This window comes from Canis lupus, chromosome 22 (assembly GCF_048164855.1).
Source record: "Canis lupus baileyi chromosome 22, mCanLup2.hap1, whole genome shotgun sequence".
Taxonomy (NCBI): Eukaryota; Metazoa; Chordata; class Mammalia; order Carnivora; family Canidae; genus Canis; species Canis lupus.
Window position 1 is genome coordinate 8,665,237 of NC_132859.1, and position 54,733 is coordinate 8,719,969.

Below are 54,733 nucleotides of genomic sequence, written 5' to 3' on the forward strand. Positions count from 1 at the left end.
CTCGAGTTCTCACAATTCGCTGCCGTGTCCCCTCAGATTTCGCTACCGACGCTCAAAACGAGTGGCTCGAGGGCAAGCGCCCGAGGTTCACCGCGGGAAACCGAGGGAAGTAACCCGGGAGCTCCGGGGCTCGGGAACCCGGGCGGCACGGGCCGCGTCAGATGAGAAAGTAAGAGGTCGGCCGAGGTGAGGCCTCAAGCCCGGGGCCGAGGCTTGGGCCCGGGGCAAAGCGCGGGCAGCGGGGCCGCCTCCCAGGGCTTGAGGCTGGGTATCGGGCAGGAGGCGCGGGCGCCCCGGGCACGCCTCTCCGACTCCCGGGAACGCGTGGCTTTTCCGCGCGCCCGCCTCGGGGGCGGGGAAGAACCCGGATGGAACCGCCCCTGCGGCCGGGACCCCCTACTGCCTTTGAATCCCTGCGTGGGGCGGAGTTGCCCTCCCTCCCGCGCTCTGATTGGTTCGTCTCCTTAGGCCCCTCCTCGCGATTGGGCGATCCCAGTGTCAGTCAGCGGGCGTCGCTGGTCTCTCAGCTTGTTGCTAGAAGGCGACGGCGTCGACGTCTGACTAGACTCGGCGGCGTCTCACTCCCGCCGGAGCGCTTCTCCTCCGGCGCTCGGCATCCGCCCGGTGCTCCTTGGCGGTGGGGCCTGCAGGGAGGAGTACTGAGGCGGCTCGAGGGCTCGCTGGGGCGCCCAAGCCTTCGGTCCGTCAGCGGCTCAGCGCCATGTCCTGGATGTTCAAGAGGTGAAGGGGGCGGGGGCGGGGCGCAGGGGGTAACGGCCTGTCGGCGTCCCCAGATGAACCTGACCTTCCCCGCGCTCCCGCCGCAGCTCGTGGGCGTCCTGCCGGCGGCTCCCCTCGCCGCGGGAGAAGTGAATGCCCAGTGCTGGCTGGCGAGGGGGGCTCCCCGGGCGGGCCGCAAGCCAGGGCCTGGGGGGGGGGGTCTCTCGCCCGAGGGCCGTGGAGGGGGGGGCGGGGCTCGGGGCGCCGCTCCTCGGCCGAGATGCTGCCTGAGCTTCACTCAGGAAACACCCGTTAGATGCTCCCCGTGCGCTGTCGGCGGTTGCGCGGAATAAAGGGCCGATCCCGCCCGGCCGCGTCCCCCGGCGGCTCCCAGGCCCGGTGCCTGCGCCGACATGGAGACGCCGTGTGTGCGGTGCGGCCGGAGCGGGGTGCGCGGCGCACGGGAAAAACGCGGGGAAACAGCTCCCCGGCGACCTCGGGAGCCCGGAAACTCGGAGGGAGCCCCTCAGCGCACTTCCCCTTATTTTTCATTCTCCACAGCGGTTTTCGGGCCTGTTGCAGAAAGTTACCCGTGAGGGGAGGGAGGAGGGTACCCTTGAGGCAAAGGGGAGCGAGCGACAGGCCCGAGGGAGGGTCACTCCCCCCACCCCCACCCCACGACCTGCCTGAAACCACGGGTTCTGTTTGGAGACAATTATTATTATTTATTTTTATTTTTATTTATTTATTTTTTGTTTGGAGATAATTGAAATAGCGGATGCTGGATGCAGTCTCTGTCACCGTGTAAATGGCGTCACATGTAATAACAGCCCCACATTTGCAAGTTGTTTCTGGTTCGTTGGTTTTTTTTTTTTTTTCCTTTTTTCTTTTTTTTAACCGGCGTTTGGTGTGTGGTTAAGAGTCAGACACCTCGTATATATTTCGGTTTCAATAGAAGATCATCACGAGGAAGTAGATCTGTTGAACCCTTGTTGGGAGTTTTCGTTTTGAAATACTGGGTGGGTAGAAGAGGCATCGCTGAACAGGTAGGGTTCCTGGCGGCCTTCCCTGCTCGCTCCAGTCCCTGCTTTACGCATAGTAACGCTCTCAATCTTTTTTTTTTTTTTTTTTTTTTTTTTTAGGATTTTATTTATTCATAAGAGGGAGAAGCAGGCTCCACGCAGAGAGCCCGATGTGGGACTCGATCCCGGGACCCCGGGTGACGCCTTGGGCCAAAGGCTGACGCTCCACCGCTGAGCCACCCCGGCGTCCCACACACTCAATCTTTTTTTTTTTTTTTCCACACTCAATCTTTATACAGCAGTTCCGACTAAAAATTTAACATGAGATAAAATGAGAAAAACAAGTGGCCTGCGACTATAATATGATCTTTGGTTAAATATTGAATCATTTTTCTATGCTTTCTCTTTCTTTTTTTTTTTTTAATAGAGATCCTGTTTGGAAGTACTTGCAGACTGTCCAATATGGAGCCCATGGAAATTTTCCACGCCTCTCATATCCAACTTTCTTTCCCCGTTTTGAGTTCCAAGATATTATACCTCCAGACGATTTCCTAACAAGTGATGAAGAGCTAGATTCAATTTTATTTGGAACTTTGAGAGGCCATGTAGTTGGACTACGCTATTACACAGGAGTAGTGAGTATGACTTAGATAATCAATTGAAATATATTTATAGTATTAACCCAGAAGATAAGAATGAGAAAGTGATGTGTACAATTGATACTTATTTTAAGGAATTAGAATGTATCTGGGTGGGAGGTAAATATTTATTAACTAGTGGGTTTGTGTGTGTGTGTGTGTATTCTGCTTGTAATGTAAAAAGCAATTTTTCCTGTATGGTTTCATTTGATAGCTATAATGACTCTAAAGTAGACAAGGACATCTATTATCCCTTTTCTATAACTGAAGAATTGAAGCTTGATAAGGTTAGATGATTGGCTCAAAAAGCAGATACTAGGGGTACATTTATAGAATGTTCTTTGCTTTTTCCTCTTCTGTCCCATAGCACATTTCTGTGTTTTAATATTTTTAATTGAGGAGGATTGATTCCTACCAGATAAGGGAATTGTCTATTTTTTAGTCTTTTTCCCCCTTTCTGTAGTAAGACTGTCTCCCAGTTTTTCTCCCTTTCTGTATCTTTATTTGCATTGTGTGTATGTGTGAGAAACGGAGACAGTATATGACTTTATATCTGATGAGAAGTTGTCTTTGTTACAGTTATGTAGTATGTTTCTATGTTATTTGGATCACATATCACTAGTTTTATTCTTTAACTTATGAAATATTTTATTTTTTTTAAGATTTTATTTATCTATTAATGAGAGACAGAGAGAGAGAGAGGCTGAGACATAGGCAGAAGGAGAAGCAGGCTCCGAGCTTGATGCAGGACTCGATCCCGGGTCTCCAGGATCAGGCAGGCCCTGGGCCGAAGGCAGTGCTAAACCACTGAGCCACCCGGGCTGCCCTATTAGGAAATATTTTAATACTGGGTGTTATTCTGTATGTTGGCAAATTGAACACCAATAAAAAATAAATTTATTGTTAAAAAAAAGGAAATATTTTAAGCATGCAAAAAAGTAGAATAATATAATAAACTCCCATATACCTATGATTCAGCATTTAAGAAATTTTTCATACATTTGTCCTTTAGTACAAAAGAATCTCTACTCTATCAGTTTACATCCATAAAATTCAGTATGTATTTCTAAAAAAATTCAGACTTTGTCATACTCATCAAAATTAGTGATTCCTTATTATACCTAATAACTATCCATAATCATTTTTCTTGATTGTTTAAAAATGTGTTTTTATGGGATCCCTGGGTGGCTCAGTGGTTTAGCACCTGCCTTCTGCCCAGGGCATGATCCTGGAGTCCCAGGATCGAGTCCCACATTAGGCTCCCTGCATGGAGCCTGCTTCTCCCTCTGTCTGTGTCTCTGCCTCTCTCTTTCTCAGTGTCTTTCATGAATAAATAAATAAATAAAATCTTTAAAAAAAAGTCACCTTAAAAAAAAGTGTTTTTATGATTTTTTTTTTTTTTTTTTTTGAGAGCAAACCAGAGCATGAGGGGGGAGGGGCAGAAGGAGAGGAAGAGAGAATCTTAAGAAGGCTCCACTGTGGAGCCTAAACAAGGATCTGTATCTCAGGACCCTGAGATCATGACCTGAGCCTATATCAAGAGTTGAACACTTAACTGACTGAGCCACCCCACCCAGGCACCCCTCCTATATTTTCTTTTATTTTTTCTATATTTTCTTAATATTATTTTGTATTTGTCTAGGAGATTTTTTAGGAAAGAACAAGATTTCCTGAGTTTCTTCATGCTTCTAATTGTGATATTTATATTAAAGGACAGTTGACCTGAATATAAAGTCCTTGACCCATATTTTCTCTTCATGATATTTAGGTGTTGTATAAAATATTGGGGAAAATTCTGATGACAATATGATTTTCCTCCCGTATAAGTGAATTGGGAATTTTTGCCAACTAAATTTTTGCTAACTAAAGGGTAGTTTTTCTTATCTTGAAAGTCTAGTAGTTTATTAGTGTATGTCTTATGATTGCCCTGTAACTTCGTTTTCATCTATAGCATAAAATTTTTTTGTTAATGGTTTTGAATGCTTGTTTTATTTTTCAGGGACTTCATTCTACCATCAATGGTATTAGATCTTCTCTGCATAAATATATGCCTGTGTATATGCCTATTACTTTGTCTAAAATCCTTTTTATCATATTTTTTCACTTTTAATTTTTCATCATTTATTTCCTTTACCGTGTTTTCCACAAGGCCTGTGCACTCTTGTGTTCTTTCTACTTTAGTTTTTAATTCTGAAATAGTTTCTCATTTCTAATTTTTTCCTGAAATCTGTCAGTTCTTATCTCATATCCATTTCTTCTTTAGTTCTCTATCTCTGAGCTTTCCTATTTCTGATTTGTGCTATTTCTTCAAAACTTAGATTGTTTTATAAATTATTTTACACCAGTGTGAAATACTAAATCATGGTGTCTGATCTTAGAACATTACTATTTGTTGAGCTTAGAATAATTTCTATGACACTGGTAAGCTAATAATAAAAATATAGTGAACTGGTTAAAAGTAATCACTGCTTAATTTTCTTATATTTCAAAATATGTGTTATTTATTTTATAAGTAATACATATTCATTATTTTTAAATGGCTAAAAGAAAAAACATTAAATTTCCCTGCAGTTTACCACCTTTCACCCTTAGTCATTTTATTTTTTCACACTTTACGCTATGAACATATGCATGTAAATTGAAGTCATATTATGTATTAAAAAAATGAGATCATGTTATATCTGTTAATAGTGACCACCCTTTCTTTCTCCTAGTAAATTATTAGGAATATTTTTTCATGTCCATACAAATCTATATTGTACTTTTAGTTCCCATACTGATGAACATTTTGGGGTTGATCACTATTATGAAGGTATAAGAAAAATTGAAGTATTTATCTTTGCACACTTTTTTTTCTGTTTGACTGAGAAAGAAAGCACAAGCAGGGGGAGGGGTAGGAAGAGGGAGAAGCAGACTCCCCATGGTGCAGGGAGCCCCATATGGGGCTTGGTCTCAGGACCCTGGGATCATGACTCAAGCTGACTTGAGCCATCCAGGTGCCCCAGGCATTGCTAATTTTTAAGGTTTTTTTTTTTTTTTTTTTTTTTTTTTTTAATTCATGAGAGACACACACAGAGAGGCAGAGACACAGGCAGAGGGAGAAGCAGGCTCCATGCAGAGAGCCCGATGTGGGACTCGATCCCAGATCCTGGGATCATGCCCTGAGCCAAAGGCTGATGCTCAACTGCTGAGCCACCCAGGCGTTCCTAATTTTTAAGTTTTTAATGTGTTTTTGATAAGCTTATGGTTAAATTTTTTATTTCTTGGCACAGTATTTTATAATAAAGTAGATTATTTCTTTCTTCTTCTAAAAATACAGTTATAATTAATTGTAATTCTTTCTTTGTTTTAATTTTTTTAAAAATCTGTCCTTTTTTGTCTTGATGCTTGGACCTTGTTTTCTTTGTCTTTTATGGTCTCCAGCATTTTCGCCTATATTCTATTTTAAATTCCACTATCATTAATTACTTTCTACTCTATCTACTATTTATAGTAATTAGCTATCAGTAGTGACAGTTATCTAATTTTAATAAATGATAATTTATTACAGTAAAGGAAAATTATCTAATTTTCTTGCTTAAGATGAAATGTTCAACAAATACCAGGTTTTTTTTTTTTTTTTTTTTGCCTTTTGAGGGGTTGTATATTTCCTGGGATTTGCATAATCTGGTTTAAAAAATCGTACTTATAGGCATTGACAGATTTGGGCTGGGAGAGAACAGAGGGCTAGAGAAGAATATCTGTCTGAATTTCTAATTGTTCAGACTATTGTCTCTTGAGAATCAGTAGATGGATGCTGGTCGTGGTTTGAAGCAGCATTCCTTTGTCGTTATCAGGCAATTAAAAAAGTGATAATTCACTGCCATAAAATTCACCATTTTAAAAGTGTACATACAATTGAGTGGTTTTTATTCACAAGGTTGTACAACCATCCCCACTGTCTAGTTCTGGAAAGAACCCTGTATGCATTAGAAATCACTCCCCATTCCACTCTCTCCTCAGTCCCTGCTATCTACTCACTTATTTGCTGTTGCTGTGGATCATACTTACTCTACACATTGCATATGAATGGATCTATGCAATACATGGCCCTTGGGTCTAGCCTTCATTATTGCCATCTTTTATGTTAATATATTTAGTGCATCATTTTAATTTCCTCGTTTCTTATTCTATATATTTTGAGTTGCTCTGGGGATTTACAATTAATATCTTTTTTTTTACAATTAATATCTTAATTCATAAGAATCTAGTTTGGATTCATGCCAACTTAATTTCAATAGTATACAAAAATTTTGCTTGTAGATAGCTCCATTTCCCAATTCCATCCCTTTGTTGTTAACATACAAATTAGATTTTTATGTACAATTTATGCTCATCAACACAGATATATAACTTTCATGCACTGTAAAATCAGGTAGGAGAAAAAAGTTAAACAACCAAAAAAAATTGTTTGTATTTACCTAATTACCTTTACCTGTAGTCTTTATTTCTTTGTGTAGATTCAAATTATTGTCTAGTCCTCTGATTTCAGCCTGTACGTCTTTCTTTAGTATTTCTTGTAGGACAGGTCTATTGGTGGTGATTTCTCAGTTTTTGTTTAACTAGAATGTCTTAATTTCTCCTATACTTTTGAAGAATAGTTTTATCAGATATAGAATTCTTGGCTTTAGTTTTTTTGAAGCACTTTGAAAAGTTATTCCACTATCTTCTGGCCTCTGCTTTCTAATGAGAAATCAGATGTTAATCTTCTTGAGGATCCTCCAATAAATAATGAATTGCTCCTCTTGCTGCTTTCAAGTTTTTTTTTCTACAGCTCGATTATAATGTGTCTGGGTTTAGATATCTTTAAGTTTAGTTTATTTAGAGTTTGTTGAGTTTCTAAGATAGGCAGATTAATGTTTTTCATCAAATTTGGGGAGTTTTCAGCAATTGAGACTGATGTATATGTTAGATATGGCTGCTGTTGTTCCATAGGCCTGTTCATGTTTCTTTATTTTTTTTCTTTCTATTCCTCAGACTCTAAAATTGTTCTCAGACTCATTTTCAACTTCATTGATTATTCTACCTCTACATATCTGCTCTTGAGCCTCTCTAGTGATTTTTTTTTTTTTTTACTTTATTGTACTTCTTGACAGCAGACTTTGTGTGTGGTAAGACATAATTTTTGTGCTTTCCTTTAGTTTTTTAGATGTGGTTTGCTTTAGGTTTTTGAACATACTTAAAATTTAAATTTTTTCCTAGTAGGTAAAGCATCTGGGGACAGTTGATAGCTTTCCTGTGAGTGAACCATATCATACCTTCTCATTTCTTCACGTGTCTCTTTTTTGTTGTTGTTGAAAAGTAGACTTTTTAAATAATGTGACAACTGTAAAAATTAGAGTCTTCTCTCTCTCCAGGGTTGGTTGTTGTTGCTGATTTTAGTATTTGTTGCTTATTTAGTGAGTTTTCTGAATTAACCCTGTAAAATCTACTGATGTCTATACTTGATTAGCTTCATGGTCAGCCTCTGGTATACCAGAACCGAAACTCTATCGGTCTTTACTCAGGGGATCTGTATGCCCAAATGGGGCACTTCTTCAGTTGACAACTCTTCCTTAACCTTCATGTCCTGCTTATTCAGAGCCCTCAAGTTTAGCCAGAGGTGAGAGCTTAGAGTCTTCTTAGGTCTTTTCCTGATTGTATGCACATCCCAGGCATACGTACAGCCATCTGCTTGCATATGGCCTTCTGCATCCCCAGAAGTGCATTGGAACTTTTCAGAGTTCAGATGGACATTCTTAGTAGTGCCCAGCCTTTCTTTTAATCCTTTCGGTTATTGTATTGTTTGTTCTAGCTATTACCCACTCCCTATAAAATTGTTTCTGACAAACACCCAAGGGAGAAGGTTTTTTATGAGCTCAGAGATCAAATAGAAATCCTTTTGCAAGTGGGAATCTTCCGGAGAACCATCATACAGGTCAAATAATGACAATTCTTTGTAGTACCTACCAATAGAGTTGTGAATCTTTGAAAGATTATTATTATTCCATTCTCTTCCCTCTGGTGACTACTAGACTGCACCAAGAATTTTAACAGGTTACTTTTAAAGGCTATCATGCAGTTTGGGAGCTGGAGATGGCACTAGGGTACTACTTTGAGCTGTTTTTCTTGAATTAACACCTTCCAGGTTTCTGCAGTCCTTTGGTTAGTTTCCAGATGTCTGGAAAGGTTGATTCTGACAATTTCTGCCATTTTTTTTTTTGTATTGCCATTATGGAAGATGGAATTTTCAGAAGTCCTTTTCTGTTTTCAGTGATGTTGCCCAAAGGCAAATTTTAATCAGAATCAAAATGGCATGAGTGGAAGGCTGGATATATTTTCTCATCCAGTCCATTCTAACTTACATCTTTTTCTTCTTTTAGAGTCTGGAGAAATCGGACTTAGGAACCAGACTGCCTAGATTTAAATTCTAGCTCTGCTACTTACTAGCTTTATGACCTTGGGCAAGTTTCTTAACTTTTCTGTGGTCTAGTGTCTTCATCAGTAAAATGGGGGTAATAATAGTACCTACCAATAGAGTTGTGCGGATTTAAAAAGTCAAATCTATGTAATGTAGTTAGAATAATAGCATATAATAAGCACTCAATAAATATTACCTGTTTTCTGAAGTCATGATATTGAAAATTTTAGTGTGAATCTTTTATTTAGTTTTGATTGTATCTTTCAGATACCAAGGGTTTGTTAACTTCCCAGTGATTGTAAGTTAAAAATATTGTGAGAAATCATGATAAAATATATTTATTATATCACTACGCAAATATAAGTCTAAGAAAATATACATTTCCTGTATGGTGTTACTAAGTAAGCATTAAAAAATTAATGGAAAGCCCAGATAGAGTTTAATGAAGAAAGCTATTATTGTATGTTTATTATTTACATTATCTGTTTATTATTTTATTAGGTTAATAATAATGAAATGGTTGCATTACAACGAGAGCCTAATAACCCCTATGATAAGAACGCAATTAAAGTAAACAATGTGAATGGAAATCAGGTTGGCCATTTAAAGAAAGATCTTGCAGCTGCTTTGGCCTATATCATGGACAACAAATTGGCACAGATTGAAGGGTAATGTACTTTCACAGTTTAGTTTTAATAATTATAAGTTGTGATTTTTGAATTTGTTAAGAGGCTATATAGTTGCCCTGACAACTTTTATCACTATGCCTTTAATATGTGGTCAGTAAATGTGTTAATTCTTTTCCCATCTGCCTCTACTACCGCAGCCATGAAACAACTATTCTCTCACTTTCCTATTAAATTATTACCACGGAGAAAAAAGAGGCTTTTGTTCAAATATTAGGAAGTCCCCACCATCTGCCCAAGCCTTTTAGTGCATAGATTTGGGAGTTTGGACATGTTAATTTAAATCAGAGGTTGTATACTAGCAGCCTGTGATCATATGTAGGTGAGTTTCAATTTACCTATACAGTTTTTTATAATTTCTTGTTTATTTCCAATATTGAATTATGTGGATATTCTGCATTTTATACAGGTTAATTTTTTCCCTAATGTAAAACTTATTTATGAAGATTTCTCTTGACAAATAGAAGATCTGACCTTCATGTTCACAGAACATCAGTTGATTGGAGCAGAATAGCAGCTGCTGTCTTAGGCAGGGTGTACACTCTCCCAGTTCTACCACCCCTTCCTTCTTTAAAACTCCCAGTCCTCCTTGGTTACCTTTTCTTGGTAACGTTTTAGGCATTTAGTCTGTGATCTCAATTTAGGTATGGAATGTTTGGGATACGAAAAGGTAAGTTGGATGATAAATGCTCGGTAATGTTTTCTTACTTGTTTTCTCCATTCTTAGTTCATTAAATTTTTTGAATATTGAGAAATTTTTAGTGAATCCTGGATCAAAAATACAATTAACCCTTGAACAACAGGGGTTTGACCTGCACAGGATCACTTAAATGCAGATTTTTAAAATAAATGTAGTACAGTACTGTGAATGTATTGTGTTCTTTATGATTTTGTTAATGTTTTCTTTAGCTTACTTTAAGAACACAGTCTTATCATGCATAGAACCTACAAAATATGTTAATTGACTATGTTAATGGTAAGGCTTCTGGTTAACAATAGGCTATTAGTAGTTAACTTTTTAGGGTGTCAGGAGTTATATGTGGATTTTTGATAGCACAGGAGGTCAGTGTCCCTATACCCCATGTTCAAGGGTCAGATGTAGTTCTTGCAAGTCATTCTCTATCCTCCCAGAATGGGTTGCTACCCTCAGTCGTTCTGTTCGTGAAAGCTTTACCCTTTCAGTTAAACTTACTATAGTACCTATCTTATAATCTCAGTTATAAGCTATCCTGTTTTATTTCATTTTTTCAGTTTCTTCTGGCTTTCTATTTCAGAAACAGAGGAACAGAAACTTGGTAATCCTATTTCTTAAACTTTTTCTTTCTAGTTTGCCCTAATAGTTGCTTTTTATTTCACTTCCTTGCAGAATTTGAGTGAGATGCTTAAAATATTTAGTAGTCACATTCTTAATGGAAGTAAAAAATAAGTTCTAATTCTGTCTGTCTCTTCTTTTTTTCTCTTCTAAATATAATAGAGTTGTTCCTTTTGGTGCAAACAATGCTTTTACCATGCCCCTCCATATGACTTTTTGGGGAAAAGAAGAAAATAGAAAAGCGGTTTTAGATCAGTTGAAGAAACATGGATTTAAATTGGGTCCTGCACCAAAAAGTAAGTTTAGGGTTTAAGCTCCTATTATTTTGATATTGTAAAACATTCCTTCTCTTGAGAAATAATTAGAGTTTGTTTGGCTAAACTAATTTGTGTTGAAGGCTATGAGTTGTGACTTTTCTTAGGAATCTTTTTAAGGAGATCCCTGAATTTTTTTTCTCTATTTTGAAGTAATTATGGATTCATAGGAGGGAGGGGGTGTATGTGAGAGCATGCACATGCACACATATATACTAAGAGGTCCTATATTTTCCCCAATGATAATATTTAGAAATCCCAGATTTTAAACATCATCTTTGATAGATCATAGACAAAAAGAAACTCCCAATAGGAAATGAAGTATTTATTTGGCAAGAGTTTGTTCAAATAGTGTGGAATTATTTTAATGATTTTTAGTTTAAAAAAAAAATCTTTTAAATATACTTAGAACACAAGTTTTAAAAGTTACTTACTAAAAGATAATTCACTTGGTGATTTTATTCTTTTCATTTTGTAAATTACAGCTTTAGGATTCAGTTTAGAAAGTAGTTGGGGCTCTGGAAGAGCTGGACCAAGCTATAGTATGCCAGTTCATGCTGCAGTACAGATGACAACTGAACAGGTTGCTTCTTTTTTACTTTGTAATTTAAAAGTGAATTTTAAATGTTGAAGGTTGATGTTTAAAAAGAATACAGTAAATATGTATGTGCTAGTATTTGTGATCTTTAGGTGTATTAAGTTATAAAACATGATATTGAATAAATAGAATACATATTAAAAACTTTTTTTTTTTTTGAGATTTTATTTGAAAGAGAGCAAGCGAGAAGAGCACGAGCAGGGAGCCGGGTCAGAGGGTGAGAGAGAAGCAGACTTTTCACTGAGCAGGAAACCTGACATAGGGCTCAATCCCAAAACCCTTGAGATCACGACCTGAGCGGAAGGCAGATGCTTAACTGACTGAGGCACCCAGGTGCCCTTATTTTAAAAACTTTTATGTGATAAGGAATACGTACATATTCATACATATATTAAAACACATGCATTGTTGTATGTGCATGGGAAGTTTTAGTATGTTATTGTATTATTTAAATTTTTTTAATGTCCAAATATTTTTAAAAAATTGAAACTTGAAACTCTTTGTTTCAGTAAAGTTGCAACTGGAATGCAAAAAAAAAAAATTCCAAATTGTAGGTATTAGTGTAATTCTTACTTTGTCTTATTTATAATCTAAGATACTGTTAGGCTGAATTAATTTGGGAAAAAAAAGGATATAAAATAAATTAATGGAGATCAGTATATAAATTACATCAAAAATTTTTTTGTCTTTACCCATCTGTGTTAGCTTTTTTGTCTTCTAATGATAGTTAACCATATTTTACCTGCTTATTAGTACGGCTTGGGCCTAGTCTGGTGGGTAAACCCCAGGTTACCTCTATAACTTTTGATTTGGCCTGATTTCTTCTGGCTACTGCTTTGTATTTTTGTGCTGATTTATAAAAGTAATCATAATGCATAATACGTATTGTTATAAAATCACACTAAATCAGGTTTAAAGAACCAACTAAATTAATGTAAGATTAAAAGCATTTCTTGATATTTTGTATCACATAGCAGATTGCTTGCCATAAAAGAAGTGAAATGTCGTTGACATAATAAAAGTCCAGTGTACCTTGAGGGATCTGCCAGATTTTTTCTTTTTTAAAGATTTTATTTATTTGAGAAAGATTGAGCCAGAGAGAGAACACAAGCAGGGAGAACACAAGAGGGAGAGGGAGAGGCAGACTCCCTGCTGAGCAGGGAGCCCAACATGGGACTCAGTCTGGGGACTCCAGGATCATGACCTGAGCTGAAGGCAGACACTTAACCGAGACACCCAGGCACCCCGTGCAAAAATGTTTTGAATACAGCTAATAGAATCATAGAATTTCAGTGGCAGAAGGAACCTTAGAGCCACTCTAAATCTAAATTATTCCTTTTATTTTATAAAAATTAAGATATAGGTCTCTTGCCCAGTGTTTTATATAGGTTTATTTGTGACAGAGCTGTGACAAACCCCAGATTTATTTCTTCTGTATTCTTTTGATTGTAATACAGTTGCCTCTTAGAACTAAAGCGCTTATTCATTCTGCCTTCAATGAGCAGTGTAGCAACTCTCTAAGAATATGTTACGTACCTTTTGGTATTCAAATCTTTGAATTAAATGATTTGAAAACTCTGAATTAAGTGAAATTATTTTAATTGGTTTGTTTCATGATGTTTCTTATTGCAATTTGTTGTAGCTTAAAACAGAATTTGACAAATTGTTTGAAGATTTAAAAGAAGATGATAAAACTCATGAAATGGAACCAGCCGAGGTACTGAGCCAATATTTTCTATTTATTTAACTTTTAAAAAAAGAGCATGCACGTGTGTGAGTGGGGGGAAAGGACAGAGGGAGAGAGAGAATCTCAAGAAGACTGAGTGCTGAGCCTAATGCTGGGCTTGATCCCACAACTCTGAGATCATGACCTGAGCTGAAATCAAGAGTTAGACACTTAATTGGCTGAGCCAGCCAGGTGCCCCCAATATTTTCTATTTAAAACTATTTGGAATTTTAAAATATGCTGTTAATATGTATAGTTTTTAGCATAAGATCCAAGTGTTTTCCAGAATCTGCATGGAGAAAAAAGACTGGTTTTATTAAACTATTTAAGACATTTATTTTATTTTATAGGCTATTGAAACACCATTGCTTCCACATCAAAAACAAGCTCTAGCTTGGATGGTTTCACGGGAAAACAGTAAAGACCTTCCACCATTTTGGGAACAGCGAAATGATTTATACTATAACACGATAACAAATTTTTCTGAGAAGGACCGACCAGAAAATGTCCATGGAGGAATTTTAGCTGATGATATGGGTTTGGTAATTGTTTTTTTTTTTTCTTTTTTCTTGAGTTAATGAAATTTTATTTTGTAATTATGATTTTATAGAAAGTAATTTTGAAGTAGAGATAGAAATATATTGGTGCCAGTGTGGGACTAGATTTTACTTTAAGTATAGAACAGTTTTGTCTATGTCTTTCACTTAAAATGAGGCTTTGTTTTTTGTTCTGATTTGGTTAAGGTACCCTTAAATTAACTAGCAATAATGTATAAACAGGTGTTTCTCGATTTTCTTTTGAAATTCAAGGTGGTTTATCTTTCATGGATTTTCTTTTAAAAAAGAGGAAGATAACAGTGTTACATGAAATTGTTTATGTTCTATCACGGTATTGTGATATATAGTGTTAAAGACACATTTATGATTTTTACACCAGCAGTTTTTATTCTGTTTGTTCTCAGTAACCCTTATACTCTTAGAAATTTTTGATGATCCCAAAACATTTTTTGTGTTTGTGGGTTATATCAATATTTATGGTATTAGATGTTAAAAAATTTTAAGTCATTAATTTAAAAATAATAGTTAATAAACTCATTACTTGTTATACATGTTTTTAAATGAAAAGGGACTATTGAAAATAATTTTGATAAGAATGGCATTATTTTACATTCTTGCAAAGAATTTATTTTTTATTCATGAGAGAGAGATGAATAAATATTCATTTTATTTATTTATTTATTCATGAGAGAGAGAGGCAGAGACACAGGCAGAGGGAGAAGCAGGCTCCATGCAGGGAGCCCGATGTGGGACTCGATCCCGGGTCTCCAGGATCACGCCCTGGGCCGAAGGCAGGTTCTAAACTGCTGAGCCACCCAGGGATCCCCTGCAAATCTCTTTAATGTTTGGCCTCAGAGATGAATTCTGAGTTCTCATAACTGCTTTTTTTTTGAGTCTTGTGATATATGTACATAAAGATTAGACCTCACACAGGTATGTAGTTGGGAAATAGGAAGAATATTTTAATGGTCTTTTTAGATAACTATATTATAATTCTTTGATACAGCAACAGAATTAAGCATATATTAGTTTATTGAAGGCTAACAGTTATAATGTGGAGCTTAAAATGGTATCAGTGATCTTTCTGTACTCTTTTGGATTAAAACCCATTGGTGGGATCCCTGGGTGGCGCAGCGGTTTGGCGCCTGCCTTTGGCCCGGGGCGCGATCCTGGAGACCCGGGATCGAATCCCACGTCGGGCTCCCTGCATGGAGCCTGTTTCTCCCTCTGCCTGTGTCTCTGCCTCTCTGTCTCTCTCTGTGTGACTATCATGAATAAATAAATAAAATCTAAAAATAAAAAAAAAAAAAAAAAAATAAAACCCATTGGTATAACTTGCACATTGAGTGGATATTGTGCTAATGCACGATTTTATACAGACATTACTTATTTGGAAAATATTGATTCATTGAGTTAATTACATAGATCTGCCAGATGTTGACACGTTTCACTATATAGTATCAAAAGTTCTTTTTTTTTTTTTTTGGTATTACTGTTGATCTTATTAGAAAGGCATTGACATTTTGGGAAACTGCTGTGCTCATGGTGTTAGATACAAGTTTTCCAGCATTTTAATTTTTGCTTGAAAGTTCAGATTTTATAATTTACAACCAATCTGTCAGTTATTTCTCCTTGAAGATAGCCATACTTTGTTCTGCCACTCAGTCATAAATAACTGATTGTTGGTCATTCTTTCAAGTAAAAATAGTGATGCATGAAACAATGATGATGCATGGTAATGTATGGTAGCTAGTTGAACTTGTAACCTCAACCTCACAAGTACTTTTTCTCTAGATAATCCTCATATTTTGGTGTGCAATGAAAGTATGTGTGCTGCCCATCTTGTAGTACTGCTTCATCAAGAGTATTCTTTTAGAACATTCTTAAAACTAGCTTTTTTTTTTTTAAGCATGTGAGTATGTGGCAGCCAAAAAAATAATGAACACTAGTACCATGTAGTGCCAGATGCTTTGTTTCATGTTAAGGTACTGGCAGTTTTACCCACAATTCCCTTTTGTGGCATTACTACAGATAACAACACAAATAAGGTCTTAGCAGTATTGTGAAAATAAATTTGCATATACTCCTGAGAGGGTCCTGGGAAACTCTAGCACCTGTGGGCTACACTTAGAAACTGCTGCCTTGACTGTTTTAAAATTGCCAGAGAGTTATTCTGTGTTGCTGATTGTAAATTCAGCTATGGAAAGTAATGAAAAATTACGTTTCTATTTAAGAAAACTGCACAAGAAATATATCCTGTATGCTTTATTGATTAAGTTATATCTAAGTCTTACAGTGATCTTTAAATGAAATTTAATAATAAGATGATTATCTCATGTGGATGCTGAATTACTAATCATTTTAAATTAGCTCTGATCTACATGGCAAGCAAATAGTTGTAGTTTCATAATGAAGTTATTAGTTCAGAGTTAAATCTTAATAACTGCGGTCTTTCAGGAGAATGACAATTCTCAGGGATGCTTATAGTATTTTATGGAGTAAATCATTTAATAATTTTTAGTAATAGTGTGGGAAAACATTAATATTTTTATTAATACATAGATTATTTAATAGTATGCTTCTGTGGCCTTGAATGCTCTATGATATTTGCTCACTTGATTTTAAAATTGGTTTTGAAATGTTCTCTGGTCAATTGGGTTTCAGAATCTGACCATTTGTCTTTTAAAATACTTTAAAGGGCAAAACTCTGACAGCCATTGCAGTAATTCTTACCAACTTCCATGATGGCAAACCTCTTCCTGTTGAAAGAATTAAAAAAAATCAAATGAAGAAGGTAAAGTATTAGTGTGTTTTCTCTGAAGTCTCTGGCTCATTATAAAACCTTTTAATTTTGTCATTAAAAAATAATTTGCCAAAATATTGATAGTATGCAATGTTTTCAGAGAATTGATGAATGGCCTCTCTTATGTGTTGCTAAGAGCAAAAGTGGGGTACTACATTATTGAGGGTAATAATTGGGTAATATATATCAAGAATCTTAAAAGCGTTTATAATCTGTGACTCAGTATTGCCATTTCAGAGAGACTGTCTAAAGAAGTTATGAGGGGGCACCTGGGTGGCTCAGTGGTTTAGCGTCTGACTCTTGATTTTAGCTTAGGTCTTGATCTCAGAGTTGTGAGTACAGGCCACCGCTGGGCTCCACACTGGGTAGGGAGCCTACTTGAAAAAAGATATTTGTTTAAAAAAACAAAAAGAAAAAAAAAGATACAGAGAGAAAACGAGACAGAAAGAAAGAGAGAAGTTATCAGAAATACGTTTTTTCCAGAGATAAAATTACAAACTTTTTCTCCACATTATTTAAAGGCAGAAAAGAAACTCCTCTCAATAAGGTAACAGTAATGAAGAAAAAAGGTAACAGTAATGTTATTATATAGCCTTAAAATTTAATATTTTGCAACTACAAAATCCTATTTTTGAAGAATATTTATTTTTATATTTTTTAGTTAAAAAAAAAAAAGGCCAGGGATACATTTGTGAATGGAGTTGAGTCCTCATTTTGGAAAGGCATATTTATGTATGTCTGAGTCCGAATGTAGTCATACATGCATACATGGTGATAATTATGCCCTAGTAATGATGACATTATACCTAATTTGTATGTATTTTTACATATGGCATATAAACATAATATACTTGATTTCTAGGAATTAAAAGTGAATTCATTTTATGGGAAAAATAAATGGTATTAGAATGAAACAATTTTCATTTTCAGCTGAAAATTCAAAGAACTTAAAGTAGGAAATAACTGAACAAAAGGTATATGCAAAATACGTCTTTTTTTTGGACTTTTCTGTACTGCTGCTGTTCTCATTTTTTAGTTTTCAAAGACATTGCATATCAATTTACTGCCACTGCTTATTGAGAGTCTGTTTTATTAATTTTTGCATCTTAGTTGCATTTCCTTCTTTGTACTTTTTTTTAAGATTATTTATTTATTCATGAGACACACAGAAAGAGAGGCAAAGACCTAGGCAGAGGGAGAAGCAGGCTCCATGGGAGCCCGATGTGAGACCCGATCCCTGGACTCTGGAATCATGCCCTGAGCTGAAGGCAAATGCTCAACCACTGAGCCACCCAGGCATTCCTCCTTTGTACTTTTTATTGTGAGCTTAACTTATTAAATGTCTGAGATTCAGTTCCTAACCATGAGTAGTTTGATTCTTTTCATCCTGTTCTTCCTACATTTTTTTAAAAAGATTTTATTTATTTATTCATGGCAGAGAGAGAGGCAGAGACACAGGTAGAGGGAGAAGCAGGTTCCACGCAAAGAGCCCGATGTGGGACTCAGTCCTGGAACTCTGGGATCACACCCTGAGCCGAAGGCAGACCGCTCAACCACTGAGCCACTCCAGGCATCCCCTATATTTTGTTATTAAAATGGAAGAATATCACCTAAGACTACTTCTAGCTTCAGTAGCAACTATCAGTTTAAAGAATTATCTATTATCTGTAAGGCTTTCCCTCCCTCCCACCCCCCGCCCCAAAATCAGCAATGCTTTTAAGGTGTTACATAGTAGGAAGGTGCTAGTATATATCTAGTTTGTCACATTTTTGAAATTGAGGCTGAAAATGTGATTTCCAGCTAAGAACTTATTGCAACAAAAATATTACACTGTTTAGATTAGCTACTCTAAGCTTACAGAGTGAAATGTCATTGATTTAAGTTCCAGTAGCGTGTAATATGACTTGCTAGATTGGACTCTGTAGGTTTATTTTTGAACTCTGAAGAAAAAACTTGCTAAGCAAAGTTACTTAATACAAAAGAGTAATGTAATGGACATCCTTTATATGTGGATAAATAGATTTTATTTGCATGTTATTTAATATAAATGGTCGTACTAGGTATTGAAGAAGACTGGGTAGGACATTTGATGGAAAACATTTTGAATATCAGTTTCTTGTACTGAATATTGTGTATAAGTGATGAATCACTTAAATTCTATACCTGAAACTAATACTTATACTCTATGTTAATTAACTGAAAACTTGGGAAAAAAATAAAATCATTTGCCTAACTTGTAAAAAAAAAAAAAAAAAAAGGGAAAGAAAGGTGTAATACTATGAAAAGATGGTAGCTTTGAACCATAATGTATCAAATATTTAATAATAGCTATGCAATCTTAATGTAAATACTTGTCAGTGACTAAAATAAAATATCCTGAGCGCTGAAAAAAAATGCAAATAAAACTTAATTTTCTACAGTAACCCTTCTAGTTACATTTTCTAGATATGTTACATTTAAAATTTTCAACTTATTTAGACTCCTACCATTAGAAGGGGATGGATTGTTTCACCTATGTTTTTAGTAAAACTTAACTGGTAGGGTTTTGTAAGATGTTTCAAATTGTATTTTTTTAGTACTAAAATCAAATTGGCCTGTCCCAATCTCAGCAAAAATTGCTTTGTCCTCTTGTAGTATGACTAAATCACTTACCTTTCTTTTTTATTGGGAAGAATTAAATTCAACCCAATTGGCATTTGTTATTCCTATCTACAGAATCAAGTTAATTAAAGATTAGAGGAATCCTTCCCTATTAGACTCATTTAAAAATATTTTTACAAAAACGTAAAATTTTACTTTTATACAAATTTAGGTATTCATGTATACATTGATGCATTTTGAAACAAAGGGATATACATAAAGGGAAAAAAGAAAAAGTCAGGATTGGCAAGAAAATCCCCAATAGAGTATGATAAGTACCCTGGAACCTGTACTATTACCCTGAGAATTTTGGAGAACAAGGATGACAATGGCAGCCTCATTAAAGATAAGTTATTTACTGAAGTAGGGACTCTTGGTTTAAAAGTTTATGGTGAAGTAAATTCCATTTCATGTTCAGTGTTTCTTTCAGTAATGAATGTGCCATTTATAATTGAGTTTTGCTATTTGTATTCCTTTTGAACAGATAAAAGATCGACTAGTTTTCTCTTTTGAACTCCCTGTGAAAAAATTTTTTAATCTATTTTTTCCTCTTCACTTAATGCACCTTCCCCCATTGCTCCAGAATGGGGGTAGCAATCTAAGTAATCTTTTTTATGTAAAGTAAAGCAATATAAAGGATGCATTTTAAGTTTATTTAAAACTGACAACAGTGCTGTGTAAGAAATATGCCTTTTCATCCAGGAGTGTAATGTTAACGATCAATCTATGAAACTTGGAGGAAACAATGCCAGTGAAAAGGCAGATGGACTAATCAAAGGTAAAGTTTACTTTTCAACATGACCCCATATTTGATTTAAATTTTTCCAGTTTGATGATGTAATTCAAATTCTGGCTTTGTAATATATTTTAAGATCTCTCTTTTCTAAGGATCTCATAAGAACTGGTAGGAAAAATTTCATCAAGGAGGTCATGATGGAATTGGGTGGTTCTACACCAGTCAGAAAAGCTGAGGAAGAACATTTTTGGTTGAGAAAAAAAGTTTACAAAAGGAAAGTAAAAACAAAACAATAGCAACATAAAGGATATTTTGTTCTGGGACCTCAGAGTAGTTTATGGTAATTGTAATGTGCGTGGACAAAAGCAGATAAGGGTGGAAGGTAGGTTAGAGCCAAATTCTGAAGTTAGAGGAGAAATGAAAAGAGGTATCTGGATTTAGCGATTATATAGCTGATTTAGCAGTTAATGACCTTCGCTAAATTAATTTTTGAGAATTAGAGCAGAGCAAAACTGAAAATATTTTAAGATAAGAATAGCAAGTCAAGAATTGGAAATAACAGTTGTGTGTTATTGTGTATTTTGCTAAGTGTGAGATAGAAATCGAAAAATAGGTGGAGATGAAGGCAGAATTGAGGGGCTTTTTGCAGGGGGTGAGGAACATTAAGAAATCCATGGGTTGGAAGAGATTTTAGGTACAGTGGAGAGAACTTGTAGACCTTAGTGGGGGCAGTGAGATCAAGAGAAAAGATAGGTGAGTTAGCATCAGAAGCAAAGGAAGTAAGGTTAATGGAAAATATAAATAGTTGAAGGGAAAAAAAGGTAGGAAAAATGGGAGTTTATAGAAGATGCATTCAATTTTCTTTGTGAAGTGAAGTAGATCATCACCTGGGAGTCAGAGGAGTTAAGAATCTAGGCAAAGGATGAGTATAGTATAGACCTTTGTGGTAAGTGGGCAGAGGACCTGGCTAATTGAAAGAACAAGAATGAAGAGACTAAGAAAGTTGAACTATTAAGTTGGAAAACCAAGGTTTTAAGGAGGATATTACTAGTCAACATAATTTACTAATACTCTGTGTATTTGTCCTCTTTTTTTTTGAAATGAAAGGATCTAGATGTAGTGGAGAACCCAGTATTTCAGATGTCAAGGGAAAGAAAAAGTATACCAAATCAGAATTGTCTAGCTCCCGCCCCAAAAGGTAAACTCTGTTAAGATTGATTGTATGTAATGTTTGTTTAAACTCTCTCCATTTTCTCATATGTAGGAAAGAGATATGACCATTTTATTTCAGTTATAAAGTTCTTTCAAATTCTTTGTTATTTGAAACTGCCAAAGTCACTGAGTTAGGCAAGTAGATGTTCTTATTTTATAGTTGAAGAAAACTACCGTTAATCTATAAAAGAAGTGAATTAGTAGTGTTTAATAATCACTTACCTTTTTACCACTTTTTCTATTTCTCTCACATAGGAACTAATATCTAGCTCCCAAGTTTTTTGTTTTTGTTGATTTTTAGAAGAGTTTTCTTTATATTTTTGAGGAGATGAAAACTGACAACTGTTAAATGATTTGATAGAAGCACTCTTTGCCCATCTCAGTTCTTTTGTCATTTTACCTTTAGAAATAAGACGTGATGAAGTTATTTATGGAAAGTATTATATTGTATACTAGAGGGAGAATTTTTTTTTAATATTTATTTATTATTTATGATAGAGAGAGAGAGGCAGAGACACAGGAGGAGGGAGAAGCAGGCTCCATGCCAGGAGCCTGACGTGGGACTCGATCCCCGGACTCCAGGATCACGCCCTGGGCCAAAGGCAGGCGCTAAACCACTGAGCCACCCAGGGATCCCCTAGAGGGAGAATTTGAATAAAATATATAATGCTCCTCTGATCTTAACTTGAATCTGTAACCTTATAAATTTCATTTACCTGCAGAAGAAGGTCTAAATACTTGATTTTTTTGTTGTATTGTCTACCATAATATATGCAGATGTGATCTCAAATCTGAGTCTCTGTTAGCTAGTCCAATAAAGATCTCAAAAGTAAGACTTTGCTAATTGTTCTCTATTATTAATACCTATCTAAACTGAGCATAAAACCAGGACTCTTCAGTTTCTCATCTAGATCTCCAATCTTACAACTGAAGTAACCATGAATTGAGAAATAGCACTGTTAGGTTGACCAGATAAGACTTAAAGGATGTGGAAAAAATAATGAGATGTGGGAAAAACTAATAACCAACACACATATGATAGTTAATTACATGTATGTTTACTGTGCAACAGGCATTATTTTAGGGGCTTTGAATGTAGTAACTTATTTTATCCTGTGAAGTGAATTATATTTTTATTTTTATTCCTGTTTTCCAAATGAGGAAACTGAAGCAGAGAAGAATATTAAATGAGTTGCCTGAAGCCACATAGCAAATAAGTAGTGGAATGGGAATTTGAATCTATTTAGCCTGACGAGGCAGTCCATTATTTTTAGGTGCTTCACCACTGAAATGTACTGTTCCTACACAAAATACATAAGATTTTTCATTGTGAGCGAATTATATTTTTTCTCTTAGCTGCTCATTTCATTATACTAAAAGTATTTTCTTTGATAAGAGTGGTTTCTTTTTAGTTCAGTTTTATATAGGTGTTTTGTTTGAATGGCCAAATATTAAACACCGTATTAAAATGATTATTAAGATGGCTAACTTTTTCAAATTTAATAAATAGTGGTACTGTATTTTGTATAGTAAATGCATCTGCTTATAAAGCAGAATTTATTTAGCTAATTTTACTTTCATTTGGCAAATTTTTCTTTAATTTTTTTTTCAAAAAACAGGCAACACAAACATTTGTGCTACATGTATTAAACCTATATTTTCATATCCCATTTTGTTTCATTTTGATAAAAAATTTTTGTATACTTTATTTTAGAAGAAAAACTGCTGTCCAGTACAATGAAAGCAGTGATTCAGAGGAAAATGAAACAAGTGAATTGCCACAGAAAATGAAAGGTAATGTGAAATGAATTTGATTTGATAATGTGTCTTATATTCATATTTCCTAGTGTGACCATGTTTGTACTTGGTTTTGTTGTAGGCAAACTAAAAAATGTACAGTCTGAGACTAAAAGAGTAAAAGGTATGTATATAAATCTAGTATCCATAATCTACACTTAAAGATTATTACAATAAAACCCCATAGTTTTTTTATATCTCTCTAGCTTAGAATTTTTAAGTAATAGGTCTTAAACTTGTCTGCTGTCTACATTTGAACTACATGTGGAGCTAATCAAGGGTCGTAAATGAATGAGGCAAATTGAAAGATTAGTTTCAAAAGAAATATTTAAACTAAACAAAGTAATTTTTACTACTTTATAAAATGACTTCAGTAAAACCTTATTCGCATATGTATAAATTAAAATTTTACAAAAGTTGGGTAGGAGTGCCTTCTTGGTAATATTGTTTGCATTACCATACAGATGTAAAAACAACCAGTGAGGATCATTACTTTTTCCTTTATCTTTAAATTATAACCCTTTATTTTTTTTCTTGTAAATTGGATCATATTGTATTTTTAATTATTTGAGAAATTGTATTCCATTTGAAAAATAACTCATTATCACCAGCTTACCTAAATATTTGTCAGACTCCTCATTAGAAGTCAAATACCTGTTTCCTTGAAAATATTCTTCTGTAGGAAAGCTGAGTCCCCTTGCATATATGGCTGCTCCTACTGTCACATCTCTTCCTCAAGAGAAGTAATACTTTATGACAAGTGACTACATTCCTTCTTTGAGCTGGAATATGCTTATTAGTGTCAGGCAGATATTGGTCACTAGATATTTTGTTTTTATTTAATAATCTAAGCTCTTTAAAATCTAGAGTATGGAAGTATTTTTATTTCCTATCTTCAGGTGGTACCTGCATTTAATAAGCACAAGAGAAAATTAGTTTTCAAAGATCTTAATGATTCTGTGGTTTTTACTTCAGCAGGATCTTCTAAAGTTAAAGAAGATTCAGAGTTTGCATGTGCACTTATTTCATCTACCCCTGCAACAAAAAGGAGAATGTTGAAAAAGGGTCAGTAAATCTTCATGGTTTTTTTTTTTTTTTTTTTTTTTTAAGCTGTTGTTTTTCAATGTAAAAAATTTTTAGTGACAAAAGTTACGAGAACATGGTACAAGAAGTTCAGAAGGTAGAAGAAAGAAAAAGATAAAACCCATTTTCCTTGGAAGTGTATGTTGATGTGTTCTTCTAGAACCTTTTCTTATTCTATTTATTTTAATTAGGTCAAAAATATGATGGAAAGAGGTCCTTTACTCATCCGAGTAGCAGAAATGTTTTTTTTCTAGTGAAGGCTTAGAATAATCGATGGCTCTTTAAAACCTAATTTCAATTTAGTTAATTTAAATTATAATAAAGATTCAGTTCTTGGTATGAGTAGAATTTGTTTTTCACTTATGAATGTTAGTGAGCTTTATTATAATTTTATATTTTGTAGTTAATAGGAAAACATTGCATGACAGTCTAAATATGTGAGAAGGGAAGAGGTTGAATTCTAGGGTTACGGAGGTCTGGGATAGGTTATTGTATCTTTGTACCTTAGTCTCCTATATTTTACATGTTGGGGATAATAACAGACAAAAGTTTGTTTTCATGGAGCTTATGTCTAATGATGGGGAAACCTAAACAAATGAACACATAATTTTAAACATTAAGCATTGTGAATAAAATAAAGGAGGATAATGAAATCAAAATTGTTGAAAGGGACCTGTTTAAGGAGGTGATATTTGACCCAACACAGAATGATGAAAAAGAGCCAACTTGTGGCCTAAGAATCAGACAATTAATAGAATTTTAGTATATGTGCTGCCGAAGCAAGCACTAGTAGAATTGAAAATATAGGCATTTTAAATAGAATACTCGACCCAAATTTTAGAAATTTTAAGAAATGTGGAATTTTCTGTTGAGATAGAATTAGAATTTGGATAGAATTAAGTTCACACACAGAAAGTTGTTCTTGCAGGCACATAGCCATTATAGAAGAAACTTTAAAAAAAATCATAGCTGTGAAAAAAAATAAGCACATTTCTGGAAGAAAAGAGAATAGAAACAAAAATCAGTGAATGGAGACAGAACTGATAGTGCTCTCTTAAGTAAGACATAAAAGTCAGAAGGAAAAGATTGATGAAATTCTACTACATTTTAAATTACTGTGCATCAAAGTGTACTGTAAATAATGTGAAAAATGTTAAGAATGAAGAAGGTATTTCTGGTAAGTGTAACTTACAAAGGATCAGTGTTTAGAATGAGTAAAAGAAATCTCTACAAATCTATTGACAAAAGACAAACTAGTAGGAGAGTGGCCACTAAGAATACAAATGTGCATTCTAAAGAAAGAAAACAAATAACCAATAAACATAGGGAAAGATGTGCAGATTCAGTCATTGAGGAAATAAAGGAACAGAGAGATACCATTTTACCTGTTATATTTATAAACATTTAAAAATCTCATAGTGGGCAGCCCCGGGTGGCTCAGCGATTTAGTGCCTGCTTTCAGCCCAGGGCGTGATCTGGAGACCCGGGATTGAGTCCCACATCGGGCTCCCTGAATGGCGCCTGCTGCTTCTCCCTCTGCCTCTCTCTCTGTGTCTCTCATGAATAAATAAAATCTTTAAAAATAAAAATAAAAATCTCATAGTGCCACATATAGGCAAAGTCGTAAAATAACAGGAACTCTGATGTGGTATGGATGGGAATATAAATTACCGTAGTGAGTAACTGAGCCAAATATAATGAAGATAGATATATCATTGAGATATGTAGAAGGACCCATGAAAAAATAGTTTTCACTGCTGTGTTATTTTAGAAAAATATTGGAAATAACGTAAATACTGTCCAGCAGGGTAATGGAAAATAAAATTGTAGTGTGTCCTTTTACAGGCTACTTGAGTCTCCTTGTAGCATGGCAGTTGGCTTCCTTCAAAGGGAGTAATCAGAGAGAGAGTAGGAGAGAGTACCTAAGACAGAAACTGCATCTTTTCTAACTTAATCTCTGGGGTGATATACCCCCACTTTCGCCATATACTATTTGTCACCCTGTTAGTGTGGGAGGAGACTGTATGAGGTTGTGACTCTCAGAAAGTGGGTATCATTGGGGGCCATCTTGGAGTCTGGTTACAACAGTAACTATAGTACAGATTCCAAAAACTGCATAAAACAAATGTTACCTTGATGAATAACTGAAGAACTTAAGTACATATCAGGAGATATTCCATACTTTTTCTCTCAGTCACAATTGTCTATCTCCCCCCATAAGTAATCACTGGATTTTTATTTGTTTAAAGTGACAAGGTAAAGTCTACTTCCTGTTAACTTCATCATGGCTGGAAACAAATTTGCTTCATTTTAATTCTTTCTAATTTCTCTTCATAGAGGCACATTTTGTCATCTCTTTATTGACTTCATATATATGAGAAGAAAACTTAAAGATGTTTCAACTGATTGTTTCTTTCAGGAGCATCTGCAGTGGAGGGTTCAAAGAAAACTGATATTGAAGACAGACCAAGGACAACACTGATCATCTGTCCACTTTCTGTGTTAAGCAACTGGATTGTAAGTCTTCACAGCCTTTTAAAAATGTTACATAATTTATGTTTTACTCTTGTATGATTAAAAAGTATTATGTTAGAGTCATTCATTGGGAAAGATGTGCTAGGTCAGCCCTTTATGTCTAAGTTAAAATAATTGTTAGGTGAATTGGGGTTTTATTTGCTGAATTGAAGTAATTCTTCTTTGGAGATTTATAGTAGAGAAAGAAACCTAATATAACCTTTATAACCTTAAATGTTATAAGATGAGGTTTGTACTTCTTCCTCTGTCATTTCTCTCCCACAAGGTAGGAGAGGTATATAATTTAAGACTATTTATGAACTATTGGAGACTCTTTTCTAGGAACTACCCTAACTTCTGTTTTATATAACAACTTGTAGCATTTAGTGAGCTCCTGTGTGTTCAGTTTTTCCCTAAGCTCTTTCCATAGATTTCTTCATTTAGCCCTCACAAATACTATTCTCACTTTTCTGATGATCAGTTTGAAACACACAGAAATTAAATAACTGAGTAGATTGTTCAGCTAATAAATGATGGAGCTAGGATACAGTCTCCCAACATTCTGATTCTTGAGCCTGTGCTTTTAATTTTAAGGCTACCCACCAGAAAATTTTGTCTTTTTTTTTCTTCCAGATTGCTTTTCTATTCTAAAACATTATACTGGAATGGAACCTCTTTATATGTTATTTGTAAGGAGCAGCTTTGGTTATGTTTCTTTGCCAGTTTGAGCTTCAGGCTGCATGTTATAATGAAATAATGACTCTATTGGAAGCATTGTGAACATAAAAGCCACTGGATGTGAACTCTATTCTTGCCATGTCCAAGGTTATTTGCATCTCTCCTGACCTTTCCTCCTCTAATCTGACCTTTCCTTCTCTAATCTCAGAGGTGGAAGAGGTCCTAGTTTTTGTAAGACCATTACCTTAGTCTGTACATTGGATTCCATTTCTTCCCATCTCTGCATTTTATCTGTTATTTTTCTCTTTGCCTGGTTATTTAGTCTCTTCCTACTGGCTTTTTCATGAAACATACTCAGACTTTTTTTTTTTTTTTTTTTTTTAAGATTTTATTTATTTATTAGAGAAACAGAGAGATTGAGAGAGAGAGAGGCAGAAACACAGGCAGAGGGAGGAGCAGGCTCCATGCAGGGAGTCTGACATTGGACTCTATCCCAGGTCTCCAGGATCACACCCCGGGCCAAAGGCAGGCGCTAAACCACTGAGCCACCAGGGCTGCCCATACTCAGACCTTTTTTATTTTTTAAATACTTCCTCTTGATTTTGTCTTTAAGTTGTTATTCTTATCCTCTCCTTCACTGTTATACTCCTGGGGTTTAATTTCCACTGTGTGCTTTTATTTACTAATTCCTTAACTTGTAATCTGGCTTCTGCCACTTACTATCTAAATTACTTTGGAAAAGAGTAGTTATTGTGTAATTGTCAAATTCTGTGCCTCTTTACTTCTTGATTTTTATGTACTCTTGCCTTTATTGATTCTTCTCTTTTTAAGTTTTTGGTATATATGTTTTTTTAAAAATTAAACCCTCTTCTGATATTTTCTTCTTAGGACCAAAGGAGGTTTAGTTCTATATTAATGCTAAATATTAATGCTCTTTTTTTTATTCCAACAAAAGTATTCTGTTTTGAGATGCAGTGCATTTTGGGAAGGCCAATACATGGGTACTAGAAGGACTGTTTCGGAGTGAGGTTTACAAGTATTATCGGGGGTATAAATAGAACTGTGATTCTTTAAGAGTTTGGTTGGGGATATATATTTTAAAAATGGGTGATCAGCATTTCATTATAATTTTGTATTTGGAAAACAACAAAATTTTTGATAATAGAAACTTCGTTAGAGCAAGCCCTGGCAGTCTTGCCTAATGAGATTATGGGAAAAATTGATTTTTAAAGGAATGAGGGATGGTTGAGCATATATGGATTCCTGGTCAAGAATTAGAATTTTGTGGGGTGCCTCGTGGCTCAGTTGGTTAAGCTTCTGGGTTGAGGTCAGGTCATGATCCTGGAGTTCTGGATTGAGCCCAGTTAAGTCAGATACTTCTGACTGAGCCACCGACGCGCCCCATTTCTTTCTCATTTTATACCCACTTTTCCCTTCTTTTTTTAAAACTCCCCCCCCCCTTTTTTTTTTAAAACTTCCTTGTGTCTTTAACACAGTTCTTCTTAGGCACTCACTTTAAGTATCAGAAGCTTGTCTACTCCCTTTTTTTTCATATCCCATATTTAATTAGTCCTCAAGTCCCATCAGTCCCCTTTTCTTGGTATCTTTCTTTCATACCTGTCCTTCCCATTCTGATCTTCTGATACTTTAGGGCTTTATCATCTCTCACCTAAGAGATTCTCAGCTTTGTCTTTCTGGTATCCTTTGTTTTTATTTTATTTTTTTTAAAAGATTTTATTTATTTATTCATGAGACACAGAGAGAAGCAGAGACACAGGCAGAGGGAGAAGCAGGCTCCATGCAGGGAGTCCAATGTGGGACTCGATCCTGGGACTCCAGGACCACATCCTGGGCTGAAGGCAGGTGCTAAATCGCCGAGCCACCCAGGGAGCCCCTATCCTTTGTTTTTAAAATAAAGATTTTATTTATTTATTTGAGAGAGAGCAAGCGCAGAAGCAGGGTGTGTGGGGGAGAGGGCCAGAAAGGGACGGAGGGACAGAGGAAGAAGGAGAAGCAGACTCTGAGCAAGGAGCCAATGCAGGGCTTGATCCCAGGACCCCAGGATCATGAACTGAGCCTGAAGGCAGACACTTAACTCACTGAGCCACTCAGGTGCTCCTCTCTAGTATCTTTTTCTTTTTTTCCAATCTACTCATGATTTGTTTTTTCCTGTTCAATATCTCTCAGATCTGTTGTTTTCGTGATTAAAAAAAAAAACAAACCACAATGTCAAGTGTTTTAAACAGATTGTGTCTTCAGAGAGGGCTGGGACCAGGGTTTTTTTGTTTGTTTGTTTTTTAGCTTTACTACTCTTCTGGTTGATAAAACCTGGCAAATAGTAGGCTTGTGATAAATGAATGAAAGTGGATACTATGCTTGAATCTCTGCCTACATTCTTGAAAATATTGGTTGCTCTTTTACAGTTTAATTTTTATATTATGAAGTTTATTAACTGGAAACATTATCCTGTTAAAATATTAACATTTTTAAAAATTAATTATAATTTTCAAGGAATTTGGTTGTTTTCCTCCTAAAAATGAAGTGGCTGCTCATTGATAGGGCCAGGGAAAATTTATATAATGTATTATTATTACATATTTGTCCATTTTCCTGACAATAAAATAATAATTAGTATTGTTACTGTTGTTATTTTAGTTTAGATTGTAGGAAACTTGATTTTCTGTAATTTTATTGGTTTGACAGTACTTTTTTATATCAAACGTGACACTAAATCCATTTATTATTTTAAATATTTCTAGTGTAGTTTTAGTAGTATGACAGAATTTTTTTAATATGAAACATGATACTAATCTGTTTATTTTTTTTAATATTTCTAATTTTCTTCCAGGACCAGTTTGGACAACATATAAAATCAGATGTACACTTGAATTTTTATGTTTATTATGGTCCTGATCGTATAAGAGACCCAGCTTTGCTTTCAAAACAGGATATTGTTTTGACTACATACAACATTTTAACTCATGACTATGGAGTAAGTATGCTGAGACTTATATTTCAGAAGTTGAATTTGAGAAATAGGTTTCAGATTTCTAATGTGTTCTAAATAAAATTCAGACTTCATATTCTTTCTGTCTTCCTAAATATTTCTTTCATCACAGTGTTAATCTGAAGCAGAATTAGCTCAGTGTATTGAACCAAAGTCTGAGTAGAGAGCTAGACTATGTATGTTTAAAAGCTAGCCCTGTTTATTTCCTAGCTGTGGTACTTTGAACAACATACTTCACAGCCTTGATCCTTCAGTTTTCTCATCTGCAAAATAGGAGTAAATAATAATACTTTATAAATTTTCGATTGTTCAACAACTTAATGTATATAATGATTAAAGCAGTATCTACCACGTAGTAAGTCTTGATATTAAAAATTAATAACTTATATTTACAAAATTACATGAAGTACTATTTTAATTCCCTGTGTTTTAATTCACATGAAACATTTATTTCAGACTAAAGGTGATAGTCCATTACATAGCATAAGGTGGCTCAGAGTGATCCTGGATGAAGGACATGCCATTCGAAATCCAAATGCTCAGCAGACAAAAGCTGTACTTGATTTAGAAGCAGAAAGAAGATGGGTATTAACAGGTAAAAGGGTTATACTTACTAAGTAAGTTTAGGTGAGGTAACTTTGTAAACTTCATGTGGGTATAAAGTTTGTTCCATATTTAATCATAGAAGTCATTGAATAAAATATTTCGATTTGTTTTTCATAGTTGCCCATGCTGTGGCAACATTTGAATTCTAGTCTGTTTATGGAACAATCACTAGACTTTTTTTTAAACTTTGGAGATTCATTAGACTTTTTTTTTTTTTTTTTAAAGATTTTAAAAATTTATTTGCTTGAAGGATAGAGTGCACAGAGGGAAAGGGAGAAGCAGTTCCCCACTGAGCAAGGAAACCTGATGCAAGGCTCAAAGCAGAGCCTGATCCCAGGACTCTTGGATCATAACCTGAGCAGAAGACAGACGCTTAACTAACTGAGCCACCTAGGTGTCCCTTGTTAGACCCTTTAATTTTCCAACGAGAATCTTGATTTCTGTTTCTCGTCTTGAAGCCAAACCTGTTTCCTAATTGTGATACTTCTAGAATATGAGGAAAAGGATTTAATTTTTTCCTTCTTACTAATACTGCCGATTTATTTATAGATTTTATTTATTTGAGAGAGAGTGTGTGGGTGAGAAGGAGAGCATGAGCAGGGGCCAGAGGTCGATGGACAAGCAGACTCGGGGCTCGATCCCAGGACCCCAGAATCATGACCTGAGCCAAAGGCAGATGCTTAATTGAGCCACCCAGGCGCTTCATAATACTGCTGATTTAAAATCAAGCTAATGGGGTAGCCTCGGTGGCTCAGTGGTTTAGCGCCGCCTTTGGCCCAGGGTATGATCCTGGAGACCCAGGATTGAGTCCCACATCCGGCTCCCTGCATGGAACCTGCTTCTCCCTCTGCCTGTGTCTCTGCCTCGCTCTTTCTTTCCCATGAATAAATAAGTAAAACCTTTAAAAAATAAAATAAAAGCAAGCTAATGTTCTTGGATAAGGAAAAGGTTGAATTTACTGGACCTGTGGTCTTTTGCTTTGTTAGTATGGCAAGTGACAGCTAAAAATTAGAGCAAAACTGTATTTTGAGATTGCACATGTGTTTAACAAAGGACTGTAGTTACACCTTGATAAATAGTGGGTGTGCCTAGTTCAGAATGCCCATTTTCAACTGTTGTTTCCTCTGATGGGGTCAGATGGATTTTCTGAATGAATACACTATAGGGTTACAACAGTGTTCTGTTATTTTTAGGTACTCCGATTCAGAATTCTTTAAAGGACTTGTGGTCTCTTCTTTCCTTTTTAAAACTTAAACCATTTCTTGATAGAGAATGGTGGCATAGAACAATACAGCGTCCTGTCACAATGGGAGATGAAGGAGGACTTAGGTAAGCAATTTCGTGAAAACTGATTAATATTAGCAACTAATAACTATAAACAGCTTGAACCAGTTGCCCACTTCAGTTACTATATTTTAACTTCAATGTTGGCTTTCTTCTCCCAAAAGTGTTTATAGCTTTAATGCTTTTGACTCTCAAATTCTAGTGATTCTTGTTTGGGGAGACAAGGATTTCTAACTACCACTAAAACATAATAAGCCTTCCCTTTCTTTGATTTTAGTCAAACTGAAAGGAAAGGGAGAGCTTTATGGTCTCTGTTGCTCTTGCCCCTGAAATCACCATTAATTGATGAAACAATGACAGAAAAAAAACTGTATGCTCTGAGGATACAAATATGCATTAAATTTTCACAACTTACTTTATATCACTTTATATAGTGGTAATTGAATAGTATGACATACACTGCTATCAGCAAGAGTTAAAGAAAATGGTTTCTCATGAAGACCGATAAAATTCATCTTGGTCATAGCCATTTCACAAGGTACTAGGCTAATATGTGATTTAACGTTTTTGCCTAGAACAGTGGTTTTTGGAGTTTGGTACCCATTAGCAGGTTGTGAAATCATAATAAAGATGGTAGGTAGCATTACAAAAGGAAATGAAATAGTAGATTTGAGAAAATAGAGTGCATCACACATAGTATTGTTTTGTGAAAGGTTTCTGTTACACGTCTATGTGTTTACGTGTATATTTTATATATATATATATATATATATATATATATATATATATATATATATATATATTTGTTGGATGGAGTAAAATGTGTTTCTTACTGTGGTTATAGTGGAGGAGGTTCAACAGCCACCAGCCTCATCTGCAAAACTGCTTGATTCTCAGAACCAATTATGTAACTTCTTTTTTTTTTTTTTTCAATTATGTAACTTCTAATTTAAGAAATTGTATTTATATTTCAGTGTTGGGATAAACCTTAATTGATGTGCCTTGCCTTTTTTTTTTAATACTGAGAAGGGAGTGTAAAGGTTGTAGAACCTAGAAGGTATTTCTCCCTCTTTTGAGTTGTTACATCATGTTTTAATCTTTTTGCCATTGTTACTTTGTAAAAATTAACTGATTTTTGTACCTTGATTTTCATATTACTGAAAAACCTTTTCGAAGGTAAAATCTTTCCTCATAGTTTTATGATTTTTAGTATAATGCCTTCTACTTTGTGTTGGTACTTAAGAGTGTGAATGTTGAATATTGGATGATGTCGTTGACAGAATTAAGAAGTAAAGGTAGTGACTAGAAGAACAAAAATGGGGAGAAGTAAGAAAAATAAAGACAGGATAAAAGAAGATTAAACTGTGACAGGTATTGAATTGAAGTCAAGGAATTCATTATTGTAACTATTGGTAGAATTTATGTCTGATTATCAGTTTGGGTAAGACTCAAAAGATTTTTTTTTAAAAAAACCTTTACTTAGGTTCTTAAATAGTAATATATTAAAATATTCTTTTTTGTCTTTGTTGAATCAACTTCTATAGAAGTAAAAAGTTACGTAATTATTTGTTTTATTTTGACTTAGGCGTTTGCAATCCCTGATTAAAAATATTACTCTTAGAAGAACAAAGACAAGCAAAATTAAAGGCAAACCTGTTTTGGAGTTACCAGAACGTAAAGTATTTATTCAGCACATTACACTTTCAGATGAAGAGAGAAAAATTTATCAGTCTGTGAAAAATGAAGGCAGAGCTACTATTGGAAGGTATGGAAAAAAGAAAGCCATTTTAGAAAATAATTTTTATTTTCTTTCCTATTTAACTGAATAATATTTCTTAGAAATGTTAGTAAAGTCTGAAGTATAAAGTTAATTTGCTTCTTTATTTAAATTCCTTTTTTACAAATTCGTAGTTGAAGTAAATGAAATAGTATTATAATTTACCAAGTAAGTCCTTAAGTTAGGAAGAAAATGAAAAGTATATGTGAAATGTCAAGTTCTGAGTACTAGTCAGAAGACTTTGCTCACTTCTATTCCTGGCTCTCTGTCATGGAAATTGATAAAAACATTGAGAGAAGTATACATATAAAGAGATAATAAACCTATTTAAGGACCAAAACCTTGGGAATGTTCACATTTAAGAAATAGGAAAGAGAAATTATTGTAGAAGATTCTGTCAAGGGCAGAATTACGAAAAAAAGTAAAAAAAAACTGTTGGAGAATCCCATGGAAGACCGCATAATCAAGAAAGAGGGTAATGGTCAGTAGTGTCATATAATGCAGACTTAGAAAAGCTGTTTAATTTGGTGATTCAGAAGTTACCGGTGTAAACTCTTAACATAGTTTCACCAGGATAGTGAAGCATGTACCAAATTGTAGGAATAAGGGAATTATAAGGAAGTAGTAGCAGTAGGTAGGGTTAGGCCATTTTTCATGAAGTTTGTAAGAGGAAGATGGAAGTAAGACTGGTACATAGGATTGATAGTTGGTTGCTCTGTCAAATTTTTGCATTTTATTTGGGTTAACTGCCTTGAGAAGAGAACATGGAGGAGACTATAGGTAGAGAAGAAAATAAAGCAAATTGATGAAGAAAAATGAAGCCTAGTAAGGGATAAAGAGTATAATCAGTGAAATAAGAGACAAGAGTATCTGCAGAGAAAGGTGGTGGGAAGTTGAGGAAGATAGCAGGATTTACAGCCATTATAATAAGTTGTAAGTTCTTAGAGTGGTAGATAGGCTTCACATAGTATTGGATATATATAGAAGTCAATATGACTTACCAAACAACATGTATAATCTGGGAATAGGAACTGATAAAGTAGGGTTATAAAGGGAGCGGGGTTGGTAGAAAGTGAGAAATTCTAGTTCAGCAAGGACATGTTTGATGTGAGTGCCCATGGAACCAGAATGAGTAGGAAACAAGTGAAAGCAGAAGAGGGTTGAGAAAATAAATTCAAGTTCAAATTTAAGAACTTCCATTGAATTTCAAAGCAGGTTTAACAGCAATTAGAGAGATTGAAAAAGATTTTTCTAACTAAGCAAGTTATTTCAGAGTTCAGAATCTTACAGTGGTGATTGAAAGTTCCTTTATTCTTTCAACCAAAATTTAGTATGTGCCTGTGTAACACATACTGAGATACAGTATAATAGACAAAAATCTCCACCCTCTAGGAGTTTACACTTTAAGGCAGGGAAGAGACAATTTTTAAAAATTAAATTTTATGGAAAAATTTAAAGCAGAGAAAGGGGATAGGGAGTGCTGACACAGTTTTTAATAGGGTATTCACTGAAGACCTTTCTGAGAAGGTTTCTGTGGGAAAAGATCTAAAAGGTAAAAGACATTGGAGTTGGGAGACATTTCAGGCAGAGGGAACAGCAAGCATAAAGGCTCGGAGTTGAGAGTATATTTGGTGAGTTTGAAGAGCAACAAAGAGGTAAGTGTGTCTGGATAATATGAGCAAGATGTCATGATGATGTCAGAGATTGGAGTGGGAGTACACAATGGTTTCATAAGACAGTCCACATATTTCAAGGACTTTTGGGCTTTTACATTCTATTAGATTAGAAAACCTTGAAGGGTTTTGACCTAGGAAAGTGATGTAATCTTAATGTTTTAAAAGGATCACTGGCTGCTGTGTTAATAAGATTTAGAGTCTAGGAGTAAGGGCATAAATAAAGAGAACAGTGGGCAGTGATCAAACTAAGAGATGATGGTGGTTTTACTACTGTAGTAGTAGTGATGAAGGATGTAAAAAATGGCTGGATTCTGTTATAGTTTGAAGGCAAAGCCAGAAGAGCTTGCTAATTGATAATGGTATATGAGGAGTGATAGGAGTCAAAGATAACACCAGGTTTTTCTTTATTATTTTTCTTAAGATTTTATTTATTTATTCATGAGAGACACGGAGAGAGGCAGAGACCCAGGCAGAGGGAGAAGCAGGCTCTGTGCAGGGAGCCCGATGCATGACTCAGTTCTGGGACTCTGGGATCATGCTCTGAGCTGAAGGCGGCTCTAAACCGCTGAGCCACCCAGGGCTCCCCAGCACCAGGTTTTTCACATGAGTATGACTAGAAGGTTGGAATTACCATTTGTAGAAATAGGACTAAGAAAGGAACAGTTTTTTCAGTGAAGAACAGAAGCTCGGTTTTGGGCCCATTGATTGTATGATGCCTCTGAGATTTCTAAGTGAAGATGTCTTGTAGTCAGATATGAGATTAGAGTTTATGGGAATGTTCTTGATGTATATTTGAAAGTCACCTACGTGTAGATGGCAGTTAAAGCACAAGACTAGATGAGATCACCAAGAGTGAGTGATGTTAGAGAAGAGGTCTAGTGAGACCTCTAGAGACTGGCTAGTGAGGTTGGAGGAGGCTTCTACTCTAATTGTCTGGTACTCAAAAGAGATTTGTTAAACGGAAATGCTGACTTCTAGTGTAGTAAGTGACCATGTCAGGGAATAGACTGTGAAGGTTAATCTGTTTGAAAAGATTAAAGGAATAACTTTATTGAATCCTTAGAAAATATATAGGTTATTTTTAAAGTATTCTTTTTAATATATAATACATTTAGCAACATTTATTGAGCACTTACTAGGTGTTTTGCATTCATCTAAGTGCTTTATATGTTTTTGGTTTTTTTCTTTTTTTAAGATTTTATTTAGTTAGTGAAACATGGAGCTGGATCTCGACCCTGAGGTGATGACCTGAGCCTAAGCCAAGAGTTGCACGCTTGACTAAGCTACCCATACTAAGCTAACCTAACTGCTTTATATGTATTAATTAACAATAATCTAACTTAGTATAATAATTACTACCAACATTTTTTAGGTGAAGAATCTGAGGCACAGAACAGTTAAGTAACTTATACTATGTCACACAGCAAGTGAATGACAGAGCTGGTATTTAAATTCAGGCAGTTTGGTTCTAGAGCTTGTAAGTTCAACTTCATATTGTCTCTTCTTTGTATTGTTGAATATTTATGTATTTAGATTTTTAATAAAATTTATTTATTCATGAGAGACACAGAGAGAGAGGCAGAGACACAGGCAGAGGGAGAAGCAGGCTCCCTGCAGGGAGCCCAATGCAGGACTCGATCCTGGGACTCCAGAATCACGCCCTTGGCCGAAGGCAGGCGCTAAACCACTGAGCCCCCCAGGGATCCCCATATTGTTGAATATTTAGAAGTAATTGTTGACATAGTACTACAATTACTAATAGCAGATATATATACATCTAGATAGATATAAATATTACTTACCATAGCCCAGGCACTATTCTAAATGTTTTCCATGTATTTTTTCTTTTTTTAAGATTTTACTTATTCATTCATAGAGACACAGAGAGAGAGAGAGAGAGGCAGAGACACAGGCAGAGGGAGAAGCAGGCTCCATGCAGAGAGCCCAATGTGGGACTCGATCCAGGGTCTCCAGGATCATGCCCTGGGCTGCAGGCGGCGCCAAACCGCTGCGCCACTGGGGCTGCCCTGTTTTCCATGTGTTAACTTTTTTTTTTTTTTTTAATTTTTATTTATGATAGTCACACAGAGAGAGAGAGGCAGAGACATAGGCAGAGGGAGAAGCAGGCCCCATGCACCGGGAGCCCGACGTGGGATTCGATCCCGGGTCTCCAGGATCGTGCCCTGGGCCAAAGGCAGGCGCCAAACCGCTGCGCCACCCAGGGATCCCAACTTTTTTTTAATATGACAGTCCTGTGAGGTATATGTTACTACCATGCCACTGTTAAAGCTGAAGAAGTTGAGTATGCGAGTTAGGAAACCTACCCAAAGTTTCACAGTTAAATTGGCAAAGCCAGGTTTTGAACTCAGTCTAGCTCTAGAGTCTGTGCTCCTAATCATTAAGCTGTACTTTTTCTTTTGCCTTAATGTACTAAATAATGTGATAGATGTATATGATTTTTGGATCACCCATTCTTCCTTCAGAAGCCTGTATTGTCATTGTTTTGCTGTACTTTCTATTGAATATTTCTATTGAAAACATGATTTTGTTTTATGTTTTTCTTTAAAGTCTAGCAATTTGACCAATACCTCTCTCTGTTGATTTCTTTCTGGAACATTGTGGTACCATTTAAATCTGTGCTTTTTTTTTTTTTCTCTCTCTCTCGTAAAGTTTTTTTTTTTTTTTTCTTGTAAAGTTTTTTTAAATGTTTTCTCTTCCATTATTTTATTTTATTTATTTATTTATTTTTTTTTAAACTTTTTTTTTATTTTATTTTTATTTATGATAGTCATACAGAGAGAGAGAGAGAGAGAGAGAGGCAGAGACATAGGCAGAGGGAGAAGCAGGCTCCATGCACCGGGAGCCTGATGTGGGATTCGATCCTGGGTCTCCAGGATCGCGCCCTGGGCCAAAGGCAGGCGCCAAACCGCTGCGCCACCCAGGGATCCCCTCTTCCATTATTTTATCTTTATGTGTTGGATGTTCTTTGTTTTCCATGGGTATCATTTTATGCTAATTTTTTACATATTTTTGTTTTACTTTTTATTTCTTCTGTTTCCCACATTCTTTCCTATGTTTTTCCACAGTGGTTTGTCTCTTTTATGCTGATTTCAGTGTCACTTTGATTTCTCTAATGGTTCACTCTTCTTCACACTCCTGAGCTGTAGCTCCTCATTTTTCATCTGTTATTTTGCCATGATAGTAAATCATGGCATTATCCTTGCTCATAATTTTTATTTGTTCTATGGCAATATTTTTTTTGGTGAGTTTTCTTTCATTGCCATTTTTTCCTTCTTTGATCTTTGCTGATTATTATATTTGAATGTCTTGAGTTCTTTCTGGCCTAGCTATTTGCAAAAAGTTAATATGAAGGGGGAAGAGGAGGCATAGCTGTGTCCCAGACTAATAGGAAATATCCTTTTTAATTATGACTCAGGGTTATATCTGAGTTTTTTTAGGTATTATTTGTGTTTATACAACAAAGGTCAGAAGCTGTAGGGTTCCTTATAATGTGGAATCTTGTGCCCATAATCTTTACTGAAAACATAGTAGGTCTGTTGTGTTTTCTTAGCTTGCCTTCTCTTCTTGGTGTAAAACTTATCCTTGCAAGTTCAGACCACAGCCGGGCACTCTGTTTTTGTCAAATTTTACACATGAAAGATGATGATTTTCCCCTCAGGGCATGCCATCTATTTTGAAGAATTGTGCTCTAGCAGGTTTGTTTGAGATCTGCAGTCCTCTCTCTCAGCATCTCCCTATCTGACTTCTATTGCAATTGGTAACCATTTCTCATATATTTTGCTTTATTGTTGCAAATCTCTTGTGGTTCCATTAAAGGTAGTTGGGCTTTTCTGTTTTCCATTGTTTTGAAGTCATTTCCAGAGAAGAACAATGCCATTTTTATTCCACTGTTTTAGAATAGGAAATAATATTGTTTAGAGGCCTTCATAATATTTAACATTTTTTTTACTTCTAGGTATTTTAATGAAGGGACTGTCCTTGCACACTATGCGGATGTCCTGGGGCTTTTGCTTAGACTGCGGCAGATTTGTTGTCATACTCACCTTCTTACAAATGCAGGGTCTTCCAGTGGTCCCTCAGGTAAGTAGATATGGCTTACATATCTACTGTTACATTTGTTAGGGATTTTTAAATCAGAATGAGAAATTTTTCTTATGCCCTAAATATAGTGTCTTATTTGTTAAATGGACGTTGTTTTTGGAATAGGACACAACTGGAACATACCCACAAATTCTTACCAATGAAATGGAATAATAATGATGTCTTCCAGGATTTCCAGTGATAGATACTCTTACATTGCCATTTTGAATTGGATCTGCCTTTTATTCTGTGGTAGTATGTGCAGATTCTAATAATGCTTTTGTGTAAGGTATATTATATGGGTTAGCTACTATTTTAGCTTCTGAATTTTAAATTTAAACTATTTTTTTTTTCCTGAGATAGTAAAAGCCTAAATAAAGACTATAAACTATAAAACCTTTTTCCTGTATAAGGAAGATTAGCTTGTCTAGTCATATTACAAATAGTGCTGTGAAATTAATTTTTCAGCCTTTTCTCTAGGAAATGATACACCTGAAGAACTACGAAAGAAGTTAATAAGGAAGATGAAGTTAATTCTGAGCTCAGGTTCTGATGAAGAATGTGCAATTTGCTTGGATTCTTTAACGGTTCCTGTCATAACACATTGTGCACATGTCTTTTGTAAACCCTGTATTTGCCAAGTCATTCAGAATGAGCAGGTTAGTTTTATCCTAGGTACAGATTCAGTGTTTGGGTACACTGGTCAGTCTTGAGTGTAATGAAAACCTAAGTCCAACAGACTATAAGGAGTTTTGCACTTGGATTCAATTTATGGTTAATTATGTCAGTGATATATTTCTTTTAATTAAGTCCTTTTAAACATAAAAAGACGGGATGCCTGGGTGGCTGAGCAATTGAGCATCTGCCTTCAGCTCAGGGAATGGTCCTGTAGTTCTGGGATCGAGTCCCACATCAGGCTGCCCTCCAGGAGCCTATTTCTTCCTGCTTATGTCTCTTGTCTCTCTTTGTGTCCCTCATGAAAAAATAAATCTTTAAAAAAAAACAAAACCATAAAAGACAACTATACTTTTGGAGGCATGTTCATAGGCAATATCCTAGTTCTATTATTAAGATCATTGCTGTCCAATAAATAGATCAGTAATGTGAGACACAAAGGTAATTTTAAATTTTCTAGTAGACAGGTGCCTGGGTGGCTCTGGTTGAACACGTCTGCCTTTGGCTCAGGGCCTAATCCCGGGGTTCAGGATCGAGTCCTGCAGTAGGCTCCCCACAGGGAGCCTGCTTCTCCTCCCTGTGCCTGTGTCTCTGCCTCTCTCTCTGTTCCTCTCATGAATAAATAAATAAAATCTTAAATTTTCTAGCAGAAACAGATGAAGTTAATATTTTTATTTATCCAAAATATCTAAAATATAAAAATTTGAGATACTTAACATGATTTTTTAACTTAAGTGTTTAGAGTCTGGTGGTATTATATACATTTCTAGCATGTCTCAGTGTGGCTTTGGATAAGGTAGGTCTGGATTCTAATTTATGGTAGAGTTTTTTGGAATGGAATAATGTTTAAGCAGTTTTTCAGCTGAGGGTAGAGTTTTTAAAAACATTTTCATTGGTATACATATAGAAAAAAAACACATCATGATTGTACAGTTGATTATGAAGTAAACATATCCATGTAACTACTACTTTTGTCTCCTTGTGTCCCTGTCCAGTCAGTTACCTTATCCCTAAAGGTGACCTTACTATATTGACTTTTAACAGCTTCAGTTTCAGAATTTTTTTTTTGTTACAATGTTATTTGGTGTATAGTTATTTAGGAGATATTTTATTAGTATGTCTTGGTACAAATGGACACAACAAATACTGCTTTGAATGAGCCTGATAGGATTTAACAGGTCTAGACCAGCTTTATAAGCTATTAAGAAGGACATTTTTCCCTTCTAAAGACAGTTCCAAGTAGTGTGCTGTGTTGTAGTTAGGTTTAAGATACTGTTATTCATGGTTTCTTGACTGGTCTGCAAATAGTACAGTTCACCCTGAACAATGCAGGGAGGGGTTAGGGATGCTGACTGCCTGTGTAGTTGAAATCTGTGTATCACTTTTAACTTCTAAAACTTTACTAATACTAATCACCTACTGTGGACTGGAAGCTTTACTGATAACATAAACAGTTAACACATATTTTTATGTTATATATGTGGTATTCTTTTTAAAGTTTTTATTTATTTAAGTAATCTCTACATGCAATGTGGGGCTTACATTCCGTGACCTTGAGATCAAGAACTGCATGTCCTCCAACTAAGCCAGCCTGCGATCCCTATATGTGGTATTCTTACAATAAAGTAAACTGGAGAAAATACTAAAATCATAAGAGAAAATCCATTTATTTTACTGTGCTGTATTTATTGAAAAAAAATTTCATATAAGTGGACCTCTGTAGTTCAAACCCATGTTTAAGGGTTAATTATTTTATAATACTTGTTTTGGATTCCTACTGTTTGTCAAGATGACATACCATAAGCTATGCTCCCTTTTTTACCCAGTCCCACTTAACAAATAAGAATATTACATCTGCTTGGAGTTCAGTGTGTACAGATTTATTTCAAATGAATGAATCTAATAAAAAAGTCTAATGTTAGCTATTAAGGATATAGAATTTACCATACTTTTAAAAAATTGTAGGGAAGTTTATATTTGTTTCTTGGATAAACTTATATCTTATTTTTTCTTATATAGCCACATGCTAAATGTCCTTTATGCAGAAATGATATACATGGAGACAATTTATTAGAATGTCCTCCGGAAGAACTGGCATGTGACACTGAGAAAAAGTCTAATACAGAATGGACATCCAGTTCGAAGGTAATACACATGGACGATATTTGGAGTATTTATTTTATATAAGGATACCACATCTTAAAATAATTCTGCTTATAATCCTATCATTTGAATATAATACTCGGTTGGTGTTAACATTTTTATTGATAGTGGTGGATTTAAGAGGCAAGGAACTTCAGTTTGAGTGTATTCTTTCCGTCTTAATTTCTAAAAACATTAGTTGTCTTCTACTTTGCATTTTAGGGAAATAATGGGGCAGGACCATTCTTTTCTAATAAAAAAAAGTTATATGTATTTTGCCCATTCAAAATGGAATCTAATGGGTGTCCTGATGTTTTTTTTTCAGATTAATGCTCTAATGCATGCACTGATTGACTTAAGAAAGAAGAACCCCAACATAAAAAGTTTAGTTGTTTCTCAGTTTACAACATTCCTGTCTTTAATAGAAACACCGCTCAGGTAAATTCAGTATTGATTCTCAATGTGAGTAAAAAGATTTTATGTAAGTGTTTTGATTTGGAGAGCAAAAAATAATGTTCTACCAGTTCTATTCATTTCATCTGTCTAAAATGGTAGTCACAATAAAGAATATTTCCTGGGAGCCTAGAATTTTAAAGATTAAGTCCTGTATTAGAAAAAAAACTGACTTCAGAACGTGACATGGTAGTAGATGGTTAGCAAATATTTGAATAAATATTCAATAATGAGTTGAATAAATGAGTGGAAGGATTAGTTTGAATGAAGAAATTTGTAATTACTTAACATTTTAAAAATTGTATGTAAAGTGTTACTTGTCTCTTTTGTCCCTCCATTAGAGCCTCTGGATTTGTGTTTACTCGTTTGGATGGTTCCATGGCTCAGAAGAAAAGAGTTGAATCAATTCAGTGTTTTCAAAACACTGAAGCAGGATCTCCAACTATAATGCTTCTGTCCTTAAAAGCAGGTGGAGTTGGTTTGAATCTTTCTGCAGCTTCTCGAGTGTTTTTAATGGATCCAGTAAGTAGTTCTGTAGACTTTTCAGTATGTTATTAAGCTTTTTTTTTTTTTTTAATAAATTTGGTAATACCTTCATTGTTGTAACTGAAAATTCTTAGACAAACTTTAGAAATAGATAATAACAAATGTTTATTGAGGACTTTCTTTTAAGCACTTGACATATATCAACTGAAATTCTCACAGTATCTCTATAATATTCCTGTGAGAGATCCCTGTGAGGTCTTATTGTCCTTATTTTACAGGTGAGGAAACTGAAGCAGAGAGAAGTAAAATAACTTGCCCAATATCATACAGTAAAATGCAAACCAGGATCAGGGTCTATGTTCTTAATTTCTGTGCTGTGATTTTCTACCTCTGTATATAGAATTAGTTTCTATTAACTGTAATGCTTTGGTGTAGTGGTTTCATTCATTTGGCTAACAAATAATACAATCCTGCGTTGTGTCAGGGAGTCTTAGAGACACCAGGAATCTGGCTATAAATAAGGTAGACAAAGTAGCTACCATCATGATGCTAATGATCTAAAGTTTTAATGTGCAAAGAATTAGGTAAAATGTAATTTCTGACCTCTGTCCTCAGAGATTAAGGAGTTCTTGGATGAGGCCCAGGAAGCAGCATTTTTTTTTTTTTTTTAAGATTTTATTCATTCATTCATGAGAGAGAGAGAGAGAGAGAGAGAGGCAGAGACACAGGCAGAGGGAGAAGCAGGCTCCATGCAGGGAGCCTGACTGGGACTCGATCCCAGGTCCCCAGGATCATGCCCTGGGCTGAAGGCGGCGCTAAGCCGCTGAGCCACCTGGGCTGTCCAGAAGCAGCATTTTTATATAGGTAATAGGTGATTCAGATACAGGTGGTCCAGCATCACAGTTTTAGAAACTAGTACCATTAATGGAATATTTTGGATAAATTTTAGCATCTAATACAGTATTGTCACTTGTGGTTGTACACTATAGGCCTAGCTGTAGAACTTTACTCACCAAACTGTGACCTAAGAGAAGCACCACAGAGGAGCAGTACCTTTTTCTTTCTTTTTTTTTTTTTTTTAAAGATTTTATTTATTTATTCATAGAGACACAGAGAGAGAGAGAGAGAGAGGCAGAGACACAGGCAGAGGGAGAAGCAGGCTCCATGCAACAAGCCTGATGTGGGACTCGATCCCGGGTCTCCAGTATCACCCCTGGGCTGCAGGCGGCGCTAAACTGCTGCGCCACCAGGGCTGCCCCTTTTTTCTTTTTTTAATAAAGATTTATTTATTTATTTGTTCATGATAGAGAGAGAGAGGCAGCGACACAGGCAGAGGGGAGAAGCAGGCTCCATGCCGGGAGCCCGACACGGGACTCGATCCCGGGACTCCAGGATTGCGCCCTGGGCCAAAGGCAGGTGCCAAACCGCTGAGCCACCCAGGGATCCCTGCAGTACCTTTTTCTAATAGCACAGATTGCTGTAGGCACTCTGGACTACTAATTCAGTGAATGAAGTTTTAAATCTTTGCTAGAGTTTTAATATTTTATTGTTAGATTTAAAAAAAATCATTGTAGCCATGTATTTGTTATATTAACTAACCTGAGGGTAATCTTAGACGATGATTTTTGGACAGATACGCAAGTTATTTGCTTCTTGATAAGGAAGAAAGTGAAAGAAAAAGACCAGCAAAAGGGGAGAAAACCTTTTTCTGCAAATTATATAATTTGCAAATTACAGATCTTTTCTGATATAAATCATTTAAGAGGATGTATAACCCCCCCCCCCCCCCCCCCCCGTTAAGCAGACAGATCAATTTTAAAATGGAAAGAAAAGATACTATGTGATTACAGAACAAGCACTCATGCTGTGTGCTTTCTGTATATCAGGCACTGGATTAGATACTGGAAGCAGTGGAGTGAAATGATGGGGGAGGGGGATAGCTGTGGCTGTCACAGTTGGGGGGGGGAGGTGTATTTTTTTCCTCAGAGCAGTTATGTCAGTATCTGAATTTGGTCAGAAAAATTTGAGTCTGTAAAAGGTAAATGAGTAGTACTGAAATCAAAGGATTTGTGCAGAACACTCACAGATCAGGGTGGTAATAAAGTAATTCATATTCTTGTTAGGCCTGGAATCCGGCTGCTGAAGATCAGTGCTTTGACAGATGCCATAGACTTGGCCAGAAGCAAGAAGTTATCATCACAAAAGTGAGTTTTTAAGCCATCTACTATTTTAAAATTAGGTTGATAAGGTTTTTAAGATTATATAAATAATGCATGAATATGTTACAAGATTGCAAAATAATTATGCAGAACAAAATAGGAAGGTCAGCTTTAATCTCCTTTAGAGGAGACCACCATCAGCAGTTTTACATGTTATTCAAAGTCCCTTTCTCTCTGTTTACATAGATTCATTTGTATGTATACATCTCTCCTTTAAAAAATTTCTTTTAAGGTAAGTGGGATCATACTTTATTATATTCTGCAACATATTTTGCCCCCTTAATAGTATATACTGGCGACTACCATATAAACATATAAAACCTATTCTTTTCCCAGTGGTAAAGCATACATAACAGTATAATTTTGGCTATTTTTAAGTGTACAGTTAAGTGGCATTATGTACCTTTCACACTGTTGTGCAATTACATCCACAAATAGATACATCATAATTGATTTAGCAGGTCTAATACTTTGCTAATAAGAACAGTGCCATAATGAGCATTATATTATATGCAAGTACTTCTTCAGAACTGGTTAAGAAAACTAGAATTCTGGGGATGCCTGGGTGGCTCAGTTGGTTAAGCATCTGCCTTTGGCTCAGGTCATGATCCTGGAATCGAGCGTGTGTTGGGCTCCCTGCTCATTGGGGAATCTGCTTCTCCCTCTCACTCAGTCCCCCTCCCCTGCTTATGAGCACTCTCTCTCAAATAAAACCTTAAAAAAAGAAAAGAAAACTAGAATTCTGGATTTAGAATTCTTTTAACTTGAAGTTGCTTTCAAAATAGGTTTAAGGATGTATGTGAATGATGTAAATATTTGCTTATAAAATATTTTGTGTCTTGTTTAGGATTCATGATATGGTTCTTTTTTCAAATGAAAAGCCATTTTATTTTTAAGTATATCCTTTTTTCCTACTGATTTGAAATTTCACTTTTACCATAAACTAATTCATATATATCAGTGTTCCTTCCTGGACTTTGTTCCTATTTTATTGATTTCCCAGGACAGTATTACTCTCAGAATTACAATGGTTTTTTAAAAGTATGCTTTGATACCTAGCAGGGCAGAGTGCTCTCATTACCTACCCTTCTTTTTGGAAATTCCCTATTTACTCTTTAACTTTCTGGATTTAGGTTACCAGATCCCATTTAAGAAATCTTGTCTGGGATTTATTGAATTTATGATTAATTTAAGAATGGTCTTTATTATAAATAAGGAGTGTTCCCATACAAGAATTTAGTATTTCTCTCATTTAGGTCTTTTTTGTGTTTCATTAAAGTTGTATGTAATACATACATCTTGTTTAATTATCACAGTAACTGGACCTGTATACGATGTTGTATTAGCAGTGATAGTAATCATTTTTGAACTGTTCCTTTTGTTTTACATTGAGTATACTGTTCTTAGTAAATTTCTAGTGGATACACTTAAGATTGAGAAACATGTATTTTATAGGTTAATGAAGTTTTTTTTATCAAGGTTTTTATCAGAATTACTTAATAAGCTAAGCATCTGTTGAGAGGATGTCTCTTTACCTTTTCCACATTATAAGTTAAACCAGATAAACGCACATTCTTCCATTTCTGGGAAAATCTCATTTTAAATAAATCCTGAATTTGTTTTGCTAGTATTGCAGTTAGTGTTGCCTATAAAGTTTGCTGGGTTTGGTGCTATTCCTTTTTTTTTTTTTTTTTTTTTAAGATTTTATTTATTTATTCATGAGAGACACAGAGAGAGACAGAGACACAGGCAGAGGGAGAAGCAGGTTCCATGCAGGGAGCCCGATGTGGGACTCGATCCCAGGATCTGGGATCTCGCCCTGAGCCAAAGGCAGACGCTCAACCACTGAGCCACCCAGGCGTCCCGGTTTTGGTGCTATTCTTAAGATGTAACAAAAAGCCTTATAGCCATACTTTTTTTATATAAGACAACTATATTGCGAGATGAGGGAAAGCAATGTTCAGCTCTGGTTATTCTGGCATTTCTAAATATGCTCATTGTATATGGAGAGAAAAAGGAGAGATAAACAGTTTCTAATAGATTACTGACCAATTTTGAAACTATGTAATGCTATAAGAAATCATTTCGTTTTTTTTTTTATTTCGTTTTTTACATTGAAGATTTTAAATATTGTGACCTAAAAAGTACTTTTTGTTTTTTCTTTTTAAAGTTCATTGTAAAGGATTCTGTTGAAGAAAATATGCTGAAAATACAAAACACAAAAAGAGAACTTGCTGCTGGAGCCTTTGGAACTAAAAAGACAAATGCTAATGAAATGAAACAAGCTAAAATTAATGAAATCAGAACTTTAATTGATTTATAATATGTGGGATTTTGGTAAGGTCAGTTTGATTAGATATATACAGAAATTTTGGAAATCACAATACAGAGTTTTAGAAATGAGATCTAGAGAGTATGTCTTCTAAAAGGAGCATATCGTTTTATATTAGTATTACTGATACATAATCTCTTCTATATATAAACCTATTTTTAATGATATTTCAAATAGCAATAAGTTCTGTTATATACTGTGGCCTAAAATAATTTTTTTAGAAAGTTACTTTGTTATTCAGGTTTTCACAGTGTCTTTGCTGAGTATTTTCATATATCTTTCAAATACTCAGCTTTTTCATATTTCGAATAAGGTCAGACCTTTTATACTTTTGACCAAATAGAGTTATTTTCTGTGTTGGGCACATTTGGTTAATCACTAGAGCTTCCCATTTGTGATGCGATGGATTCATAGTCCTTGTAAACGATTAATACATAGACTATCTACAAGAGATTTTATTATTTTGAAAAACCGTATTTACATTCCAGAATCAAACCTTAAATGAGACCATTGTCCAGATTAGCAAGTTACTTTTTTTTTTTTTTTTTTTTACAGTTCAATATACAATTCACTTATGTGATTTACAGTTTTAGGTTTATGAAAATATTAGGGACTGTGTTAGAACACTTTTTCTCCATTTCAGTCAAGTAGTACTATTATTTAAACGTAATTTGATGTGTTAGTGTGTAAATACAGTCTGTAGGGGTGAGAAGGAACCAGTTCTACCCAGTTTAATTTGAATATTTAAATTATGGGATTGCTGAATAGGTATTTCTATATATAGAGATAATTTTTATTTATGTAGCTTTTCTTTAAAAAAATAACTTTATAAATTTTTATAATTCAGAAGACTACTATATGTGAGAGGCGTGATATCTGGATGGAAGTTGGGCTGGATGACCTCCAAAAATCGTTTCAACTCTTAAAGACATCTTAATCCTGAATGGAAAGATTTGTTACTGTGTTTAGAATCAGACATTGATTTTGGAACTTCAGTAATTCATCCTTACATTTATCTATAAAATTAGTCCTCTTTTTCTATTTTGTTAATAATCAGACTCTCATCAGTAGTTGCTATGGCATTCTAGATGACTAAGTCACATTTAAAATAAGCTCTACATTTGGCAATCACGATAGATATTGGTGTTTTTCCTTAAGGGAAACTTTAATCCAAAGAAAGATTACTGTAACAGGAGAAGCTTCCTGTTTGACCATGCAGACATACGAACACCTTGTATTTTACTTATAGTGTTAAGAAGTAACTTGACTTAAAGAGGAGGTTGGAGGCAGTGTTGTGTTCTGGGCATACGGCTAGATATGTGCTAAGTCTATCAATAGCTAAATTCCCCCCTCCCTGTGCGGGGTGGTCTCTTGCTCCAAGGAACAGTGGATTAGACAGCAAGAGTCTTCCCAGCAACTTTTCTCTTTGGCAGCAGGTAAGGGCAGAGTCCTGGTTAAAAGGATCAACAGACATTTCGACAAGAATGGATTAGTAACTTGGGGTTGGTCTACTAGCATTAGGAGCAGTAGGGAATTTCTTTACCTTATAGAACTAGCATTACACAAAATCAGGTTGATGAAAATCTCATGAAATATGGTATGTGGGTATCTGTGTACCAATACTCCCATGAGATTAAGTACAAAAAGAATTTCCAGCAAAAAAGAAACTCTTCTTGCTTAGAAAGACAAAGCCTTGCAAACTCATTGTAAAAGTGAAGACTTTGCTTGCTTCTTTACCCATTTATAGACTTGTTTTTAAACATTCATAATGATAAATTTGGCAAGTCATTTAAAAAATACCTGTTTTTGTACAGTCCTCTTAAATGGTGTTAAACAAATTTAATTCATCCTAAGAAAATAATATAAACCACCAGAATGAAAAGTTCGTATTATGCTATGCTGTTAATTCTGTTTCATCATTATGTAGAATAGCTTTAGAGATATCTTGAAGACATTGTATTCCCACTTGTGGTTCCAACAGAATTTTGTGGTTCAACTGGACTTTGTTTTAAAATCAATAAAAGTTTCAAAAATTAGCTTCTGTGCCATAATTTTTGTGACTTTTTCTTTGAAGAAAATTTTTATGAAATCTCATACCTGTATTACACAGTTGCTTTCTACGGGTAGTACATAAAATACTAAGAATACAAGTTTACTCATTCTTAACACTTTTTATTTTGTTCAGTTTGACCAAATTGTTTAGAAATCAGTGTATACATTTTAAAGTTAAATGCCTTTTATCTTCTAAAACATTAGTTCCAATTATTTTTCCCTCATCTGTCAGAAAAAAAAAGGAGGTGCAATACTTACGTAGAGTGGTATTACTAGATAGCACTCTGCATTGGAAATTTTGCCCTAATCTAGGATTGGAATAGTAAATCAAGAAAATACCTTGTGTTTATTACTAGTGAATGCCAATAAAACTAGCGTCTTCAGGCAGTGTAGGTTTTCTATTGGGGGAAGTCAAGGGCACTGATGTACCTTTTTTCCATTATTTATAGAACCTGCCAAAATTCTGTTCATTAGGATTTGGAAGATATGTTAAACATGAGGACAAATTTTATATTTGGCTTAATAAGAAAGATGTTTAACCTTTTTGACTATATTAATGTTAAAATATTTGTAAAAAGTGTAATAGTTTCCTTCATTTATTAAGAAGTATGTAGTAACCTTTCTTCAGTTCTACATTCTGAAATTTGTACCTGAGCTGAAGGCAGACACATAACCAATTGAACCACCCAGGTGCCCCAACATTGTAGTTTTTTAAAGAAGACTTGACCTGGTATCAATATGTTGGTAAAGAAAAGATAAATATTTCATGAGAAATGTTATAGTGAAGGAGATTTAATTGCTTCTTGCAAAGACCAGTAGGAGTAAGGAGATTTAAGATGAACATTCATTTTAGGCATGAATTACAGACCTTGATCAAGCATGGAGCTAATCTCTGAAGGTACAGATCTGACCTCTGTGTAGGCATATTTGTCTTCTAGCGAAAGCCTATTCCACCTGCCACTGTTCACAAGATAAAAAAAATAAATATGTTGATCCTCTATCAAATGTTTTATAATCTGAGTTGTATCGTTGCCATTTTATGTGTCTTCCTAGTTGACCCTTGGTATTTTAGGCTCCTTGGAGAAGATTTTGAAGTGTAATTGTGCAGCTTTGCTTGGAAAAGTCAGTACTTCACCTTGAAAGATCAAGGAAAGAAATGTTAGCTAGTTCAGTGACTTTTTAGCCTCTTAACTGGATACTTTCATGCACATTATATGCTATTTTCTATGATCTACTTGTCCTCTTTTCTGATGCTGTCATCCTTTCTGATTTCTGAAGCTAATAGCCTTCAATAAATATTTAAAACAAGAATTATGTAAGCTTTTTCACTTTTATGCAATGTAAAAAAAAGGGGGGGGGGAGGACAAGAAGTATTAAGACAAAAACACCAAGTGAGATGTTTGTCCCACACTCACCAAATGTGATGCTTTGATACCTTTTCTCAGCTATCAAAAGAAAAGGCTTTGAATGTTGTGATCTCTTCCAACACAGAGACTTTCAAAATACACTTAAAATTTGGATTACCTATTGTTGCATGCCAGTATTGGTTGCCTGAAGACTGGATTTCTGTTAATCTCAACCAGGGACTCAGGCTTTGATCACCTAAAACAACAGCTTTTGGTAAATCCATATACAGTTGGCCCTTGAGCAACATGGGGGTTAGGGGTGCTGACCCTGCGTGTGCTGTTGAAAATCCACATACAACTTTTGATTCTCCCAAAACTTACCTACTAATAGCGCCTACTGTTAACCAGAGCCTTACTGATAACACTCAGCACATACTTTGTGTATATATTATATACTGTATTCCTATAATGAAGCTAGAGAAAATTAAAATTCGAACAAGAAAATACAGTAATGTACTGCGTGTGTGTATATGTTACTGTGTGTACACACCTATATAAAAATCCATGTGTAATTGTACCTTCACAGTTCAACCCGTGTTCAAGGTCAACTGGAGTTGACTCCGTGGAAAAGGACTAGCATTCAGAGGTCCTTTCTGAACATTTGACTCTTTTCCTATTTTTATTCTAGGCAAAAACAGTAGTGAGAAATGATAGTTTGACAGGATCTCAAAAAACAGGTGAATACAGAATAAGTAGATCACAAGAAACTGCTTAGTGCAAGACGTAAGGAGCCTTTGCCCAGGGAGCTATGTATGGTGACCTGAATCCATCACAATGTCACAGCAGAGTCCTGAAACTGCCTCTTCCAGGCCAATAACACCGCTGAATACAGGGTAACGGGGCTTCTTATAAGATGCGTGTGTAGGTTTAGAGGCTAAGTCCCGCCCAAAACTCACAACAAATTCTATTCTGGGATTTTATCCATTTATTTTTACATTATAGTTTCAGCAGCCAGTTTAACGAAAGCCTTTGCTAAAGGTATCTCCCAAGTCCTATTTCAAACACGGTCCTGATCTTCACACCAGAACGAAAGCTCTTCTATTACTACACTGTGTTACTCCCCAGGTTTCTGGCATTTGTATTTCTGGTTATATAGAGAAGTTTCTTTGATTTCATTGTCTGTTTTGACCATACTTTTTTTTTTTTTTTTTAATACAGAGCATAATCTGGTATTGGGAGTAGAAAAATTTGAAGTCTGCAAAGTCTGCAAATTATTTACCTTTCTTATTCTCTGATTATCTGCAAAATGTGTATACTATGTATAGATATGTATAGATATACTATGTATAGATAGAGGACAACAGAGATGTAAATGCCCAGTCAACTTTCTTTCCTCTTTTTCCTTTGTTACATAGTTTTATTTTGAGGTTGAATTTCAGCATCTGAAACCCAGAGAAATAACCAAATAACTCAACCCGAGTATAAAAAGACAGTAATAATAAAAAAAAAAAAAAGACAGTAATCCGTTTGTGCGTTTGTAGTAATAAGCAAAAAAGCAAACCATGGCAGACTTATTTTAAGGACATGCCAAATCTTACTTAGCTTAATGCTCCAAGTCTCAGTGACATTAAAAAGGTAAACGCTACACAAATATACGTACAGATGTTATTTATGGTGATGTTTCTGTATCACTCAAAGAGCTGAGACTGTCTTTTGGAAAGGCTTTAATTAGAAATTGAGCCCCCTCCCCCAACAATCTTACCTCTTCACACATCTATCCCTAAAAACCTCATTCCCTGTTGTATCTGGTATAAATACCTCAATGTATCAAGTGGTTCTCAAATGTCATTTGGGTCAGAGGCTTTTGGATCGCCTGGTGGTTACTTGGCGCAGAGATGCTGTGGCCTCAACCAAGACCTACTGAGTCAGATTTTGTAAGTGAGGAGGCGTAAGAAACTGTACTTACTATTAAGTCTCCAGTGTTTTAGGGAGCAGCAAGGTTGGAGACTCACTCAGTTGCTCGAGCCCCTCATCTTCAATTACTTTTTCCTCAGTCTTCAGATCCAATCCATCAGCAACTTCACTGCCTTCATCCTGGTGAAAGGTAGGCTAGATTACCGCCGTCTCCCCGGGACCAGAGTAAACTAACTGTCCTTCCCTTCAGCTCTTTTGTCCTCAGTTCAAGCTAGTTTCCAGCAGCTGCAAAAGCAGCGGCCTTAAATGTAAATTGTAAAGACAACCAGATCATCTTTAAGAATGCCAGGGGATTGAAACCAACTACATTAGAATTCAATAATTCATAATGATGCTTAGGAACACAATCCCCCCCCCTCCCCCGTCACCTTGGTTACCTTTAGAGGAGGCCAGGAAACCGGTTCCCTATTTGTTACACACATCTCTCTGAGTTTATGATGGGGTGACATCCTGATAACCGCCCCCCACCCCCCAACGCAGAGATCCTTGGATTTAGGAGTATCTGGAGGGGAGGTACCATGGCACCTGTCATGGAGGCACTTAAATCTCAAGCGGTGCTTTGTGTACCTGAAGATGATAGCAACTCCTCCACCAGTCCTAAAGACTGTAGTTTATTTTCAGAAATCACTTAATATTTTACAATTTTACGTAAATCCTCAGGTTCTCGAGCTCTTCCGTAGCCAGCCTCCAAGGAGGCCCTTGGCCATTCTTGCCTCCAGGATTCCGCATCCTCCTGTGTTCATTCACGCCCATGCTGAACAGGGCTGACTTGTGTAACCAGTAGGATATCGTGGGAATAAAGAGCGGCAACCCTGAATGTTGTCGGGGTCGTAAGAGTCACTGCAACTTGTGCCTGCTTAACCGTCTCAAGTTTCTTTTGTCATGGTTTCCTCTACTGTTTTGCTTTTGTTTTGTTCCCAATAGAATGATCTCTGATTACTCAAAATGGTTTTAAAAGGTCACTTTGAATCCTGCCCATCCCTGGCTTGCCGTCCTTGCAACCTAGATTCACCTGTACGGTTAATAAATACCCTTCTATACTTCCATCATTTTGATTCATGGATAAAAACACTAGAAGTCACTGGTTCCAGTACTGATTCTAACAGCCCTGAAAGGCCATCAAATGTG

The 54,733-nt window shown here is 35.6% G+C and overlaps 1 protein-coding gene across 10 annotated transcripts; it reads left to right on the forward strand.

The window, feature by feature from the left end:
* The first annotated feature begins 505 nt into the window (after positions 1–505).
* HLTF (helicase like transcription factor) lies at positions 506–50,269 on the forward strand. Of its 10 annotated transcripts, none has more exons than XM_072792332.1 (26): positions 506–741; positions 2,170–2,377; positions 9,321–9,487; positions 10,980–11,113; positions 11,617–11,714; positions 13,372–13,446; positions 13,806–13,997; positions 16,711–16,806; positions 20,158–20,233; positions 21,299–21,389; positions 23,118–23,197; positions 23,283–23,324; positions 24,176–24,265; positions 26,703–26,800; positions 30,324–30,467; positions 30,939–31,077; positions 32,282–32,417; positions 33,958–34,137; positions 39,802–39,926; positions 40,395–40,585; positions 42,621–42,746; positions 43,069–43,181; positions 43,538–43,718; positions 45,806–45,886; positions 48,072–48,243; positions 49,081–50,269. In XM_072792332.1, the coding sequence occupies exons 1-25, from the start codon at positions 722–724 to the stop codon at positions 48,222–48,224; spliced, it is 3,036 nt and encodes a 1,011-aa protein (XP_072648433.1). In that variant the 5' UTR covers positions 506–721; the 3' UTR covers positions 48,225–48,243; positions 49,081–50,269. The 10 variants fall into 10 exon arrangements, with proteins under 10 accessions (XP_072648433.1, XP_072648434.1, XP_072648437.1 ...); XM_072792333.1 differs by having other exon boundaries at positions 48,072–48,238; XM_072792336.1 differs by having other exon boundaries at positions 40,407–40,585.
* Positions 50,270–54,733: the final 4,464 nt, after the last annotated feature.

Bases quoted from the DNA above. Each gene is read 5' to 3' on its own strand.
- HLTF (XM_072792331.1), top strand. From the start codon at position 722: ATGTCCTGGATGTTCAAGAG. The intron at 23,325-24,175 runs GTATGTATATAA...TTTTTACTTCAG, and splicing joins TGAGACTAAAAGAGTAAAAG to CAGGATCTTCTAAAGTTAAA. The intron at 30,468-30,938 runs GTAAGTATGCTG...CATTTATTTCAG, and splicing joins TTTTAACTCATGACTATGGA to ACTAAAGGTGATAGTCCATT.